Below are 72,089 nucleotides of genomic sequence, written 5' to 3'. Positions count from 1 at the left end.
TGGTTCGTTTGGGTTGCTTGTTTTGTTTGTTTGTTGTTTAACGCCGCACTCAGCAATATCACAGCTATTGGTTCTTTTGGTAAATAGGTACTGTTTGTTTGCTTCTGCTATAGCTCCACGATTCTTCAGCAACCCAGGCGACTAACGGGATCGGATGGTCATGCTCGCGAACTTGGTTTATGCATGTTATCGCATCCCAACTGCGCAGATTGATGCTCATGTTTTCAATCATTGGATTGCCCGGTCCAGACTCGATTATGCTGCGTGTGGCGTTAGACAACAAACAAACAAACAAACAAATACATTGTTTCTGTCCATCCGCAAGACAGTTAATGGTTTACGCAATGTTCTTTTCTCAGATTAAAGATAATATCTCTGAATTTCGAAACTGCTCTGACATAGGTGAATCTTTCCTTCTAGCATTCAAACCAGAATATTTTCCAAAATAACAGAATGATTACAACGTCTGAGACCCAGATCGGTTTGGACTTTCCTCACTCACTCAACTGTCACTAAAATACATTCGAAGAGGCGTCAAAACTTCACTCACTCACTCACTCACTCATCCTCGGAGTCAGCGTCATTGCTACTGTTTTACTAACAACGGTGTAATTTCCTCACGCACTCGCCCTAAAAGTCTGATGCCTCCATCCGTATGGTTATAATATCGACATTAACAATGTAAAGAACTGACACGAAAACCCGATATGAGCGAGTATATTTATTAAAACCGCTTGTGGCAATATTCCAGCAATATCACGGCGGGTGTACACAATATATGGGCTCCGCTTGTAGCAATATTCCAGCAATATCACGGCAGGTGTACACAATATAATATATGTGCTTCGCTTGTGGCAATATTCCAGCAATATCACGGCGGGTGTACACAATATATGGGCTCCGCTTGTAGCAATATTCCAGCAATATCACGGCGGGTGTACACAATATATGGGCTCTGCTTGTAGCAATATTCCAGCAATATCACGGCGGGTGTACACAATATATGGGCTCCGCTTGTGGCAATATTCCAGCAATATCACGGCGGGTGTACACAATATATGGGCTCTGCTTGTAGCAATATTCCAGCAATATCACGGCGGGTGTACACAATATATGGGCTCTGCTTGTAGCAATATTCCAGCAATATCACGGCGGGTGTACACAATATATGGGCTCCGCTTGTGGCAATATTCCAGCAAAACACGTCAGAAGACACCAGATATTTGGGGTTTCACACAGTGTACCCAATGGGGAATCGAACTCGGGCCTTCGGCGTGACGAGTGAACGCTTTAACCACGAGGCTGTCCCACCTCCTAGACTAACATTTAGTCTCTGAAATCTTATATTACACAATATCCTTCCTGACACTAAAATTTTTAAAAAAATCCCTATTCTGATTGTTGAATAGAGCTAGCTTGGGCTGGCTAGACTTGCTTTTGTATGCATTTCTAGAAAAAGAAATTCATAAAATAAATATATTCCACAGTCATGATGCAGGACTACCCCACCTCCCTAATAGCAAGAGTAGAGATCGTGAATAGGGCCCTGGTTCAGTGATATTGTTTCCCAAGGTTTACGGAACCTAATGATACAGCGCCGTCAGCGTTATTCTACTTCTCACGTGTATATCTAACTATCCTATGGGAAATTAGGAGTCTAAGTTCTTTGATAACAGATCGTGTATACAGTTCAGAAGAAGTTGATACCAAACTTGAGAGAGAGACGATTCCAGTTGGCTTGAAGTGTATGGAGCGTACACCGTATCCTGCTTAATACACAGACAGGTGTCTGTTCCAAACAGGTAGAGCGACAGGTATTGACAGGTAAACTGTTTTAACGCGGACAACCGTCGTCTCGTGGGTATTCAAATGTGTTTTGGTAGAATCAGAGCCAATAGTTTTCACGCAACTAGAAAAAAGCATTAATTTTAATTCGGTTAATGTTAATCAGTTAATTATGTACTAAGTACATGTTATACTCACCTGACCTTCTATATTTGATTCCGTCACATCATTACGGAGTAAAACACTACGACTACTGAGACAAACAGCTATATGACGGCGGCCAAAACTAATCGAGTCGTTGACGGTTAAACCGGTGGTTGATAGTAAGAGCAATGTCCCACGCAGATACGAGGTCACACAATCAGCATGACAGAGCCTGACCAACCGATCCCCATTTAGTGGGTTAAATAATAGATAACTTGTATTCCATCAATAAATAAACGTCGTAGATAATAATATAGAAACTGCGCGGAGACTTCTTAGGGAGGAGGGGGCACGGGTGGCCCAGTCGTCTTAGGCGCCGCGACTCGCTGTGCAGAGTTGCGTCCCTTGGGCACGCCAGAAACCTACGATTGTTGGTTCGAATCCCGGTTCGCCCCGATTATGTTTCTAGGTTTGTCAGCACCATACCCGTGCTCGTGGGTTTCACTGAAGTGGTAAACGTCTAAGACCTGCATCACTTCAGGCTTTCCTCCCACATTAAGCTGACACACCGTGATATAACTGGAATACTGTTAAAAGCGGCGTAAAACCCAACTCACTCACCCTCTTAGGGAGGAAAAGTTGATTAAAAAACGTATTTCTCAAAACCTCTGAGCCAGCATGAACGAGTAAGCGAGTAAGTGAGTATGGTTTTACGCCGCTTTTAGCAATATTCCAGCAATATCACAGCGGGGGACACCAGTAATGGGCTTCACACATTGTACCCATGTCGGGAATCGAGCCCGGGTCTTCGGCGTGACGAACGAACGTTTTAACCACTTGACTACCCGACCGCCCCCAGCATGAAAGAACAAACTTAATTTAGAACATGTTGACAAAGCGATTTTTTCGTTAAGCGAATCCTACTTCGCAGTGATCTATTTAGCTAGTAGTGCGGCAGAGCTCTCAAGCATCTCCTCACCTTTTTCATTCAACTTTTTTTTATACCTTCAATGTTCGACGGAGATTTTCACTTTCAAAGTGAGACTGTGACGATTAGATCTGATATTTATTTACTTGTAATTATAAATCCTTTGAAAAAAAATTGTCGGATGAAAATTCATTATAGAATGTTGTATAATTCTCGTAGAAAATCGCCAAGACTAACAATTTAATCTTTTTAAAAAAATCCTGACATCTAAGTGACGTTGATGCGCGAAGGTCTGGTCTTTGTCTAGACGTCTAATTGGTACCCCCTGAGAAATTGGGTAACTTAGAATTAGGGCATTCTGTTATTGCCAGACTTACCTATTTTATCAGATGAGATAACCTTTATTTAGCTAACCAAAGTCAAATGCATGTATCTAGTCCTAATTGTTAACGCGCCAACCCCAAAATTTGGATCTATGTTGACAAGTTGCGTCAAATTCACAACTGTGAAATATGCTCATTATCTATAACAACAAATTATATAAAACGTATCTAGCCTCGCTCAAGCCGCGGAAATTGTGTGTGACTTTATCTGAAGAATCACAACCACCTTCTCACGGCAATATGATGTAATACTCTTCAAGACCACACGCACCGGGTGCTTACTTTTCACGAGGAGCTGTCTTCAGTGCACGTGCAGTGCGTGCAACGTGTCACACGGCAAATACTACGTGGTTCTCCTTCACGTGCTGCACGCGCTCGTGTTTTCTGTTGGCGGTTTCTCTGAAAAAGTGTCTTGACCTGGTTAGATGAAACACCGCACATCGATACTTGCGACTTTGCTTGACTTCGTAAGCCCCACACATATAAAATATTTGTTTGAAAATGTGTACCTTCTCAAAGAGATTTTAAGAATAGACCTATGCAAATGATTAAAATCATTAATGAAAAGTTAGCACAACAGACGTTGCCGAGGAATATCAACATGCCATCATTTTTGTGTGTCTTAAAACCGCCTCCGTGGTCCAGTGGACAGAGCATCTGTCCGGAGAGCGGAAGGTCGGTGATTCGGTCCCCGGCTACGTCATACCAAAAGTTGTTAATAGATGGTTCTTGCCTGGCGCTCGGAATTCAGGGGTTAAAACTAGGACTATTCGGCTCGGAGTATAATGTTGAACTGCGGCATGGTATCTCAGTGGGCTAGCACTATCAAACTGGCATGAGTCCAGACAAGTAAAAGCAGTCACACACGCACGCACGCACACACGCGCGCGCGTCATAAAATCATAATCTTGAACGTGACGTTGAACCCCGATCACTATCTCACCTCTTCTCCCTTACTCAAAGAATAAAATTCATATTCCGAGTTAACATTCGCTAAAAATTGATTTGTTGTGTTGATTTTGTCTAAATGAAAACTTTCTGATCTGCCCTCCTCACCCACCCCACACCCCTACCCAAACTTCGGGAATTAAGCTTGTTACATCTTTCGAACGGCTACCTATTAAAGCGTCTGCATGCTTGTGTGCGAGTTAGCTTTCGTTTTCTGTCCCAAATTATGCTCTAGTTCAGATGAAAGTAAAACTGGACATGTTTTTCCTTTGTAATTAAATCTTTTGGGATATGTGTAAATTACTTGTAATGAAGACCGCATCCGTGGTCTAGTGGTAGAGCGTCCGCCCGGAGAGCGGAAGGTCCGGGGTTCGATCCCTGGCCGCGTCATACCAAAAGACGGTAAAAGATGGTACTTGTTGTTACCCTGTCTGGCGCTCGGCATTAAGGGGCTAAAACAAGGACTGGTCGACTCGGAGTCAGTATACTGTGTCTGAGTGGGGTATTCATGTTAAACTGCGGCATGGTATCTCAGTGAGCTAGCAATATAAATCGGCATCAGTCCGGACTAGTACCAGCAGCCACACACACACACACACGTACATGCACGTCGCTATATAAGTGCAATAATCTTGGACGCGACGTTAAACCCAATTTCACCTAACCTACTTGTAATGATAATATTCACAAGCAAGCGTTAATCACATTTTGGCATATATCCTGTTTTTAGTTACAGAAGGCGGATTACATGGACAGTTTCAATTAAAGTTTTTCTTGTTTTCAAAAAATCCTCTGTTATTCTGTAAAAGTCGCAAGGTTAGACTTTTTAATATATTCATTAACCATATTAAACCGGTAGGAGCTGTTATCCCGCTAAGCTGGATGTTGATTGAAGACTACGCCAACAAAATAGCCCCGATACACGTCAAAGCACTCGAAATTTCAGCAAACACCGGATCTCTTCCGTAATGAAGAGGATTTGCCCCTTGTCACGCCGTAAGTGCCGGGGTATTTACACGAGGTCAAATGACAGCACCTTGGGCGACATAATACGCCTTAGATGAGCTGTTGGTTTTGTCCATTTGGTGCCACGGCTTGTAAGATCGATGAGAGGACAGTCAAATTAAGTGCCCTACAATCGCCGTATATGTTGTCGCGATGACAGTGAATCGTCTCTCTCGACAGCTGGGTAGAAAGAACGGACGATCATCGCTGGTGATAGACCGTCTAGTCCATTGACAGCGGACGAACCAGCAACAAACCCACGTCAATATTTCAGGCAAAATTTAATTCCAATTTTCCGCACCTTTGGGTAGCAATTCTACACATGACAATTCTGTAATGAATCTGTCAAGGAAATGAGACGAACTGGCTGATAGCAAGTTAAGAACAGACTTAGGTTATGGAAAGGCCTGTTTCCGTGCGGTTATCACTGCGAGGGGAAGATGGGGTTGCGGGCACCGGTTGGTTCTTGCTGAAGCAAGGACAGCAAGTCGATGATGTCACTCGCGGGCCAAATTGTTGAATGATATGCATCATGAACGTGGAGAATTACACAGCGTCAGTCTGTGGTGATAACAATGTTGTTGTCTTCACAAACTGATGGACGATCCTTTGAAATAAGGCGTGTTCTCTTTGTCGGCATCAGAAGCTGGCTGTGCATCACCGAGAATGCGCGGAACGGTTTTCATAATTGGTATTAATTTGTAAATGATATTATCAAGTGACACAAGTTATTGGGAGTTGGTGTTAAATGAGCTCTACGGCATTGTCTATATTTCTGCAGCAATATTTTCGTGTGAATGAGTTCGTTTTTAAATACACAGAGGTTCAAACAAACTGAATGCACGCCCCTCCGATCTTCGACTCGAAACAATTCAACACATGTACTTTTAAGAGATGATAACGATACTACTACTAATGATAAAAAGAATAATGATGCAGATAATAAAAATGTAAATAATATTGTATAAATAATAATATATTGATGATGATGATGATGATGATGATGATATGACGATTTCATCCACAGATTCAGATACATAAACAGATGTCATGATTTTCCAAAACTTTATGAATTTGCCAAATTCTTAAGAGTGAATATTGCCCTATCAACAGCCTGAACAACGAGAGCGCATTGTAAGATTTCCATAGCAACAACTAATGTGAAAAATGGGTTTAACCGTTCTTATGGATCGGTATCCAGGGGCAACAATTACGTTTCATGTGATAGTGAATTTGCACAGCTAAATATATTGCATCATCCCCCGTTATAACCCATTTCCAGATTATAATTGGTCTTCAGCAACCCATAGTTGCCGTAAGAGGCGAGTAACGGGATCAGATGGTCAGTCTCGCTGACTTGGTTGATGCGTGTCACGTATCACTGGATTGTCTGGTCCAGATTCGATTATTTACAGACCACCGTCATATAGCTGGAATATTGCTGAGTGCGGCGAAAAGCAACAAACAATCAAACTTCGTCTCCTATAGCGTATCTACGAAAGAAGGACGACACATATTTATAACCCACATCACCACATCTGTCCGACCGGTTTCTTGTTTCCTTCCCTGTGGAGACGCGGTGTCCGGATATGTCCCCAACACTCGGTTGAATGAGTGTCATTGAACTGGATGGTGTTGGATGTCGCTCATGATATCAACCATTGGTTTGACAAGCCCTGACTCCAGTATTTACAGGACGTCATGATATAGCTGGAATATTGCTGATTGTGGCGTTAAACAACAAATGCGAACAGAACTTATTTATCATAGACTGTAAACAAATCTACCACATCAAGTATATGAATACCCGTGCTCGGTAGGTTTCACAAGTCCTGCATCACTTGGGAATTTGCCTGTTTCGGGTAGACTAAGAAGCTTTTCTGTTTTCAAAAAGAAATTCAGTTCATTGATTGGAAGACTAGTCGCAGACATTGGTACTTGATTGAACTTGAACTTCGTTTTCTTCATGTACTAGGGGGCACGGTTGCCCAGTCGTCTGAGGCGCCGCGATTCGCTGTGCAGAGTTGCGTCCCTTGGGCACGCCAGAAACCTATGATTGTGGGTTCGAATCCCGGTTCGCCCCGATTATGTTTCTAGGTTTGTCAGCACCATACCCGTGCTCGTGGGTTTCAACGAAGTGGTAAAATGTCTGAGACCTGCATCACTTCGGGCTTTCCTCCCACATTAAGCTGACGCGTCGTGATATCACTGGAATACTGTTAAAAGCGGCGTTAAACCCAACTCCCTCACTCACTCTTCATGTCCTAAATGTTGACACGGAGTACGAACTACATTCTTACCTATTCCACCAAGATAAATGTTAATTCATTTCCGTCATAGTCTGTTATGTTTCATACATCCTCGTCAGTCAGTGTTTAATACACTGGATAATCGAGGGTCTTTTGCATATTCATTATCCTTGTTACCATATTTGGTATAATTCAAACACGCATTTACCCTCGATAGTAATGCGATCTCTCACGTCTTGTTAAGGACAGATTGACTTAATGCTACGCTATCACTATGTTATTGAATCCACATGATTGTCTATAAGTTTATTTGTATCAGTCATTCCCAAATGAGCCAGCATTCATGTGAAAACAATTTGATCTGGAAAATCCTGTTACAGACACTTTATCTTAAAATAAACCAATATGACCGCCTAATCACAATCCTGGAGAGAAATGGACGTTTGATTGACGCCTAGGGGCGAAGGTTAGTTTAAGATGCATATTTCATTGCTAAGTCATATTTCTTTATCGCAACTAAATCATCAAAATTACAGCCTTCAGCAATCAAGATCAATGTCACAGTAGACAACCACCAATACAAAACTTTTCGCATTTACTGGTAACACCACTGACTTGACACCATCACTTCCAAGTATCGGAACATGAAACTAGCAATCTCGAACCTCTTCCACCAACTTGATGGTTAATCAAAGGGCGAAAAGTGGCCAACTGACCAGCTGGAATTTCGAGCCCTTTGGTCAATCAAGCCACCAGCAATGTTCTTGTGATAATGGCCACAATTAAGATGATAGTGCTTAATCATCAACCGCTCAGCTAACGTAGAACTATAGGAGACAATAGCAAGATGGCGGCAGGCACGCGCCACTGATAGGGGTTATGTGTGTTTGCCATTGTCCAGCTCGGACGGACGGCTCTCGGTGATTGGAAGCAGTGGGCACGAGACAGACGCACGTGCATTGTCGACATTCTTCAAATAGATTGTTATTTGCAGCTTTGTTGTCGTGTGCCGGTGATATGGCGAATGTACGAATCTGTGTGGTCTTGAAGGAGTGGTCTTCAAAGTTGAGCACTTAGTTGAAAGATAGACGTATCTACGTGGAGATAGGACGGTCTGTGATGTTTTTAGCTTATTGTTTGGGCGAAAGAAGATTGATTCTCCAATTTACATAGAACTGTGAATTGCTAACGGGTGAAGGATCAACTATCTGATTTGGTTTCTCCCTAACTTATTGCTAACTCAGGATAGGTTCGGTGTGATGTCGCTTCAGATTGACCAGCCCTACCTAAATTTACTCATGGAATTATGTCTGTTTGTTTGTTATTTAACGCCGAACTCAGCAATATTCCAGCTATGTGACGGCGGTCTGTAAATAAATGAGTCTGGATCAGACAATTCAGTGATTGACATCATGAGCATCGATCTACCCAATTTGGATACAATGACATGCAACAGCCAACTCAGCGAGTCTGACCAACCGATCCCGCTCGTCGCCTCAAGGGTTGCTGAAGATCTATTCTAACCCGGATCTTCATGGGTCCATTGAATTACGTTATATATTTACATATTAGTCTACACTATGTAATTCACTTTGCCTAGTGACAGGTGGATGTTGTACATAGTATAACATGAATACAGCCCTTGAACGTTGATTAATCAGCCCTAAACCAAAAGTACACGTCAGATTGTGCCACGGCTGTATTCAAATTTTCCTGAGATAATGACACAAAATGAAAGCTGACATCTCGAAGAGACAATTAATGGGATTCACAATGACTTGGGTGACCTATACACTGCGTCCTGCCAGATAAAACGCACACTGACTCTCACAGTCTCATGTCAGCAACCCATGCTTGCCGTAAAAGGCGACTGTGCTTGTCGTAAGCAGGCTACTATCGGGATCGGGTGGTCAGGCTCGCTGACTTGGTTGATGCAAGTCATCGTATCCCAATTGCGTGGATCGATGCTCATGATGTCAATCACTGGATTGTCTGGTCCAGACTCGACTATTTACAGACCGCCGTCATATAGCTGGAATATTGCTGAGTGCGGATTTAAACAACAAACAAACAAACAAATCCATCGGAATAATACTATGATTGAGACCAACAATATAAACAACGGACACGAAAACCCGAGTGAGTATTTTATTTGACGCCGCTTATAGCAATATCATCGCAACATCACGGCGGGGAACATCAGGAAAAGGCTTCATACATTGTACCCATGTCACGAGCAAACGCTTTCACACAAGTCACAGCCAATACCAGCTGACGAGGCCAGTAGATGACTTACTTTAGAGTATGGTATGAACATTGAACATATTATGAGTAGTTTTGGTTCAGGACAGGTTAATCTAGAACGTCGTAACTTAAATATTCCAGCTGTATGACGGTGGTCTGTAAATAATCGAGTCTGGACCAGACAATCCGGTGATTAACATCAGTATCGATCAACGCAATTGGGATACAATGATATGCACCAACCAAGTCAGCGAGTCTGGCCAATCGATCGCGTTAGTCGCCTCTTACGACAAGCTGAAGACTTATTTTACCCCGGAGCTTCACGGGGTCAATACAAACTTATTTTCACACTAACTACCCATGTTAATCAAACAAGCAAGCAGAACAAGTCTGATGTCTTTCATTGTAGAAATTCATTCTTATGTAAAAGTTACGAAATAATTTGTAAATGAAATATGCCTTCACTTGTCTATGCGCCTTGTTATACGTAATGATACATAATGCATTGGTATCCAAGCACTCTCCTCTGTTTATTGTGCTTCATCCCGGCAATGTGGCTATTACGAGTGCTTCATCCTGGCAATGTGGCAATTATGAGTGCTTCATCCTGGCAATGTGGCAATTACCAGTGCTTCATCCTGTGGCAATTACAAGTGCTTTATCCTGGCAATATGGCAATTACAAGTGATTCATCCTGGCAATAAGGCAGTTACAAGTGCTTGATCCTGGCAATGTGGCAATCGCAAGTGATTCATCCAGGCAATGTGGCAATTAAAAGTGATTCGTCCTGGCAATCTGAAAATTACAAGTGCTTCATCCTGGCAGTGTGGCAATTATGAGTGCTTCATCCTGGTAATGTGGCAATTACAAATGCTTCACCCTGGCAACGTTGCAATTACGAGTGCTTCATCCTGGTAATGCGGCAATTACAAGTGCTTTATCCTGGCAATCTGACAATTACAAGTGATTCATCCTGGCAGTGTGGCAATTATGAGTGTTTCATCCTCGCAATGTGGCAATTACGAGTGCTTCACCCTGGCAATGTGGCAATTACGAGTGCTTCATCCTGGTAATGCGGCAATTACAAGTGCTTCATCCTGGCAATGTGGCAATGACGAGTGATTCATCCTAGCCATGTGGCAATTACAAGTGATTCATCCAAGCCATGCGGCAATTCCAAGTTGCTTCATCCAGGCAATGTGGCAATTCCAAGTGATTCATCCCAGCCATGTGGCAATTCGAAGTTGCTTCATCCTGGCAATGTGGCAATTCCAAGTGATTCATCCCAGCCATGTAGCAATTACAACTGCTTCATCCTAGCCAAGAGGCAGCTAGGAGTGATTCCTTACAGTAATGTGACAATTGTAAGTGCTTCTTCACAGCAATGCGGCAATTGCAAGTGCTTCATCTCCGCATTGAGGCAATTGCAAATGCGTCATCAGCAATTTACAATTACAAGTGCTTCATCCCAGTAATGTGACGATTAGAAGTGCTTCATCTCAGCAATGTACAAATATCAGTCCTTCATCCTAACAATGTACAATTACAAGTGCTTCATCACAGCAATGAGGCAATTACAAGTGCTTCATCACAGCAATGAGGCAATTGCAAGTCCTTCATTCTAGAAACGTGGCAATAACAAGTGCTTCAGGTGACATTATTTTGAGACATTGTTCAAAAATAAACATTGTTATAAACCTGCTGCCACTTTGGCCTCTACTATTGTGGGTATAATTGCTATCTCATAGTACACTTGTGAGAGGAACTACTTTCAAGTGAGACTTGCTCAGAGGTTTTAAATTAGGCCAAGGTGTTACAGTCGAATTGTATAAACATCCTTTTAATATGCATCTAATGTTTTGGTTTTTTTAATATTTGAAAATCGTGAATCGAACCTGCAACCACACATGTCATGTTTAATAATATAACCCACTGTTTTCCCATTCAGCCAAAGGGGCAGGTGATGAATGGTGTTCAATCTTACATGTCATCGAATTCGTTTTATACTGCGACTACTGTATTGATTCACTATAAGGTATCCCGTTTTCTTTTTTTCTGGTGAGTGAGTGAGTGAGTTGGGTTAAACGCCGCTTTTCACAGTATTCCAGTTATATCGCGGCGTGTCAGCTTAATGTGGGAGGAAAGCCCGAAATGATGCAGGTCTCAGACGTTTACCACTTCGGTGAAACCCACGAGCACGGGTATGGTGCTGACAAACCTAGAAACATAATTTGGGCAAACCGGGATTCGAACCCACAATCATAGGTTTCTGGCGTGGCCAAGGGACGCAACTCTGCACAGCGAATCGCGGCGCCTTAGACGACTGGGCCACCCATGCCCCTTTTTTTTCTAGTAATGTGACAATTGTAATACGCTCTTATTATGATTCAAATTGAGATTGACCAATCAGAGAGCAGAACTACTAACCTCATGTGAGCCCGTCAGAAATAATCCAAGATGGTTGTTACTGACCTATGAGACATATGAGACTGTATACCGTCAGTAACAGCCATTTTTGATTTTCCAAACCTCACATATTTCACATGAAAATTCTGGTACAGAAATTCGTTATTCGACACTGTTTTGTGTTTTAATATCAAAACTAAATTTTTAAAGAAGCCATGTTTGTGACGTCATAGAACATAATATAGGATGACGGAACAAACAGGAAACGTGACGCCAATGACGTCACATAGCAATAGAAAAGATAGCAGCCCGTCGTTAGAGGAAAGGCCTCCAGATTTCTGTGGCCTCCAGATTTCTGATAACATCCGGGCAATTTTGTGATAGTTCTATCCATTTTAGCTATAATACTTGTTTAAACGTTCATATTTAGTGCATTATATATTCCATTGTTAACGTTTGTGTTTACATTAGAGCGTTGTATCGGAAACATATGTACTGCTCCTGTCATTTATACCGATTCTTAGTGTCAAGTTTCCATTTAAGAATTGAACGTCAGTTTGGATGGGTTCATTGAAGTGTGAACGACTTAAAAGCGCTGGTTAAACTGTGTGAACCTCCGAGCTTGCGATAAATGCAGGTATTAAAAAGAAAATAGAAAAACGAGTTGATCGTAAACACCGATCGAGAATTCGGGGAAATCACGGAAAGTAGTTCCGGCAAAAGTTCACACGATCAATTTCACACAAAAATTGTTCACATCGTGTAACCTTTTTGTCCGTTCACAGGTGTGTGAACTCCAAATATCAGATCACGTGACTACCCATTCAGCCAATCAGCATGAAAGAAACAATGTAAACTTCAAAGTATGAATTATTTTGACATGACGTGCGATATAGATACCAAATAGTGTAAACTTTGAGGCGTAAGAAATTCGTTATGGCTGACGCCTGGCTCAATATTTGTTCCTGCTTACCTAATATCACACCGTATACGGCAACTAAAGATACCATAACGATTAATTTGAAATCTCTTTCTGAGGAACTATTTATTCCGCGATACATCTGCTTGTTGTGTGGCTGTCAGTGTAAACATAAAGTTATACAAAATGATACACCCTTCGCGGTATAAAATACTGATCCACAAAATAATAAGAATTGACATTCAATTTTTGTTATTTCACTGGAGTATGAACCTTCCTATGGTGAGGACCAAGTTTGTATGAGTGAGTGAGTGAGTTGGGTTTAACGCCGCTTTTAACGTTCAGTATTCCAGTTATATCGCGGCTTTTGTATGAACGTCGTGGGAACAAAGGCAATCAAACAAAGTGAAAGTCAATTCTTCAATAGAACCGACTGCTTTTTCGAAAGAATAAAGTTACATACTAAAATTATGTTAGCATGGACTTATTCTGAAAAAGCAGTAAATAAAAGCGTCAAAACCCTTTCCATAGTCAAAAGAACTCTCTGCCAAAAACAAATCGATTGTACGATTCCGACTATATCATGAGCATGTATTGCTGAATCACTCTCAATTAGTGATGACACCAGCTGTTCGCGAAAAGGTTGAATACACGTTATTCCATCAACTATCCTTCATCTTTACTTTTGATCAGTATAATTGGTCTGCTATAATGTACAAGGCTTTGGGTGCGGATTATTATGTTGCTCAACACGAACGTCGTATGACCTCGTTAAGTGGTTCTTTCAATTTGAGAATTTTTACCTGAGGATTCAACCCCTTCTCAACATGCTCAATTCAACGACATATTCAGCTGTTTTAAATGTTCATTGAACATGGCCATTGCAAGTACCAGTTATAACATAGAAGCGTGTAACGCCAATACATCATTGACTGTCATTGGATTAACTGTCAGAAGTTTTATTTATATTAGTCGTGAAGATCCGGGTTAGAATAGGTCTTCAGCATCCCATGCGTGCCGAAAGAGGCGACTAACGGGATCGGGTGGTCAGGGTCACTGACTTGGTTGATGCATGTCATCGTATCCCAATTGCGAAGATCGATGCTCACGACGTCAATCACTGGATTGTCTGGTCCAGACTCGATTATTTTCAGACCGCCGTCATATAGCTGGAATATTGCAGAGTGCAGCGTTAAACAATAAACAATCAAAAGTTTTTGTTTTTTTTATATTATACTGTATATGTCATTTGTTCACCTGAGGAAAACGCTAGTACAAACAGGAACTAGGAGTTCATGCAGCTGATTGTACTGTAACACTACGAGACCCGTGAAGATCCGGGGTAGAATAGGTCTTCAGCAACCCATGCTTGCCGTGAAAGGTGACTATGCTTGTCGTAAGATGCGACTAACGGGATCGGGTGGTCAGGCTCGCTGATTTGTTGATGCATGTCATCGTATCCCTATTGCGTGGTTCTATGTTCATGATGGCAATCACTGGATTGTCTGGTCCAGACTTGATTATTTACAGACCGCCATCATATAGCTGGAATATTGCTGAGTGCGGCGTTAAACAACCAACAAAAGACAAAGAAACACAACGACAACGTGATCGTCATGTTTCTCTATCGTTTCAATCATTAGTTTTCTACAATGTCCATACTGCAGTTGTGTAAAGTATCTTCTCAAAGAATGTTGACAGTTTGACTTAGATGACGTACACTCACCAACCATACTTAGTAATTTTGCCTGAAATCGGTCACATTGTAACATACATTTGACGAAAGAAATCAGAATTATTCTTTTCTTAAATATGTCTGTTAAAATCCGTTTTAATCCTGTGTTTTATAGAGTTTCAAAAAATCAGGGAGTAGGGTGGCCTTGTGGTTAAAGCGCTAGCTCGTCATGCCCCTGGCCAGGGTTCGATTCCCGACATGGGTACAATGATGTGTGAAGCCCATTTCTGGTGTCCCCGCCGTGATATTGATGGAATATTGCTAAAAGCGGCGTAAAATCAAACTAACGATTCAGATGAACTGTGTGTGAGGCCAGTTGTTGGTATATCCCGCCGTGTCTGAGTTTAAATATTGCTAGAAGCCGCATTAAACTCAAATCACTCACTCACTCACTCCATCATACGTGCAGTTTCTTTTTTTCATCTTTTCTGCCAAAGATGTCGGATCCAAGTTTAGCCTCTTTGAAATGATAGGATTACAAGATGAAGTGTGTTATTTCATTTTTAATATATTACTGACAAATTGTCTCACTCCTTTTCAGAATCTGAGGGTTACGTCACGCGATGGTTACGTCACGTCATAGCTTAACCATATTGTTATTATCACGAAGACCGCCTCTGTGGTCTAGTGGTAGAGCGTCCGCTGGTAGAGGTCCGGGGTTCGATCCCCGGTCGCGTCATACCAAAAGGCGTTATAAGATGGTACTTGTGTTACCCTGTCTGGCGCTCGGCATTAAGGGGCTAAAACAAGGACTGGTCGGCTCGGAGTCAGTATACTGTGTCTGAGTGGGGTATTCATGTTAAACTGCGGCATGGTATCTCAGTGAGCTAGCACTATAAATCGGCATCAGTCCGGTCTAGTACAAGCAGCCACACACACACGTGCATGCACGTCGCTATATAAGTGCAATAATCTTGGACGCGACGTTAAACCCAATTTCACCTCACCTTTTATCACGACATAACATAACACGAAAATGAAGTTGACCGTTGTAATAGTGTACTCTGGTGTAAGGATACATTCTGGAGCCTTGTCTTTTATAAGTGGTCTATTATTAGTAAGTTAATCATATTTAATTAACGCGCACTTGCACCGAACTTAGTCCGAGGTCACTTCAATTGGCAACGTCTCTTAAACCGGTTTTGTTGCCACTTGACGCTGTGCGCAGTCTATGAGGCGTAAAGCAGAACTAAGCATTCAGAACACCAATCAATGCCATTGCACCCTCGCACATGTCTCTTCGACGAATGTACCTTCATAACTCTTCCTTTCAGACGTGAGTTATCTCCCTTCCCTACGTTGCACTTCCCGATGGTGTACATGGAGACTGCGAGGTCTCGGGGAGACTGGGCTGTATCACATATCGACAAGTCATGCCCCCAAAAATGCTACTTGAAGTCTGATTATTTGCTGAGATTTCGCATCTAGACGATGTTTGCAGGGGCTAATTCTGTCGGAGACGTGGCGTCGCGTTGGCGTGGATTGCGCAATGCCGTCATGGGTTGAGGACGTTTCTCGATTACCGACATTATAAAGGCGAGACGCCAATTACGTGAGGCACGTTAGGCGAAGCCGGACAACATTTGTGTTTTATGTGCGTGATGTTATTTTCTCGATCTGTGTTCAGCACATTGTTCTTGTAATAGCATCGTTGTCTTGGGATATGTACCTACACTTCAAGTACAACGCTGCATTTCCACTTCACCAGCCATCTGTGTCAAAAGCAGCACCTATTATTTGGTTTAAACTTGCAAATCAAAACATATATTCTCTATCTGTAACATAAAAAAACAAATCTGATAAATATGTCAATTTGTGAAATTTCTTGTACTAAAATAAAACATAAACTTGTTGTGATAAAATATATTGTTACACGTGAATGAAGAATCGTAAACTTTTCTAAAGTACTTTAAGTAGATGTTTTTTAACACGAACATTAGAATAAATTATTTCTACAATTTATTTCTAAACACCGCCGTGTCTATGTACTTCACAAAGTCATACCAATTAACAAAAACCAATCATAGACTTTTATTATTCCAAAGTTTGCTACAATAATTTCTATGACCGAATGACAACTTTGTTTCAAGTTTCAGCATTTCAATTTTATCAATTACCACTTGAAGTTTACAATTTGTATGTGAATGCGGCACAATAAGTTGTTTTAAAAGTTTGAATATTAATATGTTTCTTATTCATTTGTATTTTGTTTGAATACTTTCCTGAAACAAATAATTACACGAGACAGGTGATTTTATTAAGTTTACTAATTTTGTCAGTATCAAAGTAGTACCCATCCGGTATTAACTAAGTGTAAAACGTCCTCTTTGCGGTTATCAGGGTCTCAATTACACCTTCATAATCCCACGGCGGATAAAACAAACTTCCCAGCCTAATCTGATCGACAAATTAATACTCAATTCAAAACAGATTTACGTCTTAAGTTGATAGAACTTTCAAAGGCATTTTAAAATAAAATATGAGCATGTATGCATTATCTGCTTCTGAAATACTCGAATGTCTGTGGCTGGTGTCGTTAAATCTGTCAGTCTATCAAAGGGTATTATACGAAAACTGATAACATGTTGTTTTCATTTGAAACTTTGATAACGGGATGCCGCCTTGGCTCCAACAGTAAAATAACAACATATTTGAAAAATGGATATTTTACTAGAATATATAAACAAGATATTTTAATTGTTTTCAATTTTATTTTTCACTTTTTATAAAAAGAAAACGCATGTTTTATTTCGACATTCTGTTTTAGACTGCAGGGCGATGGGACATCCTTGTGGGTTTGTGTTGGGGTGAGCTCGTTAAAACCCCGTAGATCACGTGAAGCACATTCCCGATATCTCTCGCCGTTAAAATGCTTGAGTATTGTTAAAAACAGTGCTTGTGTTCGATTTCAAAACCCTGGCCGATCCATGTTTTGAATATATATAAACACTCCATCAAGAGATAAGACTAGAATGTGTCAAAAATACTGAGTTTAGAGATTTTAAAGAAGCGTTTTTTCTCCTATTTGAACATGTGCAAGTTTTTTACCCAAGATGAATGTTTCAGGAAATGTAGATAAAGACGGTAAAAACATATGGCATATACATAACACTGAGTCACTGACATGCTCATGTTTAGATTTTCACGAAATCAGTCTGTGAACCTGATCGTGTCAGAGGTCCAAAACTTCCACGTTTATGAAAAAGAAAATGACCTTTTTATACACGTTTTAACATGTGTAATAACTTTCATACAAATAGTTCAAAGTTTCCGCAACATTTCCAGTTGGACACATAGAAGCCTTATCCCCCCTCCCCCTTATGTATAATGAGGGATACATGAGTGGGGGGAGTTGGGTTTAACGCCGCATTTAACAGTATTCCAGTTATATCGCGGCGTGTCAGCTTAATGTGGGAGGAAAGCCCGAAGTGATGCAGGTCTAAGACGTTTACCACTTCGGTGAAACCCACGAGCACGGGTATGGTGCTGACAAACCTTGAAACATAATCGGGGTGATGATACATGAATAGTTTGTTCAGAAATATGTCTAAAGTAAAAAGTTTGTTGGCAGTGGCGAAAAAAAATGATTGGTTTGTTTTGTCATTTTTGTGTTTTAGTAGTGAAAATAAATAGATTGTGCTCTTTAAATGATACGGTTTGTTAGGTACAGATAGGTGAAAAAATAGATTGTTCCCCAACCCCCAAAAGCTGTTTATAAACTCCCAAAAGGTGTTTATAAACCCCCAAAAGCTGTTTATAAACTCCCAAAAGCTGAATATAAAAGAGGGAATTTCTAATACAATACGACAAAGACAATGTTATTTTTCCTTTCGAGTACTAAAACCTGTATAAGCTAAAATATGTACACAAAAGAACATACTTCTTGTCATCCTTTTTTAATCTGAACATGTTTTCAATGAACGTTCTACTCAAGGAACGTATGCTTGGCGATGTTGTAGAACTGATAAATGAAGTCTGTTCTTGGCGGGGCCTACGCTCATATTACAAGATAAATAGGTTATTAAAAAGGTTAATATAAATTAATCATAAATCTCAAGCCCATTGTTCTTATTTATCGCATGTTAAATATATTTTTGGTCGGGTACAATTGAAAATATAAGGCTTGGCGGAATAATGGATCCCTTTCTTTAAATCTTCAGGAGGCGTTCAGGAATATTCATTTATTTCATTCGTAATATGTCCTTAATATTCAAACATTTGTAACACGTCAAATTGGTATAACCTAAGGGTATTGATTATATCGATATTTGCCTGTAACATAGTGCTTGTAAGGCTAGACGTGAGCATGTTGATCGAACACACATAGAACAAGGCGGGTGTTGTTTCTTTTTTACACAACACATGTCCCCCTAAATTGTGTATGCCATGATTAAAATTTGTTGAATAAAACAGCTTGATAATTGTAGCAATTTACATTATGTTAAAGAATATCGCTTTCTAACCCGCGGACGCAATCCTGCGGGGTTTTAATCTCAAAAGTCAATTAAACTCTAATCATAGTCGCTGCACCAGAGTTACGACGGTAGGGGCTATTTGCATAACAATATAAAGACTGATACAAAATAATCTTAAGGACGGGAACCACCCTGTCGTCTTTTCGTAATATCAAAACTGCTTCGGGGTGGGTGTAACGTAATATTTAACGTAATATTTAACGTAAGATTGGAACGAATTACAAATATACGCTTTTTGAAAGGAAACAGTCAAATTTATGTTTTTTTGCTTCGATGGATGTAAATACTATGATGTTGTGTTACGTAATTATTGTGTTTCACTGGGATATGTAATCTTTTATGACGAACCTTTTTGACGGGAAGAATGACAAGGTAAATAAGTCTTGCATTTGAAATTTTCCGACAGTCAAGAAGCAAATTAAGTCGACTTTAATATGTGGTCTGAGAAATATAGGAAATAATTCCAAAGTTTGAAAGTTCCGTCCAGAGAATATATTTTCCCTCATGTGAGGCACTTGTTCAGTGGATAATATCCTTGTGGGAAATGCTTCGTAGTATTTCAGCATGTGTAGTAATTCATTCAAAAGTAACCTACATACTTGTAAGCGTACATAAATTACATATTTGCAATCATAGCGTACATAAATTACATATTTGCAATTATACATTATACGATTGGCCCGTGAAGATCCGGGGTAGAATAGATCTTCAGCAACCCATGCTTGCCGTAAAAGGCGACTATGCTTGTCGTAAAAGGCGACTAACGGGATCGGGTGGTCAGGATCGCTGACTTGGTTGATACATGTCATCGATCCCAATTGCGCGGATCGATGCTCATGATGTTAATTACTGGATTGTCTGGTCCAGACTCGATTATTTACAGACCGCCGTCATATAGCTGGAATATTGCTGAGTGCGGCGTTGAACAACAAACCAACCAACCAACATTATACGATTGCAAGTGTAACAAAGTGATGTCTTCATAATTAAATGAGAAAATATTTTCAAGTTAAAAACAGCAGTGAATAAACAAATTTGATAAAATACAATACAGAATATTGTACCTGAAAACCCACGCTTATAACAGACAAGCGGTCGCGACACACCTATTTGTTTCATTTACGTTTCTCTTTCCGCTGAGGGGTGGGTTCCATCCTTAATACAGCCTGGTGTTTACCAGATGTATTTAAGTCAATGGCACCTCAACCCACGATACAGAGACACGCCGTCCAGTGTACGCTTCACTGATTTCGTATAATTCTGCGGTTTTATGAAAATTTTGCGGCTTAGCGCTATGATTTTTGATGAATAAAAGCAATCGCTTAGCCATTAGGCGTGAAAAAGATTCTCGCCAATCGGCAAGTTATATCTTTTACAGATGACCTTGTGGTTTGACCTTGAACGTCACAGCGACGTATCACGCTCCTATCTGTGGAGGCGGCCATTTTGGCGGTTTCGCGACTAAGACACGGATTAGCGCATAACACCCCTAAATCCAACCTCAATTTCCTGACGCAATGATGAAGATGATAAATGACAATTACAAAATAGTTTTAAAAGATGAAAAAACCTAATTCAATGCATTGGTGGTTAAAGTGAAATTTGCAGACAGATTAATTAGGACATTCCCGTATTGGCATACAAACCCCACAGCCACAGCAACGAACGAGCGCATTGTAATTAAACTTTTACATTTTTTATCGCGATGAAAATTTCACGGTATCTGTGATTAAAAAGTTGAGGGAGGAAAGTTAATTAAAGCCGGTTTAGCAGAGCCCCCTTAATTACATACAAGATAAACCGTCTTCTCGGTTAATTGTACGGCAAATATAATATGATATTTGAATATAGAATGAACATTATGAAGCGATGATTATGTCACCCAACACTAAGTGAGAGCCACGTCTGCAAGAATCGTGTTACAAGATTGATGGTATTACAACCTCTATTGTATGACAATATCGTTTTACAAGATGCCAATTTATGACAGAAATTTGAATTCAAATTATTCCATAACCCCAACTTGGTGGTTTTCTTGTGAAAAATGCATACGCTTATTTCAAAATCTCTTTAATCGGCATCAACAGCAATATAATGGCAATAATTCATAAGTTATATCTCGGCTCTTACACTACGTTTATACTCTAGATCCTAATAACGGTCACTTGATCATGCTCGGGTCGGAATCGCTAATAATGCTCTATTAGAAGTCATTTTATAGCAACTAGTAACGTGAGATCGGTTTATTATTCATATAAATTAGAAAGTCAAACAAAACTTTTTAAATTTTACTTTCATATTCTAACCTGGGTTTTCTCTTGTCGGTTATGTTGTATTTCCAAAGACAAATCATGAATTTGTAATGCACCACGCCTTAATATTTGAGTTTTACACGAACCCGTTAATATTCAGACAAGCCACGTGTACCCTAATGCGAACTTTAAGTTTACTTTTATTGAAATCAGTCGAGGAAGAACTTTGTTCTATGAATCAGTATCTCCAAAGACACCGGCTATTTCCTTAAACAGGGGAGTGAGTGAGTGAGTTGGATTTAACGCCGCTTTGAACAGTATTGTTATATCACATCATGTCGGCTTGATGTGGGAGGAGTGAGTGAGTGAGTGAGTGAGTGAGTGAGTTTAGCAATATTCCAGCAATATCACGGCGGGGGACACCAGAAATGGGCTTCACACATTGTACCCATGTCGGGAATCGAACCCGGGTCTTCGGCGTGACGAGCCAACGCTTTAACCACAAGGCTTCCCGACCGCCCCTGATGTGGGAGGAAAGCCCGAAGTGATGCAGGTTTTAGACGTTTACCACTTTTAGGTGAAACCCACGAGCACGGGTATGATGCTGACAATCCAAGAACCTTTATCAAGTTGAACAAGGCATTCGAACCGACGATCCTAGTATGTAACAAATGCTATATTTGGGATAACGCTTTCTTAGTAAAGTACAGATTCTCGAACATTTTTGGGTTGCGTCCAATCCGGGATTCGAACCCACACTGCCAGAGTGAGGCACCTAATCGCCAGCACACAAAGTCAGCGATCATAGTATTCTGGTACACCAACGGGACGCAACTCTACACAGGAAACAGCGGGGGACCCAACTTTGCACAACGAATTGCGGCGCCTCAGACTCCTGGGCCAATCGTGCCCCCTTAAAAAGACAAACTAAATTTTGTTCTGTTCAATAAAAAATTAGGAATACGGATGTCGTCACTTTTCAACATGGATATAACAATGATCCTCGTGTTTATTTCGTCTGAAGGTGCCTGGTATAATATCCTCGCAGCAACATCTCGTTCCCGCTGCTCTGAAAGTGCGCCGCTAAATTACTTGGAACTTAAAACATCATTCTGCCAGGACATCATGCTAATTCGTGGTAGTTTTATGGTTGTTCTCCGAATATGGCACGGCCAGTTGGCGTAGCTATTATTCAAATTATGCAACTATTTCGAATCTATCGAGTATGGGAGATGTTGAATGTGACGTCAAAGTCTTGAATTTGACGTCATAGTCTTGTTCCTGACGCCGTATTAACCAATTGACGGTGCCTGTGTACAATTCCGCGAAACAGAAACATTATATAGGGAAAACGAATGTGACGATTTGATTATTACCGAGTTATACAACGTGCAGCGCGAATGAAGTGTATATTCAGAGACTGGGTTATATATATATATATATATATATATATATATATATATATATATATATATATATATATATATATTGACATAGTTGAGTTTATGCCGTTTTAAGCATTAATCCATATATACAACTGTTGCCTGGATACGTATCAGGCCCCACGTTCGCATCCGTAACATACTAGGAATTGAGCATCCGTCTTCATTTTAACAATTTTATTTTTCATGATTTGCCTGAAATGTAACATTGCCCCCTTCCCGCTTCTTGAGTCCGTCAAAATAAATGATTTGTCGATAAATAGAATATCGCATAACAAATTAACATGCACATGTGTGCCTAAGATTATGTAACTAGATGTGTGCATTTAATCTCAAACATCCCAGTGTCATTGGAATTAAAAAATGTATAAAAAATCCAGACGACAAACAATCCTGTATAAATCTGTCATTTCATTTTGGGCGTAAGCGTCATAAATATTTCGTCAGACTAAAAAAGTAAACAAATATGTTTGTCAACTTCCGAGGGCGGACCTCGGATCATGTTGAGACAGACTTCCGCTCTAGTTTTTATTCACGAAGGATATGTTAAATTTGGTTTGGATATAAGTAAATGAAGGAAACCCGTATTTGCACAAGCACAATACAGCCCCTTATATACTAGTATACGTATGGCTGAGCCAAAGTTCGAGATTACCTACGCATTCTGGCTTAAAAGGGGGGAATAGTGGGGCCTGGTTTATCTGGAAACCCATCAAATACGTGTGACACATGAATGTATATGTGAATGAGTGATTGAGTGATTGAGTGAGTGAGTGAGTGAGTGTGTGTGTGAGTGTGTGTGTGTGTGTGTGTGTGTGTGGGTGGGTGTGGGTGGGTGGGTGGGTGGGTGTGGGTGTGGGTGGGTGGGTGGGTGGGTGAGTGATTGAGTGAGTGAGTGAGTGAGTGGAGCAATGACACCATCCAGATCAGATACTGCAACCCATTGAGTGGATGGATGGGTGAGTGAGTGAGTAAGTGACGCTGCATCGGCAAAATTTCATACAGGTAGCGCTGAGTACAAAATTAATTATATATTCATAAACAACCTTCGCAGTAAAACTGTATTGGTCAATATCACATATAAAATATGAAAAAAAAACAAGCCAGATACAAGTGAAAATATTCTACAACTATATGAACAACAACAAAATTCATGCAATTTAGATACACGTTCACTATTATTAAATACATATTTAAAAAAAATATAAACTGCCGGGAAAAGAAAGTATACACTTGAAAATTGGATTAAGGTCCAAAAGGTCCACAGCAATGATACCCGTATCAAATACATCAGCATCGAATAACCATTTATTGTCTATTTCAATTTTAGCCACCATTTAATATGAGTGTTCACTTTCTTCTGTCCAGCAGTTCATATTAAACAGACCTTCTAACACACCCATCTTAATCTCGTTAATCCGGACTTGTGTTAATCCTTACGATTTCACAGGGAACGGTATCGTCTGGATTAACGGGAATCCACTGCATACATGTTTGGTTCGGCGTTCATTGTGTGGCCTTTAAATTTACCCAAAATTAATGTAGTTATTAATTTAATTTAATTGGAAATGAGAGTTAACAGTAACGGACAGACTTAAGGTTGAACCAGTACCGTTATTGTGATAGTTTCGCTGAGATAAAAATGCTGAAAGAACGTCTGTGGAATACCGGCGTGAACTAAATAATCGATTACCGTGTCCTTCTGGTATTCAACGGCTTAACGGAGCAAAGCAAGATTGAGGTCTGATCAACGGGAGGTAACTCTTGTAAGCCACGCATTGAAAATAAAGTCAACGAAGCGCACATAAAAGTTGCACAGGACTCGCTTGCCGTCGTGGCACGCCTTTAAATGTTGTTCTGTAAATAAATAAGAATAGTTACCGTCATATCAATTTAAAATACCTTCCGTATGTAAATTAGCAATCGCTGTTTACAACGATCCCGTTAGTCGCCTCTCACCTTAGTTCGCCTTTTACGGCAAACATGGGTTGCTCAAGACCTATTCTAACCCGGATCTTCACGGGTCAATGGGAATCTCTGCTACTTGGAATTCTTGCATTTTAATGATAAACATTTAATGACTATTGTTAAAACTACTGCGTTTGACCAATACTCATTTATATTACGGCATGGCAGCATGGTGCTGACAGAACAAGAATCAAAATCGAGTAAGGTTCGAACCCAAGAACAGCGTATCCTGTCTCTCCAGTGTGCTTCCGTCAATGTAAATAAACAAAATGTGATTTGGTTTTTTTCATTTGTTTTATTACTCGTAAATACTATACCCTTACAACAATAAGAAAAATACGCCACAACAAAAGTGATTGGGGTTTTACTCTGCCAAATAACAATGCTTGTCTTCTATCACACCTTAGTGAAATTCAACAGTACACCTCACACACAGGCACAGATTAAACGTAGACATTCACGCATGTCCCTTCACCTTAAAAAGAAATCAACAAAGGAAGGTCACGATTCATCATAGAATCGATGTATCGCGATACTTATGCCCACGATACAGTGTAAAAGCGATAAATTCGATAATTTCGAACCTGTTTTCGTTTGCATTTCAGAAAGAGTTTTCGCAAGGGAAGCCAACAGGTAATTGGCGCCTATAGGTGATTAGCAATAAACTATGGAAGCCAATACTTTACTTTACTGTAAAGTTTCCACCTTTTGGTATCTTATTAATTTTGTTGTCCTTACCTGTACATATATATGCTCTTTGCCTCATGGCATTCATTCACCTGGTGAAGGAGTAAGCCTATACTCTTAAACTTTGTGTTCCTCATTATAAAGAAGTTGACATCCATCTATTCTCTTCCTTATGTGTATCACTTCTAAATGCCTTTCAAAGACCTGATTCCAAATGTTGTAGTGAAACATATTTTATCATCTTAAGTTTTGTGAAACATATCAAATCGTTTGGCAACTGTGGAACAGCCCATACTGTGGCAAGTTACGCCAACACATAGGTTCAAATGAGAGGTATCGTGAAACGGCGGAGCATGTTGTAAGTAACGTGAAACGACGGAGCATGTTGCAAGTAACGTGAAACGTCGGAGCATGTTGTAAGTAACGTGAAACGACGGAGCATGTTGTAAGTAACGTGAAACGTCGGAGCAGGTTGTAAGTAACGTGAAACGTCGGAGCATGTTGCAAGTAACGTGAAACGGCGGAGCATGTTGTAAGTAACGTGAAACGGCGGAGCATGTTGTAAGTAACGTGAAACGTCGGAGCATGTTGTAAGTAACGTGAAACGACGGAGCAGGTTGTAAGTAACGTGAAACGTCGGAGCATGTTGTAAGTAACGTGAAACGTCGGAGCATGTTGTAAGTAACGTGAAACGTCGGAGCATGTTGTAAGTAACGTGAAACGGCGGAGCATGTTGCAAGTAACGTGAAACGTCGGAGCAGGTTGTAAGTAACGTGAAACGTCGGAGCATGTTGCAAGTAACGTGAAACGTCGGAGCATGTTGCAAGTAACGTGAAACGACGGAGCAGGTTGTAAGTAACGTGAAACGTCGGAGCATGTTGTAAGTATCGAGGAACATCGGAGCATGTTGTAAGTATCGAGGAACATCGGATCGTGCTGTAGATATCGTGGAAAACATCGTATCGTGTGGCAAGTACCGCGATGCATCTCGTCTTCAATAATCGTGACACCTCCAGCTAAATTATTCCTTACGTCTTCCTACAAGAGTTGATATTTTTTCAGAAGAGTTTAATTATGTTTTACATTTTGGCTTTAACATCCCCCGATACAGACTCAACACGACCAACAGAACCCTACATGGAAGTTACGACTACCAACAACTCGCTACTTAGGACGCGCCAAGTCCGACTTCCGGTTTATGTTGTAGCACAGGAATCTCTGTAGAAACAAAGGGATTGGCAGATCGTACGTGTTGTTCAGAGGAATTGCCAGTTTAGTGAACCACTGTCTTATTCGGCGGACAGAGAGGACAAACAGACAACACGGACCTGACGCCTGGGTCTGCAGGCGACCGAGGAGGGCGAGATCAGCTGACAGTGCAAAGGGGGGCTTTTTACGACTTTCCGGAACGGGGCGGACAGTAAGAGGGGAGTCTGGGACAAGAAGGTAAGGTTCGAGGGTCAGGTCACAGCCATGAAGGATTAGAAACTCTGCGATATTGAAATGACCTTGATCAAGGGCAAGAAAAAGTGACGTTCGGCCTGAGGATGTTTGTGAGTCCATGTCAGCACCTGACGCGAGAAGAAGCTTTGTCGTGTCTAGCTGGCCTATTGCTACAGCTATGTGGAGAGCGTTCTGTCCCCACCTGTCGAACACATGCATGTCAGCACCTAGATCCAACAGTGTGGATACCATGGACCGGTCGTATCTCGCCACGGCTTCGTGGAGAGGAAACTGCCGGGCCCTGTTAGCTTGATTCACCGGGCATCCGCCTTTAACAAGGATTCGAGCAAACTCGGTTCTTTTTTCTCCTTTGAAAGACATGAGGGCGTGTAGGGTTGTCTCCCCGTTCCTTCGCGAAACCGTCACATCGAGACCCTTCTCGGGACATTCAGTGAGGAAGAAGGTGGCAACATCTTCAGACTCACACAACAACGCTGTGAAGAGTGGGCTGGGTCCACTGTCGTCACGGAGGTTGACATCAGCTCCATGGTCCACCAGCACCCTGGCAAGCTGGTAGTAGTTGTATTTAGCTGCAAGACCAAGAGGAGTGTTTCTCTGGTTTCCAAACGAACCTGTAACGTTAGGGTCAGCACCGTAATTCAGCAAGACTTTAGTAATGTCGTGATAGTTATACCGAGACGCCAGCACCAGTGGGGTTTGTGAGTAATAGTTAACCGCATCTACTGCAGCACCTTCTTGAACTAGAATCTTCACAATCTCTAGATTATTCTGTTCTACTGCAATATGGAGACAGGTCTCTCCGGAAAACAACGCTCGGAGGTCGATGGCAGGACACGCGTAGTGGTCAGGAGCTATGGGTCCTCCTGCATTTCCGTGGATCCTCTGGTAGTTGCAGATGATGCTGAGGGCATGTTCATCACGATGGAGTACCGCGACATGGAGGGGGGTGAACCCTGCCTTGTTGTACACACCTAGAACGCAGCCATGTCGAAGCAGCAGTTTAGTGATGTCATAGAAACGAGAGAAGATGGCGACATGGAGTGGGCTGTTTCCATCAGAATCCTTACAGTTGATGTCATAGCCAGCGTTTAATAGAGACTCAACTGCAGATGGGATTCCAGTCTCCACTGACATGCATAAGGGCGATCTCATTGAATCAGGATACCCTCCTCCTATCTCAGCCATACTAGAGAAGGGCCGTCTGTCTCTGTCCCTTGTTCTGTGCGTGAGAGCAAAGTCTAGGTTTATCGGGAGAGTATCAGCTGCTGGTTCTTGTGAAGGGATGGAACCTGCTCTTGTGCAGTCTTGGCGCTTCTCAAACGGTAGCCAGTCAGAAGCAGCCTCCAGTTCCTGATGACGTAAGGTGTCGAGTCCAGAACGACGTTTGATCTTCAGGTAAACCTTCTCCTTCGCACCGCGGCTCAGGATCCGGAATTCCTCATCGGGTAACCAATCTTCGTCACCCTGGCAACGAGAAAATTTTAAAATCAAGTACCATACTAGGTGAGGTGAGGTGAAATGCGGTTTAACGTCGCGTCCAAGATTATTGCACTTATATAGCGATATGCATGCACGTGTATGCGTGTGTATGTGGCTGCTTGTACTAGTCCGGACTGATGCCGATTTATAGTGCTAGCCCACTGAGATACCATGCCGCAGTTTAACATGAATACCCCACTCAGACACAGTATACTGACTCCGAGCCGACCAGTCCTTGTTTTAAGCCCCTTAATGCCGAGCGCCAGACAGGGCAACAACAAGTACCATCTTTTAACGTCTTTTGGTATGACGCGGCTGGGTATTGAACCCTGGACCTTCCGCTCTCCAGGCGAAGTACCATACTAAATATAACATAGATCAGTATATCATGCTTTATCATAAATCTGGATAAGCCAAAGATTAGATTTCATATGCCAATAAGGAATATACAGAAACTGGGATTTCCATTTACAATGAGACCGCCTCCGTGGTCTAGTGGTAGGGCGTCCGCCAGGAGAGAGGAAGGTCCGGGGTTAAATCCCCAACTGCGTCATACCAAAAGACGATAAAAAGATTGCACTTGTTGTTACCCTGCCCGGCGCTCGGCATTTAAGGGCTAAAACACGGATTGGTTGGCTGTGAGTCAGTATACTGTGTCTGAGAGGGGTATTCATGTTAAACTGCGGCATGGTATCTCAGTGGGCTAGCACCATAAAATTGGCATTGGTCCGGACTTGTACAAGCAGCCACACACACGCGCGCATGCACGTCGCTAGATAAGTGCAATAATCTTGGACGCGAGGTTAAACCCCATTTCACCTCAACTCTCCATTTGCAATGTTTGTATAACTATTATTCTATACATTCATAAAATATGAAAATTATAACTTATTGTTTGTATTTAATACGTATAAGATCCATTTTAACGCAAAACGCATCAGTTTCTAATCCGTTCTAGCTCTAACGTATTACCAGCGAGCAAAACATCCACGAAATGCTACGGACAAAAAACTGGAATACACGACCTTGGCAAACATGCATTGCAGCTAAAGGTCGGAACTTTCTGACGGAAGGAAATAATTCCATTGACACCGGGTCATGATCATAATCATAACACGTAGCTGTTCTTGAAAACATAAACAAACATACCATATTGTGCCGCTAGACATCCTCCCTAGTTGTCCTGGAAGTATGTCAAGAGGACTGGAGACGAAAGCCTATCCATTTCATCAGCAATCTGTATCGCAGGTGCGCGGTCCGTTTTCCATAGTACCAGAGCTGTCAAAAACACCTGCCACGCCCAACCTTACCCCGATGACCAGAACCTCGGACCTAGTGCTACGCTGATCACATGTCTACAGTTGACTATAGACAGATAATGATATTGTACACGTGTCTGTGCTAAACTACGCTAATCTTATCCCTAGCCAGGAAACAGCTCTCGGACAAGACCGGTGTCGTGGCAGGTAGTTACCCAGCTGCGAGGAAAAGGGAAGTAACTCCGTGAAGACTATTTATGACCAATTCGAATCACCTCAACACAAGTGTTGTGTTGGTAGCGAAACCTGCCAAGGGGAGCCGAGTGGCTTTGACCGTGCACCGAAGTAATGTTTTCCTGTTTGTTTTCGCAGTGCTGATTATTTGGTGGTATACAACCTTGACCAATAGAAGGGGTGATAAAAGTGCGGATATTGTACTAAATTTTATATACAACGCAGGCTGTGTTTGTAAACTTGCTTGTCATTAACTTTATATGAAATATTCATATAATCCCCTTTTAATAAACTGCGAAGTCACAGTACATTGAATTTGTATGAAGGTCTCATGGTTCATATTACCAAAAAAACATTTGACGGAATATAAAACATTCAACGGAACATATATATAACATTTAACGGAACATATAACATTTAACGGAACATATAACATTCAACGGAACATATAACATTTAACGGAACATATAACATTCAACGGAACATATAACATTTAACGGAACATACAACATTTAACGGAACATATAACATTCAACGGAACATATAACATTTAACGGAACATATAACATTCAACGGAACATATAACATTTAACGGAACATATAACATTTAACGGAACATATAACATTTAACGGAACATATAACATTCAACGGAACATATAACATTTAATTGAACATATAACATTTAACGGAACATATAACACTTAACGGAACATATAACATTTAACGGAACATACAACATTTAATTGAACATATAACATTTAACGGAACATATAACATTCAACGGAACATATAACATTTAATTGAACATATAACATTTAACGGAACATATAACATTTAACGGAACATACAACATTTAATTGAACATACAACATTTAACGGAACATATAACATTTAACGGAACATATAACATTTAACGGAACATACAACATTTAACGGAACATATAACATTTAACGGAACATATAACATTCAACGGAACATATAACATTCAACGGAACATTACATTCGATGGGACATACAACATTCAACGGAACATGTAATATTCAACGGAACATACCATTTAACAGAACTTTACATTCGATGGGACATATAACATTTAATTGAACATATAACATTTAACGGAACATACCATTTAACATACAACATTAAATGGAGCATATAACATTTAACGGAACATACCATTTAACAGAACATTACATTCGATGGAACAAATTAGCTATGGAACATAACGTTTCACGGAAAATATCATTCAATGAAAAAAGCATTCAACGGAACATGTAATATTCAACGGAACATACCATTTAACAGAACTTTACATTCGATGGGGCATATAACATTTAATTGAACATATAACATTTAACGGAACATACCATTTAACATACAACATTAAATGGAGCATATAACATTTAACGGAACATACCATTTAACAGAACATTACATTCGATGGAACAAATTAGCTATGGAACATACGTTTCACGGAAAATATCATTCAATGAAAAAAGCATTCAACGGAAAATATCGTTCAATGGAAAACAACTTTCGATGAAAAATAACCTATTCATCATCTAGTTGATTTAATTAATATCGGGTTTCTGTTAAAATAGTCTTGGTTATTTTACAAGGCGGATATATAAAAAGAAAATATCTATCGTAATTGCCAATTATTCCATGACAACAAGTACGAAAATTTCTTTCATGATTTTCATTTACGTCTGAACATGAATTTTGACGAGCCTCAACTAACACTCTGGACATTGAAGGAGAATGGCCATTTTGTGTCCCATTTAAGATGAAAATACCCTCGTGAGATAAACCGGCTGTAGTGTTTGTATTGGGCGGATAACTTCACATATCCTTCCTTGTAACCCTAACCACATTGTCTAGAGCCTTACTGTATTCGGTGCACACACAATGAAAAGCTCTTAAAACAGTAAGTATGATGATACTGCCGTTAGCCATCCGACCTCTCCCCACACTGTCTGTATGTATGTATACCTGTTGGACCACATCGTACGCAGGTGTTACCAGGGGAGACAACTCGTGATGCTGTTGCAGTACACTGCGGCAATCCGGAGAAGGTAGGATAGGCTTAAGGGTTGTTAAACCCACTGGACGTGGGAACATTGCACCTACCTCTGTCATTTGTAAGTATCTTTTTTTATTGTGAATGTTCTTATAGTTTTGTATCCCAAGGATCATTTAATGACTTTTCTATCACTGACTTAACTAAACTGCCGGAGAAAAAAAAATCACCCATGTTTGATGGTGGCTAAAAATTACAAAAAAAAATGGTTATTCGATGGTGATGTATTTTATACGGGTATCATAGTTGTGTTTTGAACCTGGAGTTTGTAGTGTTTCGGCGACTGTTTTCAATCTAGTAACGTTTTGATAAAGTTCATAAATATTTGGTCAAATGTAATTTTCAAGTTGATGTGTCCATCCTTGACATGTTTCACACGAACCAACCATCACCGCTGCACTCCAAAAAATCATTTGGAGTATTTATTTTGGTTTTCGTATCATGCTACCTTATCGGATCTATCAGATTTTTCATATTAAAAATATATATATCTAGACCAATTCTCAAAGAAATTTATACATTTTTGTGTTGTTCGTCAGTATGCGTGTAGAATGCATTATCGTTCAAAGTCTCCGCTAAGGGGTGTTATTTACGCCTGGCATCGGCTTTCGATAGAGTACATATCTTTTTCTTAAAAATCTATATTTGATAATTGAATATCATGAATTCGATAGCCATTCTTATTAACACAGGACACTGACTCCCTACATAATTGTGCAGCCACTTCTTGGTACTCTACGGTGCTGCAGTATTCGACAACACTCACTCACACTCGGTGCGCGTCATCATGCTCTGGGCTCCGGTCAACAAAGCGGTTTTAGTGCTAAGGTGATCTAACTCCCAATCTTTAACAATGGCTTACGATCATCATCGCATTAACATCGATTTGTGGGACGGCGCCGTGGTGGTGTGAATCGATAGTCAGGGTTTCAGACGCTTTTAATTTGTCAACTTGTGTGCAGAGTTGCGTCCCTTCACCATGTCATGATCCGCTGATTTGGGGCTGATGGTCCATCAGTATGAGGGGCGGTCGGGTAGCCTAGTGGTTAAAGCGTTCGCTCGTCACGCCGAAGACCCGGGTTCGAATCCCGACATGGGTACAGTGTGTGAAGCCATTTGTGATATTGCTGGAGTATTGCTGAAAGCGGCGTAAGGCCATACTCACTCACTCACTCACTCCATCAGTATGATCCATGATCTGTCAGCATCATACCCGTGCAACCGCCGTCATATAGCTGGAATATTGCTGAGTGCGGTGTTAAACAACAAACAAACAAACATACTCGAGCTAGCGTGTGTTATTCGGTAAGCATGACGTCCTGCGTTACTTAGCTTTCCTCCGTGCTGACGCCATTATATGGCTGAAACCCTGTGGAAGGCGGTATAGTTACTCTGGGAGACTGGGATAAGTCTGTTTCATTCGGGATTCAATTATCCCAGTGACAGATGTGCTCGGCAGTACACAGAGCGAGATGTCAAGTGGCAGGTGTGTCGTTTTCATTAGTCTTCGTATGAGCCAAGAAGCAAGTCTATTTGGTCTGCACTTGACTTTCGTCCAGGACAAATACACCGTCAACGGTACCCATGGGTTCCGAGTTGTTCAGAGCGACTGAAGCAAGTCTAGCACATTACGTGTCTCCTGGAAGCTACCAGGTCACAGAAATCCGGCGGTCTGATGAAAGAATGAAAGTTTTTGCCCGTTTTAAGATCAAACACTTCTCTATGGATGTATGAGAGAGTGAGGTGTTTGATTGTATAAATGGATTTCTGTGCCCAGGTAAACCAGTGGTTGACAGCATGAGCAACGATACACACCGTTGGGACACAGACACAGAGACGGACAAACAGACATTCCGTTTTTACTCATACTAAAACAGAAAATACTACCTGTCACGTAAATATACATACATCTTCTTGAATCTGATATTTAAATTTTTTTTTAAGAAAGTAACAACTGAAAAGAATAATAACGTATTCGACGTAATAAGCGCCCAGGGCGCTCTCAAAATTAGAAATAGGGGGCTCTTATTAGAATGTTATTTTGGTGAAAAAAACAGAGTTGAAAGATAAATTTCGTGGTTTAGGCTGACAGTCTGAAATGTTTATGTACGACAGATATATTTTTCCAGAATTAAATGCCCATAATTAAGGGTGCATATAACACACGAGTGCGTATTATACGCGAATAAATCAGTCTTGGGTACATTGATCAATCGGAAGGGGTGCTAATTGGGATTGTTCACTAGCTAATATCTTGGCAAATGTCGCCGTGGGATCTTATTAGAGCGGGGCGCTTATTACGTCAAATACAGTAAGTGGAAAGATAACACGTACATTTTATGAGCTAACATTGATCATAACATTTCAGATTTAGGGTCTTTACTCAAGATAAGAGATATGTAGAACTTGAACTGAAACACTTGTTACACTTGAATATGACGTGGAATTCATCGTCAATTTCAACCGGGGTGATCCGAGTTAGGATTGATATTCAGCAACCCATGCTTGCCGTAAAAGGGGACATTGCTTGTCGAAAAAGGCGACTAACGGGATCGGGCTGTTAGCCTCGTTGACTTGGTTGATTCATGTCATGGTATCCCAATTGCGTGGATCGGTGCTCATGATGGCAATCACTGGATTGTCTGGTCCAGACTCGATTATTTACAGTAGTTACATTTACATAGTTGGAATATTGTTGAGGTCGGCGTTAAACAACAAACAAATAAACAAACCTGTAACAATTGGTAGATATACTATTAACAACATCAATATCTTTAGCTTTACGACATATATATATACATTGAAATTATGCAATCAAATTCTAAATTTACAAAAAATATATATTCACCAAGGTAACACGCTGTAAACCAACCGAACCACATCAGTCGTTATTTACGCCAGGCTATTCTAGGTAGGAGGCATCTTCAGGAGGAGATGTTCTCTGTTCAGAGAAAACGTTGTATGTCAGCGCCTAGTATACATCAACAATCTGCGCCCTTTTTGGGGCTTTCCTGCCGCCGTGACCGCCTCCGTGGTCTAGTGGTAGAGCGTCCGCCCGGAGAGCGGAAGGTCCGGGGTTCGATCCCCGGCCGCGTGACACCAAAAGACGTTAAAAGATGGTACTTGTTGTTACCCTGTCTGGCGCTCGGCATTAAGGGGTTTAAAACAAGGACTGGTCGGCTCGGAGTCAGTATACTGTGTCTGAGTGGGGTATATTCATGTTAAACTGCGGCATGGTATCTCAGTGAGCTAGCACTATAAATCGGCATCAGTCCGGACTAGTACAAGCAGCCACACAAACACACACACGTACATGCACGTCGCTATATAAGTGCAATAATCTTGGACGCGACGTTAAATTTCACCCCCATTTCACCTCACCTCGCCTTTCCTGCCGCCGTGAATAGCTGAAATACTGTTCAAATCGGCCTTAAACTTAACTCACTCACTCACCAAACCGCCATTCCATGGCTATGACGTGAATTCGCCGATTAATTACCTGATGTACTGTTCCAAGGCGGCGTACAACCCACACACCCAACGACTCACGCCATGGCCATGACGTCACATGACGGTTTTAATTGTGGGGGGTTGGGTGGGGTGGGAGGCTTAGGTTATCGAAAACCCAAGTTGCACTGTATACATCATTTTGGGTGGAACATCAATTGACAGGTATCTATATAATTTTCAAAGAAGAGGGTGTATGGTTTGGGAATACATGAAACTGTATTTCGTATGTGCCACTCCTTGTTTAAGGCGGTCAAACGCTGAGATATTTCAACCTCCACGCTGTTGTAACAGTTTCAAAACATTTTTATTTTCTCTGAACCAGGATATTTGCAATGGGCATAGTTTCACATAATTATATATGAAGGCAATACCGCCGTATATCTGGTGTCTGTTTAACCAGGTGCGGTGTTCAACGTCCACTCACAAACCTCACACCGTATATCTTTTTCTTGAAACATGCGTTTTAAGATATAAAAGACTGTCCAAACTAGCCAGTGTCTCAAAAAAGTATAAACGTGAATGCAAATAGAGTGAACAAGCAGGGACACCACCGGTACCGCAGTCGAATGTTCACGGTAGTCTAATGATCCCAGACTTTATTTACCTAGGACAATATTTGCATAGTCACCGGCATGTGAAGGGTTCTCACGCGATTTCGTGTCAACAGCTTGGTAGGCTTCCATCTTTTCACGTGATTGGCTTTCTTTTTCACACAAAGGTCACACGCGTCACCTTGTTAGGAAGGCAACTAGCAAAGTTCGACAGTGTAACACTCATTGTTTGACATTAAGGGAGTGACTTATGTTTCAAGATACTAATATATATTGACCTGAAATCGATACTGTGTGACTGGAACAGATCGATAAAACGCCCTCGATATTTCCTGTGTGGTCAAACCCTCATCTCATTTGCGTCACGTGTGTCTTGTATTAATAATGAATAATGAAGAGAATTTATGGATGTCAACTTCTTTATTATGAGGAATATAATGTTTCGGAGTATATGCTTACTCCTTCATCAGGTGAATGAAGGAGTAAGCATATACTCCGAAACGTTGTGTTCCTCTTAATAAAGAAGTTGACATCCATAAATTCTCTTCCTTATGTGTATCACTTCTAAATGCCTTTCAAAGAAATGTATGAATATACTCACAAAAGAACCTATGTGGAATTCAACCCTGTTGGTTGGCGAACACTTAAACCACAACCCCATCATCAATTTTATTGAAAGCATTTTGAAAAGATGATCTTAATTGGTACAAAATCCCGCTGGCAGTGATTAAGCTTTCAAAGCAATCCAGTATATTCAGGAATGTTTGCCGGCATCGTTAACACTCAGTTTAGGGTTTGACAAAGAACATGGAAGTTTTACTCTGTCCTTTGTTTTATCTCTCACTCACCAAAGCCGCGTCATACAATACATGCACAACTGAATACTGACTGGGCCTTCCTTCACGGGATGGGTTGGCTAACACCTACATGCGAAAGGTTGAACGTAATGGTGTACAAGCATCACCCCTCGTTGTAGCGTTCCTATACGTCTTGTCCGGGACTTACCTGTACAGTTGGTTGTAATTTAGACAGGTGAGATGTTTATTTTCTTTCTTTAATTTTCTTTTGGGTTATTTTTTTGGGTCTGTGATTAAGTAGTTAGAAAATTAACGTTAACGCCGCACGGCAATATTTCAGCCATATAGGTGGGGTTAAATAATAACATGGTTTGGTAGATCTGGTTACTGGAACAAAGTCAGTGGTTGACGGAAGTTGTCTGAATTTGATATTCATGTATTACATCTCCACGACAAGTTATTATGTACCGGTATAAAGTTCCCATCCCTTCAATTCTCATTCATATCAATGCGACCGTACACACATGTATCACATCACCATGACCATATTCACATATATTCACCACATCACCATGACCATATGCATACATATACCACATCACCATGGACATATTCACATATATTCACAACATCACCATCACCATATGCATACATACCACATCACAACGACCATATACACACATATACTACATCACCATGACCATATTCACATATATTCACCACATCACCACGACCATATACACACATATACCACATCACCATGGACATATTCACATATATTCACCACATCACCATGACCATATGCATACATACCACATCACAACGACCATATACACACATATACTACATCACCATGACCATATTCACATATATTCACCACATCACCATGACCATATGCATACATATACCACATCACCATGGCCATATTCACATATATTCACCACATCACCATGACCATATGCATACATACCACATCACAACGACCATATACACACATATACCACATCACCATGACCATATTCACATATATTCACCACATCACCACAACCATATGCAAACATACCACATCACAACGACCATATACACACATATACCACATCACCATGACCATATTCACATATATTCATCACATCACCATGACCATATGCATACATATACCACATCACCATGGACATATTCACATATATTCACCACATCACCATCACCATATGCATACATACCACATCACAACGACCATATACACACATATACTACATCACCATGACCATATTCACATATATTCACCACATCACCATGACCATATGCATACATATACCACATCACCATGGACATATTCACATATATTCACCACATCACCACGACCATATACACACATATACCACATCACCATGGCCATATTCACATATATTCACCACATCACCATGACCATATGCATACATACCACATCACAACGACCATATACACACATATACCACATCACCATGACCATATTCACATATATTCACCACATCACCATGACCATATGCATACATATACCACATCACCATGGACATATTCACATATATTCACCACATCACCATCACCATATGCATACATACCACAACCAAACGACCATATATACACATATACCACATCACCATGACCATATTCACATATATTCACCACATCACCATGACCATATGCATACATACCACATCACAACGACCATATACACAGATATACCACATCACCATCACCATATTCACATATATTCACCACATCACCATGGCCATATGCATACATATACCACATCACCATGGACATATTCACATATATTCACCACGTCACCACGACCATATACACACATAAACCTCATCACCATGACCATATTCACATATATTCACCACATCACAATGACCATATGCATACATATACCACATCACCATGACCATATTCACATATATTCACCACATCACCATGACCATATGCATACATATACCACATCACCATGACCATATTCACATATATTCACCACATCACCACGACCATATACACACATATACCACATCACCATGACCATATTCACATATATTCACCACATCACAATGACCATATGCATACATATACCACATCACCATGACCATATCCACATATATTCACCACATCACCACGACCATATACACACATATACCACATCACCATGGCCATATTCACATATATTCACCACATCACCACGACCATATACACACATATACCACATCACCATGGCCATATTCACATATATTCACCACATCACCACGACCATATGCATACATACCACATCACAACGACCATATACACACATATACCACATCACCATGACCATATGCATACATATACCACATCACCATGGCCAAATTCACATAATTCACCACATCACCATGACCATATGTATACATACCACATCACAACGACCATATACACACATATACCACATCACCACGACCATATACACACATATACCACATCACCATGGACATATTCACATATATTCACCACATCACCATGACCATATGCATACATACCACATCACAACGACCATATACACACATATACTACATCACAACCATATGCATACATGTGCCAGGACATATCACCCAGGACATATTCCCATATATTCTCCACATCACCACAACCATATTCGCCTATCAACCACATCACTACGACTATATATATATATATATATATATATATATATATATATATATATATATATATATATATATATATATATATGACACCCGTGAAGATCCGGGGTAGAATAGGTCTTCAGCAACCCATGCTTGCCGTAACAGCGACTATGCTTGTCGTAAGAGGCGACTAACGGGATCGGGTGGTCAGGCTCGCTGACTTGGTTGATGCCTGTCATCGTATCCCAATTGCGTGGAACGATGCTCATGATGTCAACCACTGGATTGTCTGGTCCAGACTCGATTATTTACAGACTGCGGTCATACAACAGGAAGATTGGCGAGTGCGCCGTTCAACAACAAACAAGCAAAAAAAAACACCACGACCATATGCACACATATACCACATTACACCGACCATATACACATAAACATCATATACCCATACACTGTGCCAGTAAAACCCTTTCTTCAATTCACTCCGCATCTTGCCATGGGAAGTCCCTTTGCTTTTCAGTATTGCTATACTGTGTTTTCAGTAACCTCTTATAACTCCCGGGGGTAGTTCGAGACAAGCGGAGTGTTCATATTTGACAAAGGGATCATAACTGATTCTACAGGGACCATGGTCGCATCGTCTTAAAACAGGCACTGTGCCCTCTTCCACAAAGATCTTAGTGTCACGACTGTCGTAAGTCAACATTATAGTACGATCGTCTTTATAGCGCTAAGATCGGATTGAGGAAGGCCCTGGTGTTGAAATATTGGAGTTCAAGTTCAAGTTTGAGCGGTTGAGCAGCACAAACGTCTAGAAAAGCCTTCACAACCTGGGTTAAATGACCTCTAATCAGGGGCTCGAACCACAGTGCGATGTGTGTGTGCGTGTGCGTGTGCGTGTGTGAATGTGTATTTATGTGTGTCAGTGTGTGCGTGTGTATGTGTGTGTATGTGTCTGCATGTGTGTGTGTCTCTATCTCTGTATGTATGTGTGTGTATCTATGTGTATGTGCGTGCGTGTGTCTGTGTGCGCGTGTGTATGTGTGTATGTGTTTGCATCTGTGTGTCTCTATCTCTGTTTGTATGTGTGTCTGTGTTTGTATATCTATGTGTATGTGCGTGCGTGTGTCTGTGTCTGCATGTGTGTGTGTCTCTATCTGTGTGCGTGTGTGTGTGCGTGTGTGCGTGTGTGTGTGTGTGTGTGGTGTGTCTGTGTTTGTGTATCTATGTGTATGTGCGTGCGTGTGTCTGTGTGTGTACCTGCGTATGCCTGAACAAGGAGCAACTTTTAACGTCTTTTTGTATGACGCCACCAAGAGACCAAACCATATCGTAAGTAACTTCCATAGGTATACAAAGCAACGTGCACTAGCTAAACTAGTATACACACGCACTTAACTCCGAATAGGACGAGGTCGGATATATCGAATGATCGGTTATAACGATCGAAGTAAAATAAGTAAACAGCCAAGCCGATTATTAATGCTATTGTCATAAGATAAACGCTTTTTTAAATTACATTATCCATGCTACCGTGTAACGTGTAACGAATATGATTTCTGCGTTGTGTAAAAAATATATATCATTTTTGGTAGTTTTCTACATCCCATGTTTGAATAAAACACATGGGTTCTCCTGGATTGACAGAATAAAAAAGATAGGGATTGTGGCCATTAAACTCGTCTCCGAATGAACAATGAAAAAAAAACATGGGATAAATACTTTTGGAGCAAATTCCACCAGCTGAGATGAACTGCCGACTGACCAGTCCTCCAACAGTGGTGCGTGACCTCTGTACCCTGCTTGCGTGGACATTACTGCGTCATCCCTTCTCTGACCACCCTCGGTGTGACACGTGGACGATAATCTCCACCACTGATGTACGACTACTTCGACTGGATGCGTTTGGGAGTGCTGAACAGGTGCCATCTACGTCATAATCCCCTGGCGTGTTTGTTCTTGGATTTACGACTCTGTCGCCTTAGTTCACAACATGTATCACACTGATACCCAAAGGTCGGGGGTCGTTGCTTGTACGACTGTGTTTTTTTAATAAGGCCAATCATTCTTTTAAAACTTGGTTAACGATTCCGCCTACTCCAAAAACAATGAAGTGTAAATAAAGATAAAAATGAAATGCAGCAGCGTTAGAAATTGGCACTAGTCCTACAGTCCTTGCCAAACTGCCCGATAGTAATGGTATCCTAAGGCCTAGTTGAAATTTGCCGTTTTCAATGGTTTTACAGTAAGTTATCATTATAGGGACTTGTGGACGAAAATTGTTAGTTTCTACCGCTGTGCAGTGGGTTTCTTATTCCGACGACCTGAATTCACTTCAAATGAGATACATGTTAAATAAAACTAATTTACTGTTGCTATCAAAAAATAATTATAAATTATTTAAAATGCTATTATTAAAACGTGTTAAATTGTCTTAAAAACTTAACACAACGAATTATGGCGAATCCCTATTCCCCCGGCCCCACTTAATCTTCTCTTTTCCTGCCTTCCTAAAATATACTTAATGATTGGAATTTTTTAATTACTTATTTTTACTTATCGACCGGGCTCGTTGGACCAGAAATCCGTAAACCGAAAAACATATGGCCTAAGTAACGTTAGATAACTAACCAGGGACAGCACAGGAATGTTTAAAAATCCATCCAAATGATTTTTGGGGTTAGTTCAGCTTCTTTTTGTGTCTCCGTTCAGTGAAGGTAACACCATCTTCACATTTTGTGGGAAATCGAAAAAGGCTATAACATGTTATCATGCTAACCACTTGGCCTAATTATTAACACAGCGTTTGAAAGGTAATGGTATTTGGTTTGTTTGTTTCAGTTCTTCAGTAGGATGCCGCCGACAGGGACGTCACTGACGATGGCGAGGTTTAGTTTCATCATCGTCATCCTCATGTGTTTCCACGTACATGAAGGTAAGCTGTGAACATCCTCACCACGCTCACAACTAACACTCGCAGATGACACAAAGGCTTTATTCAACACGCAGTGATTACATTGAGATTTCATCCATTGTGAAGGATGAGTAAGTAAGTAAGTTTGAGTTTTCGCCGTTTTAAGCAATATTCCAGTAGTATCACGGCGGGGGACACCAGAAAGGGGCTTCACACACTCTACCCATGTGGGGAATCGAACCCGGGTGTTCAGCGTGACGAGCGAAAGCTTTAGCCACTAGGCTACCCCACCGCCTCTTATGCAGGATGAAGGGGCGGTCGGGTAGCCTAGTGGTTAAAGCGTTCGCTCGTCACGCCTAAGACCTGGGTTCGATTCCCGACATGGGTACAATGTGTGAAGCCCATTTCTGGTGTCCCCCGCCGTGATATTGCTGGAATATTGCTAAAAGCGGCGTAAAACCGTACTCACTCACTTATGCAGGATGAGGTCGTTATTGTGGTCATCGTGACCTTGTGATCTAAGGCGCCGCGATTAGAGATGCAAATTTGGTTCTCATTGTTCTACCAGGATCCGCTGGTCGTGGTTGGAATCCATATTCGTCCTGATTATGACCCTTGGTCTGTCAGCACCATGGCAAAGTAGGTTATGTCAGCTGGCTTCACATTGGGATTTCTCCCCGTATGAAGCTGACCTCTCGTGCTATAGCTGGAATACATCTTCCTGAGGATAGGGCGTTGACTGACTATAAGAGTCCTGTGGAAACTGGACTTTATTAATGAGTTAACGCACTTGCCTCGGGAAGATGGCTGCAATTCTGTTCAAAGCAGCGCTTCAGGTTTGTGTATATACCAGGTAGTGAGTGTGACCGTGAAGCAATATGCTTTTAGGATTATATACTGATTTAAAAAATAAGGGAACGATAAGAGTGCAACATGTGTTTAAAATGAAATTGTGTTTTTACCCGAGAAAATATATCAACTATTCGGTAATCTAGAGTTCGAGCCAAGATCTAATACCACGTCATGCACCATGTTGATGAACATTGCAGAAAACATACATCTACCATTTTTATTTACATTCTCTTATTTCTTTCTGTGAGTATATTTAATTCGCCAATGTTTGTTTGTTTTTTAACGCCGCACTCAGCAATACTCAAGCTATATGACGGCGGTCTGTAAATAATCGAGTCTGGACCAGACAACACAGTGACTGACGTCATGACCACCAATCTACGGAATTGGTGATACGATGACACACATCAGCGAAGTCAGCAAACCTCACCATCCGATCCATTAGTTGACTCTTACGACAAGCATAGTCGCCTTGTACGGCAAACATGGTTTGCTGAAGAACTATTCTAACACGGATCTGCACGGGTATTCGCCAATGTAGTAAACCCATCATCTCCTCACTTTGTGCTTGTTGACGTCTGTTGATATCATGCATGTTAATTCAAGACAGCAGTGAACTGTAACCTGCAACGTTCCATTGTTTCGAATACCCCACTGGGACTTCGTGATGGAGGGTGATGGTTATCTGCTTGATGTATAGATCAACCATAGATAGATTCCCTGCGCTGAAATCATCCAGTCGCCATTGCTATTCTCAGTTAGTCTGTAATGTTCCGTGAAGATTCCGGGGTAGAATAAGTCTTCAGCAACCCATACTTGCCGTAAAAGGTGACTATGCTTGTCGTAAAAGGCGACTAACGGGATCGGGTGGTCAGGCTCGCTGACTTGGTTGATACATGTCATCGATCCCAATTGCGTGGATCGATGTTCATGCTGTCAATCACTGGATTGTCTGGTCCAGACTCGATTATTTAAAGACCGCCGTCATATAGCTGGAATATTGCTGAATGCAGCGTTAAACATCAAACAAACAAACAAACAAACTGTAATGTCAGCAACCGCTACAAAACTGTCTTTCTGATTTCCAAAGGACTGCTACTGATATTATATACTATTATTGGGATTGTAGTGCCATGGTTTGAGCTTAACGTTTTTTAACAGTATTTCAGTTACATTTTGGTGTGTCAGGTAAAAAAGAGGAGGCAAGCCCGAAGTAACAAAGGTCTGATGTTTACTACATTGGTCAAATCACGAAACACGGACATGGTGGTGACAAACCATGGTTCATAATCACCTGTACTCTGGGATTCGAACCAACAATTAGCGGACGATTTCAAACCTGTCCTGTTTCAATAATGCTCTATTTGTACATGACCGCCTCCGTGGTATAGTGGTAGAGCGTCCGCCCGGAGAGCGGAAGTTCCAGGGTTCAATCCCCGGCCGCGTCATACCAAAATACGTTAAAAGATGGTACTTGTTGTTACCCTGTCTGGCGCTCGGCATTAAGGGGCTAAAACAAGGACGGGTCAGCTCGGAGTCAGTATACTGTGTCTGAGTGGGGTATATCCATGTTAAACTGCGGCATGGTATCTCAGTGGGCTAGCACTATAAATCGGCATCAGTCCGGACTAGTACAAGCAGCCACACACACACACGTGCATGCACGTCGCTATATAAGTGCAATAATCTTGGACGCGACGTTAAACACAATTTCACCTCACCTCTATTTGTACATGATGTTGTGATGGCATTGTCTTTGCTTCAGCGTAGTGATCATAGTTCATCCACTACATAAGCTATTCCTAATCTCACTGCTTATGCTTTGCTTGCTTACAGCACCTGCTGCTGTGCTTACCAATGTTGACACCCGCTGTAACGTTGACAACGGTATCGTGGCTGACATGAGCAACTGTGGCAACTTCATCGTGTGCCTTCAGGGTAGAGCTCGGCGGGTGATCACGTGCTCTAAGGGACTACTCTACGACACCAAACTGCGCATGTGCAATCACAAATACAAAGTGGACTGCGGAAGAAGACCGCCAAGCGCTGACGGTAAATCAGAAGCTTTAGCACAGCCTAAGCAAAGGCTAAATAGACACGCTTAGCTTATTCGTCCGTGCACATGCTTATCACATCACCGGTTTAATAAATTTATTTATATTTACGAATGCCACCGGGAACTGTTGTCAATCGATTTTGTAACAAAATCCCCTTGATGTATGCCACTCAAAAGAAGTTAAAGAACACGATTCTTTTATGTGTGTGGGTGTGCGTTGTGATCGCTGTGAATAGCTGCAGTGTGCTGAGACGGCTTAAAACAATATTCTTTCACCGCTTTCAGTAAATTCCCGTTGTCGAGTTAACCGTAATTCGAGCCAAGTGGTATCAATATCAGACCATATGTCGGTACCACGGGACTTAAAGAATATATTGAGATAAAGGAGTTCGAGATAACAAGGGTTTACTGTAACTGAGATATTACATAGCATTGACAACAATGTTCCAGCCAGCCAATAGGCGTGCCACGGGATATACAGTGAACCCCAGCACCGTCATTACCGTATCTGACGGTACCGTCCGCAGTGACGTTGCCTGGATTCACAAACCAGTGTTACAGGGAATTTACCTTTCCCTTTATTTTCCTTACACTGGTCGTCCTGAAAATAGGGATTATAGATTATCAGCTTCCAAATCAAAGGTAATCCACCGACTATGACCGAACTTTAAGGGAGAGAACTCCATAAACAAGAACATGTTTAGAGTGGAATGTCGTTCGTTTTTCACGCAACTGATCGCTCAGATGGACTAAGCTGGAATACAACTGAGCGTAAATGTGTATTTTTGGTGCTTCAATATATTGTGTTACACTACATTGAAAATTTCAGTAACGTGCTAATAATTATATCTGTTGTAACGTCATGCTTTTATCGTTAACAGTCCAAAAAGCAAGTACGTTTCATATCGAGACAATCACACTTCATGTTTAACTTGTCAAGTTCAAACATAGTTTGGAATAGAAAGAGTACTGTCCTCACGCTTAAACAAACAGTATCAATAAACATATCTACTACGAAACTCGTTAATTTGAGTGAAATCGTCCGAATAATAAAATTTCCGGATTATGAATCCATTGTTCAGACTTACGTCACTTTAATATTATATTACCTGGTTAAAAGGGGTGTCCTGACTAGCGAGGTTTCACTGTATATACCTTAGTCACACGACAATGGTAGGTTTTTCCTAATCCTCTCCTGGAAAGTATACACCCATGTTTGATGGTGGCTAGAAATGACACAAACAAGAATTGGTTATTCAATGGTGATGTATGTGATGCGGGTGTCATAGTTGTGTTTCGTATCTTAGGTTGGCAGTCTTTCGGCGACTGTTTTCAACGTTTTTCTAACGTTTGTAATTGTTTGTTCAAATCCAATTTACAAGTGTATACTTTCTTTTGCGCGGCAATTTACGTATGCCTTTTGTTCTGAAATTCCATTTACACCTTGTAATGGAGACTAACATCTTGTATCTGAAATGAACATATCGTACAGAAAAAACAGTTGTTCAATTATCTTAATAAAAATATAATAAAAGGTAGCCCAGTGACTTTCTTCATTTTCAGACCTGATACTGCAGTAATCTAGACTTGCCAAACATTATAGACTTGCATGGGCTGTATTTGATGTATATTTGTGTCAGGGTCTGTAAGACAGACTACTTGTAATGCATGAAAGGTGCATGTACAGTATACAGTATACATGACATATCTCTGGTCTCGCGAACACTTGTGGGTTCGAATCCCGGTTCGCCCCGATTATGTTTCTAGGTTTGTCAGCACCCGTGCTCGTGGGTTTCACCTAAGTGGTAAACGTCTGAGACCTGCATCACTTCGGGCTTTCCTCCCACATTAAGCTGACACGCCGCGATATAACTGGAATACTGTTAAAAGCGGCGTAAAACCCAATTCACTCACTCACTCACTCTCGCGAACACCCGGTGTCAGTTGACGGTGAGTGTAGGTTTCTATGTTTAATGTACACCAGCCAAGGTCAACTGCTTCCTGAGCGACATCAAGGTGACCATCAAGGTGGAGAACCAGGTCAAGCCGCCATACTTCACGTTCCGGACCACCGTGGAAGCCCCGAGACAACCGCTAGAGAACTTCCTGCTGATGGCCGCCGGCAGAGACAGCCGGTTCAGGTGGGATCACGTGACCACCAGCAACTAGCGTTATTTGCTATGTGTTTTATGTCTGTGTCAATTGACTCAACTCTTGATTGTTAATAATATGAATTCCGGTTCTGTTCTACATCGAAAATGTATATGAATACAGTAAACTACGTTTATAACGAACACGCTTATAACGAACTGACCGATATTACGAACTTATTCTTTAGGGGGCGGTCGGGTAGCCTGGTGGCTAAAGCGTTCGCTCGTCACGCCGAAGACCCGGGTTCGATTCCCGACATGGGTACAATGTGTGAAGCCCATTTCTGGTGTCCCCCGCCGTGATATTGTTAGAATATTGCGGAAAAACGGCGTAAAACAATACTCACTCTATTCTTTAGACCCGGGCATTTGTTGTATATATACTTATAACGAACTACGTTTTTTTATGAACTAAAGTTAGTGGTCGCTTTGAGTTTGTTATAACCGTATTTTACTGTATACTGACGGGAAGAATGTAGGAACTGCTTGAAAGGGAAAGCAAGTATGTCGTTTTTCATGTAACCGAAAAAGATTGTTTGTCAATGGAGTGAGCAGATCACGACAGGCTTCGCCCATCCAGTCTATTAATGTGACACGGCCTCCAGCCTAGTGGATAGTGCGCCTGCCCGTAGAGCGGAAGGTCGTTGGTTCGATCACCGACTGGGTCATTCCAAAATTCGTTAAAGTATGTTGATACCCTGCCTGATGCTCGACATTCAGGGCATAAAACAAGGACTGGTTGGCTTGGAGTATACTGTGTCTGAGTGGGGTATCCATGTTAAACTGCGGCGTGGTATCTCAGTGGGCTAGCAGTGTAAAACCGACATAAGTCCGGACTAGCACAAGCAGCCACACACACACACACACACACACACACACACACACACACACACGCAGGCACACACACACGCACGCACGCACGCACGCACACACACACACACACACACACACACACACACACATACACACACGTGCATGTTCGTAGCTGTATAAGTGCAATACTCTTGAGAGCGACGTTAATCCCAAGTTCACCTCACCTCTTTTATGTGAAGCAATTTTATGGACCAATGTCTGACATCAGGACTGCGCTTGTCTCGAACTACTGTTAGTTCGACTTCGAGACAACGATGGGTTACTGTAGTTTATTAAGTCTTTAAGATAGCTGGAAGTTCCTTTATTTGTCAGAAGTGATCCAGTTTGTGTTTCGAGCCTGATATGCAGCGTATATATTGTTCAGGTTCGAATCCAAGATGATCGACGATTTCGGGATGTTCGTGACAGCAATCAACGGCGTGAGAGCGGATCCCCTCGACGTCACCGCGTGGCTGCCATTTGACAGACTCAACCGACAGCTTACAATCAGTACGTGATATCCGAATAGCAGCTGCACGGCCGGAAATAGTGTTGTGGGTGGGGTGTAATACGAGTAGTAGTAGTAGTAGTAGTAGTAGTAGTAGTAGTAGTGCTGGTGCTGTTGGTGATTGTGATGGTGGTAGTAGTAGTAGTAGTAGTAGTAGTGGATGTAGTTGTGGAGTAGTGGTGGTGGTAGTGGTAGTAGTAGAAGTATATGTTTCTGGGCAATATCTAAAGAAATGTTCTCTTACGTTCCAGGCAATATCTGATGAATGTTCTTTTTTGTTCTGGGCAATGCCTGATAAATGTTCTCCTGTGTTCCAGACATCAGGGACTATGTTCCCCAGGACATGGAGACTATCGTGTTCCGTTTCTACTCCTTCGCAGAGCCGGATGACTGTAGCGGGTCTGGATGCCGCACCCCTCGGGCCAGGCTAGTAGGCAACGGGTAGCCCCACCCTGTCCACAACAACAGTGTAATGTGCACATTGAAACTGGGATTGCTTACGAATGTGTATATTTACAAAACCATTGGAACGTGTGACAGTAAGCTAGCGTTATATGCTCTGCAGTCATAGTATCTGTGCCAGCACAAATTGCCGTTTTACTGGCTGGGGTTATATGATTGAGGTTGGATCACGTGGTAACGATTTAATCAGGTCACGTGGTAGTGGTTGGATCATGACGTACGGATGGACCATTTATGCTCAGCTGGGTTACGTGGAAGCGCTTGGGTCACGTGACAGAGGTTGAAAATAGGGTTTGGATCACATGATGGGGGTATGATAACAGGGTTGGGTCACATGACATGTAGGATGACAGGTTTTGGGTCACATGGTAGAGGATTGATAACAGGGTTTGGGTCACATGATGGGGGTTGGATAACAGGTTTGGGTCACATCACATGTTGGATAACAGGGTTTGGATCACATGGAAGAGGATGGATAACAGGGTTTGGGTGACATGATGGGGGTTGGATAACAGGTTTTGGGTCCCATGATGGAGGTTGGATAACAGGGTTTGGGTCACATTTAAGAGGGTGGATAACAGGGTTTGGTGACATGATGTGGGTTGGATAACAGGGATTGGGTCACATGATGGGGTTTTGATAACAGGGTTTGGGTCATATGGAAGAGGATGGATAACAGGGTTTGGATCACGTGGCAGATATTGGATAACCGGTTTTGGGTCCCTCTGTTGGGGTTAGATAACAGGGTTTGGGTCACATGGCAGATATTGGATAACAGGTTTTGGGTCCCTCTGTTGGGGTTAGATAACATGGTTTGGATCACATGGCAGATATTGGATAACAGGTTTTGGGTCCCTCTGTTGGGGTTAGATAACAGGGTTTGGGTCACATGGCAGAAATTGGATATCAGGGTTTTGATCACTCTGTCGGAGGTGGATATCAAAGATTTCAGGGTTACGGTCGCGTGGTAGGGGTTGGGTCACACATGGGTATGGGCTCGATGGCTGGTTAGCTTTAATTCTGGCTTGAACAATGTAGTGAATTGTCCGTCCTTGAACCTAACCAGGCATTAATAGTTTATTATTTTCTGGATAATGCAATAAATAACCGATATTTTTAATTTCTTAACACTGACTCAGTTTCCTAATGTGCGAGACTCATGGGTCAGTGCACTTGCGTTCCAGGGTAACTGGGGGTTGTTTGGTGGGTACCAGGAAGTACAATTACTGACGCTCACTGTCTGTAAAGTTTCATGTCCTTTGGAGTCTTTCGTAACTGTATTCAGAGTGTTGTACATGTAAATGCTTATACAGATTAGTAGTAGCAGTAGTAGTATAGTAGTAGTAGTAGTAGTAGTAGTAGTAGTAGTACGTAGTCGTAGATAGACAATGAAGTACTCCTCACAAAATCTATGGTGTACACTACTAGTACTACTACTACTACTACTACTAATAATAATATTACTACTACTACTTCTACTACTACTACTACTACTACTATCATCAGATCTGCTTACATTTAACTAACAAATATACACTAAATAACATTGATTAAACATAATTTTCATGTAAAGATGTCTCATGTTGTATTTAGGGACAGGGAAAATTGAACGAAATAAAGGGATACTCCTGCATCTGGTCTCAGCCATCTTCTCAAGCCTGGTGCGTGATGGCGATGTTGCAGATACACTTCACATTCCCCTATAGTTGTTTCTTCTCGACTCGAGATATATCAGCCTGGGCCCCGTTCCTCAAAGCAATCTTAGCGCTAAGGTGATAGTAAGTCCCATGCTTTAACATAGGCTTACGATCATTGTAGCACAAGATCGGTTTGGGGAACGAGGCCCTGGCCTACAGGTTCATACAGACGGGCAACCATTGTGACTAGTCATAGTTTAGCCAATCGCAGGTACTTCATTTCCTGCAGGCGATTATTTTCGAAAACTTACAAATCAGGTGACGGTTTCAGTCAAATACATTTAGGCCTTTACTCGAGTATTTACGGTAAGGTGCGCTAGACGATATGGACAGGGCGATGATAATTTATCATTCACCGTTAGTAATAAGGACAGGGTGACGTGCTTCCTTTTCATAATACTTTCATGATAGGCGTGTTCCCAAATAACAGTTTAAATTGATCACATGATAAAGGTTTTAATGAAAAAAGACATTGTAATATCTGCCAATTTTAACCCCAAAAGATGTATTAGTTAAGTTGATGTCAGAGTATGTAGGCACATCATTCCTGCATTTACCGATGCTCTGTGATATCCCTAGCTATAACCCCACAGCAAGTCATATCGAGAACAAACGAGGCGTGTTCCCATGTTGTAATGTTCCACATGAATTTAATTAAATATAGAATCTAACTAATACTTCTTGGTATGAGTCCGTGCACACATATTGCAGCCTGTCATAATGTACTTGTATATAGTTTGGTAATATCGCGTTTGGACTGCGCCAATCGTTGATGAACGGGAGGTTAACGTAGAGGTTAATGTGTTCGCTCTTCACGCCTAACAACCTGGGCTTCGTTTCACGAAGCGATCGTAACGCCTAGACCGTCGTAACTCCCATAGTTAGGACAGTCGTAACGGTGCGATCGCTTTGTAAAACGGGGTCCAGTTCGATTCTCTCGATGGATTTCCAAGCTGTTATAGGTCTCACATAATGCTGACAGTGCAACACGGTAGGTTCAAATAAGGGGAGATAATTCAAATGAAGAGAAATCCATCAGCGTCAATGTTTCCACTCTGAATCACGACTGCTAAAGGTTTGCTTTTCTTTAAATTGTCAGATCGAAAATTGATAAACCATTCTTCTTTAATAATAAAAAGAAGAATTGTATGTCCCCCGTCGTCAGTATGTAGTGGTGAATGTGTTTTGTCCATAATGATTGTTCGAATCCCGGTTCGCCCCGATTATGTTTCTAGGTTTGTCAGCCCCCTAACCTGCTCGTGGCTTTCGCCGAAGTGGTAAACGTCTGAGACCTGCATCACTTCGGGCTTTCCTCCCACATTAAGCTGACACGCCGTGATATAACTAGAATACTGTTCGAAGTGGCGTCAGATCCAATTCACTCACTCCAATGATCGTGATTGAATGAGTGAATGTTGTTTTACGGCAGTATTCAATCATATCACGGTGGTTTGATGGTGATCGAATCTGATCCAAACAAACAAGTGATTGATAGCGTAAGTAACTGCCACATCCTCGGGCTGCCATGACACATGAGCAGGCAGGCCAAACGCTTGTGAAGTAATACCGCTTACTCTTCTTGTTTAAGGAAACACTACAATTCGGTCAAATGAAAACAAAATAACAATTACATTTGATCACTACACCGGACAATGTGCCCACAGTCCAACCATATCCATTACACATACGTTCACAGATTCCTCAACACTCAATACTGTCGACTCTCGCTGTGTCGTACTCGGCTATCTCGATATGTGATATATCTCCAAATCACAACGGTCCACCTTATACATGCAAGCTACCCCTCGATCTCAACCCCGGTTATCTCCCCTTTGGTCCATTCTCCTCCGGCATAACGGGTTGTACAGGAAAAACAACCCATCCGCGGGGAAACCACATTGTATCATATGTCAGGGTTTTCAGGCGACAAAATACGCCCAATTTGGAATTCAATACAGCATGGGGACCATCAAGAATTTGACAAATACAGAACATTTCGATTACCGCAAATATAGCTGGAATATTGAATATGCGGTGTGTGCGTGTGTGTGTGTGCGTGCGTGCGTGCGTGCGTGCGTGCGTGCGCGTGTGTGTGTGTGTCTGCTTGCAGTATTCCGGACTAGTGCTCGCTCACTGAGATGCCTCAGTTTATCATGGATACCCCTTTCAGACACAGTATACTGATTCCGAGCCGACCAGTCCTGTCAACAAGTAGCATCTTTTCAAGTCCTCTGGGATGGCGCGGCCTGGGAATCGCCCAACAACCCTCCTCTCTCCTTGCAGACGCTCTCTCCACTACATCACAGAAGTGGTCAGAAGATCCAGGAATAGCAATGTAAACACTGTATAATTAGGCCATCATAGAATATGTATTACGCCTCACTACCAAACAACCCCGCCTGGGTAGTCTCCGACTACCTGCAACCAGGGTACCGTTGTACAAAACAACTTCAGCGCTACGACTGTCGTAAGTCTATGTTAAGGTATGGCTGTTACGATCACTTAGCGCTAAGATCGCTTTGTACAATGGCACCCAGGAAAGTAGTGTGCACTCCCTTATTCTTAATTGATGACATCACATCCTTCAACAGTTAATATTCACAAATGCTTTGAATAGTTCGTTTGAAAAATATATTTGGATGAAACTAATTATTGTGGCCTCAGCGACAACACCCGGTTGTGTGACGACCCGTGAAGATCCGGGCTAGAATAGGTCTTTAGCAATCCAAGCTTCCCGAAAAAGGCGACTAACAGGATCGCGTGGTCAGGTTCGTTGACTTGGTTGATGCACGTCATCGTATCCCAATTGCGTGGACCGATGCTCATGATGTCAATCACGGGATTGTCTGGTCCAGACTCGATTATTTACAGACCGCCGTCTTATAGCTGGAATAGAGTGTGGCGTTAAACAACAAACAAATCACCGTGTGGCGCGTACAGAGACAGGTACTTGGATGAGTTTCGAGATCGTTCAATTCATAGAGATGGCATCGGGTCTTGTTCAGAATGTCAAACGGTTTGATCGTGTTTTCAGAGCAATGTTAAATCATTGGAAACATGTTTCACAGAAGAAGATGTGTCCTACCAAAGAATGCCTAGTGTGTCATCCAGTCTGATCGTGTGTTCAAATCAATGTTCAATCACTGGAAACAAGGGACAGATTAACAGAAGAAGCAGATGCCAAGTACAGGATGCCTGATGTGTCATCCAGTTTGATCGTGTGTTCAAATCAATGTCCTGTCATTGGAAACAATGTTCAGATCCAAATCAGATAAAATAATCCATAAGATGCGGACATATGTTGGCGTGCATGGTTTGTGTACGCCATGGTCTACGGAGAGACTACGATCAACTTGCAGAGAGTTGTGTCTGGCTGTGATCTCGACCGTTAGGGACCTCGAACGGCTTATCTTCCTTTGGGCAGGGAACAGGGTCGGTTGGTCGCTGCTCGAAAAAATCGATGACTATAGTTTCGGACGCCATCTGAAATTCATTACAATTACCTATATAACACATTTCAACATCTCATGGTTACGATGTTTAATGAGTTTTAGCTCTTCTTAAAGCGACAGTAAAGTTTGTTTTTTTGTTTGTTGCTCAGCGCCGCACTCAGCAATATTCCAGCTATATGACGGCAGTCTGTAATAATTGAGTCTGGACCAGACAATCCAGTGATTAATTTTATGAACATCAATCCACGCAATTGAGATACGATGACATGAATGACCCAAGTCAGCGAAAGTGACCACCTATTCTTACCCGGATGTTCACGAGTTACAACTTTCGTGAAAACCACGAATACTGGTAAGGAGTTGACAAACCATGAATTATAATCAAAGCGAATTTGGGATTCGAACCTACGATTACTGGATCTAGTCACGCCTAAGGGATATCGAATTGCGCCAAACTTAGACGATTGGGTCCCGGTGCCGTATTGTATTGAGAGCCACGGCTCAACATGAGACGAAAATTTCTCATCTGTCACCTGGGGCGGTGGGGTAGCTTTGTGGTTAAAGCGTTCTCTCGAAACGCCGAAGACCCGGGTTCGATTCCTGACATGGGTACAATGTGTGAAGCCCATTTCTGGTGTCCCCCGCCGTGATATTGCTGGAATATTGCTAAAAGCGGCGTAAAACAATACGTTGTTACCTGGTTGATTCAGAATTTCATCGTATTCCGATGGTGTAAATCGCAGCCCAGATCGTCGACTAGAAGACCTGTAATGTTTTGCGTAGGTATGGGAGGATCGCAATGACGCGTGCCTGATACGATAACCGTATCGTAAGGTCCCATATCGAAGAAATACCTGTATATACCAGCACTTAGCAGAGATCACTTGCCTTTAAGCGCCAACTTATGTCAGAATAACGGTTTCCTGCTTCAGGCCCGATTTCGCTTTGCAACCATCATTACAAAGCTCATCCTCGATTGGCCAGGGACTTTTATCACCATACTTTTGGCATAAATACCCTGGACCCATTTGACACTATAGCTCCTATTGTTAAGTTAGCGACACGTGTCTCTCGCTGAAGAGAGTAATCTGATTGGACGGCTATTTTTAGCATCCTGTCGTATGACGCTGGCTCAGTATGAAGCTAAGGTGACAAATGCCTCCACGGTATTCTTCCTAATGGAATAGATATATAAGACATTGAAACAATGGATGAGGGAAACAGTTGTGACGCTGAACAACAAACACCCACTTACCTCTGGACTGGCTTTGAGCAATTCTTTCACAAAGTTATGAAGCTCCAACTCCCGGTACTCCGCCAGTCCCCGTGTGTAGCGTCTGTACCAGCGCTTACCTGGTAAATAAATGATGAGAACACACTGGTTTGACTGAAGTAATGAATAGTCAATCAGTTTTAAACATGCACCGTGTGGCTTTTGGTTCAGTGTGGGAGTGATCACACGCTCTGGCGACCCTGGGACTTTAAACTACATATAGCATCACCCTGTTGTATTTCCAATACGTTGTGGCAAAACCTCTGAGGTCAAGGACGTTCCACTACATTCAGTCTTAGACTCTGTTCCAGGTATTCGTTATGCTCGGTCAAGGATATGTCAAGATCTGTAAAATCGTATTAAAGGACGTATTTTTTCAGTTGTTGTTTTTGTTTAACGCCGCACTCAGCAATATTCCAACTATATGACGGCAGTCTGTAAATAATCGAGGCTGGACTCAGACGATCCAGTGATTGACTTCATGAGCAATTATCTACGCAATCGATGACATGCATCAACCAAGTCAGCGAGCCTGACAACCTGATCCCGTTAGTCACCTCTTACTACAAGCATGGGTTTCTGAAGACCAATTCTAACCAGGATCTTCACGGGTCTATTGACGCGGACGTGTGTACCAAGATGAAATAGCTTATACGTATTTGTGATAAAAGATTATCATCCTTGATTATCCAATGTATTACACCCCCATTAGACCCATAAAAGATCCGGGGAAGAATAGGTCTTCAGCAACCCATGCTTGCCCAACCCATGCTTGCCGTAAAAGGCGACTATGCTCGTAAGAGGCTCGCTGACTTGGTTGAAGCACATGACATGTATCCTGTACCCCTTCGCAACCATAAATTTGTTTTAAGCCCTATTTCAAAGGCCCGACGCTACCCTAGTACAACACCCAATTACGTTACTCTCATGAGAGGGAAAGTGTGCGCGAGGTTCGATATTATAGCGATGAAGGTGGCGACCTCCATTTCGAAAGAAGCTGTGGCGGCGAATAGTCCAGGGTGTTTATCACGATAGAATGTAGACACACTGCGCTGGATAATAGAGGTGATTACGAAAATTTGTAATTAATCACATTTATCTTACCTTAAATAGAATGTCGGATTCTGATTGGCTATTATTATTTTCAGTGTACCCCGCTAACACGTAAGGTAAATTTCTTATGCTCCCCGATCGAATTGCCGAACTGTTTGGCCTATTTAAAACATACCAACAGCAATTTTGTTATCATACCTCCATGTCGGAATGATTGGTCAACGTGATCTTGATAAAATACTGTGTATCTCGCGTTGGAGGGGAATAAATTTCTCAGCGGGGGAATAAATCCCGTATACGACGCTTACAAGCAAAAAGGCGCACTCATTTTCCAAGCCAATGGAGTCACGTGACATAACGCATAACCTCAGCTCAATCGAAGGCCTGTTTTCTTTCAATTTGGAATTTGTTTCAATTATTTTACAATGTCATATTAAAACATGTCGATAACATAAATTCGTTGAAGCAGGATCACTCGGGGCACATGGGGTTTTATGCCTATCCTAACGCGGGACGCATAAACTGATTGCTTGAGGGCCGAGACAAGGGCTTTAAGTGACTATAAACGTCCAGTTTCCCTTGCCTCGGGAAGATGGGACCGAGGAGTCTTTTTAGGTTACATATAAATTCCCTGGTTCAGCGCATGTATTATCTAAAACCCAATACAAAAATTACAAGTGATTCTATGGCTGCTAACCAAGAATTATTCCATGAAAACAAGGACCTATATAGGTCCGTGATGAAACTATAAAAGTATTAAGCCACGCCTTGAACCTATACAACCATTTTTATAGGCCCGTGGCCACGCCCTCTGGCGGACAACCTGGTCACTTGTGTTACATTACTAGTTTCGCTGAACGATGTCAGTGACAAATAGACAGGCTGTGAATCTATTATTGTTGAGTTATTTATTTATAAAAATGACAGAGCTCCAGATAAGCTTTTGGTGATGTGGGTATTTTACCCATGCATTTTAAAATCATTGGATATCAGTAATTCTATCTGGGTATTCAAATTTATGTTACCCACTAGTTTTTACACATGTGGGTATTTAAGTTAAATATTTAAAAACACTATTCATCTAGTCCCTGCAAACTGGTGTCGTGTGGGTTCGAGAGATTTATAGGACTAAAAAATACCACGAAACTTCCACAAGAAAGTGTGATGGCAAATGATCATGATGTAACTGTCATCGTGGAGTTTGGCAAGGTTGACGGAATGCCCGTTTATAGTTGCTGATTTGCTAATCAAATACCCAGGGTTACTTCACAATATTTTGATGATACACACAAGTTTTATTTTTGTAGCGTATCTGTAATGTTCGTTGCGTATTTGATACGCTTGGATTTTATTTTACTGCATATTTCTGCATTTCTGATGCGTATTTTACGCAGATACGCAGCTTATCTGGAGCTCTGAGTAACTTCAATAGGTTGCGGGAATCCGGTGATCGTGGGTTCGAATCTCAGATTCGTCCCTATTACAATGCTTGGTTGTGGATATTGTACATCGTGATTAACGATTACAGCTTTCGTCATTTGGGGTTTCCTCCCACATTTAGCTGACAATCCCAGATATAACTGAAATGCTGTTCAAAGCGGCGTTAATCATTCACTTCAGCCGTAACTGTTCACTGTTTACACATGGCGATGGGAGGTAACTCAATACGGTATGTCCCCGCCCGACTCGTGTTCCTGAAAATGTCAAAAACATTCTATGCGGTAGCTCCGCTCTAAAGGCCATGGAAATACCTCACCTACCCCCCGGGGAGGGAAACTGGGGCAGCTGTGAGGGGAGGCGTAGTATTAGTCGATATGCCATCCCCTTATACATATAACTTCTCTTGAACTTAATTATCGATATGCCGAGCAACAGAAATTATTTTCGTGTTTCTTTTTCCCATTTTTCGCACTTTGAATTTTGAGCATATATTTTAAGTTTAATTTACATTCAAACGTTTGTTCCACGGTCTTAACATTTCAAATTGCCAAAATACATATCTCCTTAAAAAGAATTGTTTGATTTCAGTGGAACATAGGTGTTCATATAAGCAAAATAACGTATGAAGCCAAAATAACTTGGGTCAGTTATTATCCAGTTATTCCATTTATTTTACAGCTTCGTAAATAATGTGAATGCGTGATGTTATTATTTAACTAAACCAGAGACCATATAATCAATTATATGGTCTCTGACTAAACCCAACTCAGAAACATCGTTATTGTACGGGCAACGCTTACTGGGACAGTTTACCACCAAAACATTTTTCTAACTTTTAAATCAAATAGATGACGGAACAATATGGCCAGAATTCCATTAAGGCCTAGTTTTTCTCTTATCACAAAATGGAAGCCGGTTATTTAATCAGCTTGGCCCATAGTTAATGGTCGTTAAGGAGGGGTATTCTAACAGAGGGGGTCAAACTCCTGCAATTCTTGCCACATCTCGCGGGATTGAGTAAACAATAATTCCGAGATAAAGGATGAAACAGCATGGTTCACAGGCCAAATGGCAAATATCAAGATGGCGGCCACGGTTACAGTTGTCTCCCTTGGGTGCTATAAGTTTTGTCGTTTCATCGCTGAGCAAAGACTGGCTAGACGCTAGTTATTTGTGATATGAACCACGCCTGATTTCAGGAAGAGGTGATCGTGACTGGATTCAATAAACAATACAATCCTGAATGATCAAAGAATGCTGTTGCAGCAAAGTCAGTTGACGGACACGGTGTCTGTCTTTGTCTTAATAAGTCGTGTTTCACATCGTCTTGAGAAACTTGTCATATGAATAAATATGATAATGTCTCCCCATTGACCGGACCGCATTAAATATATAAACTAAATAGTCCAAAAGTCCAAAATGAACCTGAACGGAATTAAATCAGTTCTGGGTGAGCAAACATTAAATTTCAAACAAAATTCCAAACACAAAAAAATCCGCCCATCTGAAACAAAACTGTTCACGAAGAGTGGCAGACATTATTTACACATAGCCCATTCTGCTTTGCTGCTCCGACTCGTGAAGATCCGTGGTAGAATAGGTCTTCAGCAACCCATGCTTGCCGTAAAAGGCGACTATGTTAGTCGTAAGAGGCGACAAACGGGATCGGATGGTTAGGCTCGCTGACTTGGCATGTCATGGTATCCCAATTGTATGGATCAATGCTCATGATGTCAATCACTGGATTGTCCGGTCCGGACTCGATTATTTACAGATCGCTGTCATATAGTTAGAATATTGCTGAGTGCGGCGTTAAACAAATGAAAAAACCACTCCGCTTTCTAAGCACTACTGTTAATTCGACATATTTTCGAGTACTTTCAAAAAGTCCACTATGGATTTCAAGGATTTGAGTCATTGAGTATTTACTCACATGTTATCATTCGCTTTGGGCTTTGCTAGTTTCCTTTGGGTATTGTTACTCCATTGGTCCGGTTTGTTGTGTTTTTTACGCTAATAAGTAAACATTATTTAAATAATTCTGCATAAATGCTGTTTCTGGTGACTTCTACTCTGTGTCTGTTCGTGTGCTGCCCCAAGTGTGTAACTTGTCACTTAGACTCACAACAGCGACATACATGTCTAATTAACAGTAATCCAGACGTAGCGCCACTTTATGCATTATTCACAGCGGTGTCTAGCCGGGAGAGCCACATTCCAGAAATGGCTATTGCCGGTAGAGCCACATTTTCAGCTGAGTGCATTTCACCTATTCTAGCGGGTAATTAATTAATCCGATTACCGATACCTTTAAATGAGTGTCCCACATTTAAATTACTAAGCGTGGTGTTCTTTAGAGATACCTTTAAATGAGTGTCCCACATTTAAATTACTAAGCATAGTGTTACTTACTTACTTACTTATATTGGAGATTTAACGTGCGCTTTCCGACTGCAAGCGTATGTCGCACACGGGCCCGGCCAGGCCATTTAATGTGTTTCCAAAAAGGGGAAAGTGAGTTTGTGCAACCCAGGAGGGGGGCTTTAGGGGTTGCTTATATAGTAATTTTGAAATTTGGAAAGAATGCCAAGAGTGGGTTGGGGACGAACTAAGGGAGCTGTGTGTGTTGGGTGGTTGTTAGATAAGGTAGTTTTGGTTTTAATATTTTATTTGGGGTTTAAATGCGACTAATTAGTCCTGTTTTAATTAGGTATATGCCTAAGGCTTTGAATTTTTCTAATTTATTTTGTGGATTTAGGATTGATTCTAGTCCCGTTTTAAGATTTAGGGTGGTCTGTAGTGTTGTTCGGTGTGTTTGGTAGTGTGTGCAGTGAATGAGTACGTGTTCTGGTGTTTCTTGTTGTTTGCAATGCGGGCAGTTTCCTGTTGTGTGTAGATTAGCTATTTTACGGTGATTATTTAGTTTGGTGTGGCCTGTTTGTAGTTTAGTAATTATTCTGTCGATTTTTTTGGATGCAAGATAAAGAAACTTGCCAAGAAGTGCCACCCGACCATCTACGAGGTAGTGAAGCTATTTCAGCGAGAGCAGTCACTCAAAGAGGTTACAGTCCTGAGACTCTCTCACCAGTGGTCAGAACCTTCACGAAGAAAGAAGTACAAGACAATCGATGCACGTATTGCGTCCCTCAAGATCCAGCTCCTGAACCAACACCTGAGTGAGATGGAATACGCTGACCACGTGGGCGACCCCCTTTCTTCTGCAGTAATGACATTAAATCCATTATGCTATTCATATGCTATTCATATTCATCAATGTAAAGTTTTGATGAATATGTAACTGTTATCCTTGTTGAATAAAAAATGAGAAAACAAGACTTGTTTTGTTATATACGGTAACCTGTTAGAATCACAAAGCATGTTTTGACAGCATAGCCGCGAGAGCCACATTATACAATCACGCAACCATAACCATTGCCGCGAGAGCCACATCAATTTGGGCTATCTATTTTCGAAATGTGGCTTTGCCGGCCTGTAGACTAGAGTTCATGCATGAGTCATGCCTGCATTTTCGCTGTAAATAAAGATTTGTAAACACATACAGATATACAATTTGAAAAGGATACATTGAGCATAGACTAACACTTAGTCAATGAAAACATTTCTTTAAATATTTTTTTTCTTCTTCGAAAGAACCTTTGTTTAGTTTGAACTAGACTTGCCTAGGCTTTAAGTATATATATATATATATATATATATATATATACAAAAATGAGGTAAATGTTCACTTACTAACGTGGACTTTATTATTTTATTATATATATATATATATATATATATATATATATATATATATATATATATTCCACAGTCATGGCGCAGGCTATATTGGGTATTACGCAGAGCGTTGTTATTCTATTGCGTTTCAAAAAAAAGAAAATTCATGCATGTTTGTACGCAAGCAACTCAAAATTAAATTGGTAATGGGGATTTAGTTTGCGTATTGTACTCAAATACGTCACTCATCTGGAGCTCTTCCGGTGTCGTTTAACCCATTTTACTGCAATGTTGCCTCAAAGAGCCGTAAAATCTCACTCACTCACTCCAGGCATGGACACCTGCACGTCGTTGTGATGTAGTTACCTACACCGTAGTACCCAACTCACTCACTAACGCATACAGGTCAATTAAAGAAAGTAACAATGACTATCACACTTAAATGCATGGCTCACAGCCACATCGGACGAATGAAACAAACGCGACATTTTCTTTTATGGTGTTTATCATAGTCGAGTTTGCAAGTCGGAGCTGTTGCTGGGGTCAAGTCTTATATCACCCTGTCATCACGCTGCACACTGAGTCACTGACAGACCATGTAACCGCTGGGCTGATAGAAGAGGTCAAAGGTTTCAACCCTACATGCGGTCAAAGGTGATGAACAACGTCCGTGTAATGGTATGATGTTATGTCCTTCTGCAATTACGTGAGGGCAAAATGCCAACGATAGCTGAATATTTTACAAAGCGATCTTAGCGCTACGATTGTCGTAAGTCAGTGTTAAAGAATCGGAGTTACGATCAACTTAGGGCTAAGATCACTTTGTTGAACGGGGCCCTGCATCCTTAACTATCCAGTGTGTCCATTCTATATAATGATAACTCCGCCATCTCATTGGTGACGTCACAATCTCCATCTCTAAAATAACACAAATTAATGTGTGAAATATGATTGCACGGCGATTTTTAACGACTTGTTCTAACCGGTCTCTAAAACGAAGCCAATGTATCGAATGGTACAGCGCATGTATCATAATAGAAAGGAAAAATAATACATCGGATAGTTCGGAAGCCATGTCGAGTTCGAGACAAACGGAGTGCCGCCATGGGACCGCATTGTCGACATAAGACCACAGCGTCGAAAAGGATTGTGCCAGGACCGCGAAGTTAATCGTCTTAAGCCATGTATGGAGTTGAAGGGTTTCATTGTTGCTGATAAATTTCACAAAAACCCATTAATTGACAAAACAGAGCATTCTTGTAGATGTGTTTTGGTACATTTTCATAAAAGGCACGTACATGCAAATAATGAAAAAATAAACAAAGCCTCAGTCACAACTCTGAGTACAGGAAAACATTTCATTAGAGGGAAACGTGCCTTCCAGGTTTCATACACTGACGTGGTCTTATTGTCATCAGCCGAGTATATCCACAAAAATGTAATTCTCCGTGTTTATAGACGTAGCTTACAAAGGTTATTCTCCTTTGCACATACGAACGCATTACCGGAGTTGTGTAAAAGTCTACTGGAGGACATTAGACGGTCGTTATTCCATGTACAAACGTTTGCACAAAGATCTCTGAATGTAGTAGCTAGCCATTCTAGGAATGTCATTCACACAATGTGACCTAGCTCTTTGAGTCGTGTTCAGTGTGTCTGAGGTATGGCTTTCTGTACATTAGAGCTTGATGTTTCATTAAATGGAACTGGTCATGCAATAGATATATGTATATTGCATTATAGACATAACATTAGATTCAATAGTGCGTGTGTCTAAAAATCTATACTTGCATTAGTTTGAAATACATCTTTGCGTGATTTGATAAAACCTACGAAATATGTTTTCCGCGGACCGCCGAAACATTAAGCGTTGACGATTCTGTGTGCGTGTGACAGCCCTGAGTTCCGAGGATGAGTTTAATGAAAATAATATACATAGGTGAATAGTGCACATACTCATTTTGAGCATATGCTCATCTTTTGGCATAGATGTTGTTGATATTATTCACTGATAACTGACACGTATTGTAAACGTATATAGAATGTATGTTTTCTTTACTAGTTTACTGCTTTGTTTTTGTTTGTTTGTTGTTCAACGTCGCACTCCGCAATATTCCAACTATATGACGCCGGTCTGTAAATAATCGAGTCTGGACCAGACAATCCAGTGATTGACGTCATGACGTCACGTCCACGCAATTGGGATACGATGACGTGCTTCAACCAAGTCAGCGAGCCTGATCACCCGATCCCGTTAGCCGCCTCTTACGACACGCATAGTCGCCTTTTACGGCAATCATGGGTTGCTGAAGACCTCCTCTACCCCGGATTTTCACGGGTCTTCTGCTTTGTAAAGTCACGAGATGAGAAAAACCATGTTATTCAACAAGAATATACAGATGTTCTATGTATTATGTACTTTCTAAAAGATAAGCGTTATCTTGCTCTGAAAACCATTGTGTCATTGAGGCAGACTTAAAGTTCTGGCATTAAGTGTTAAACATCTGAGGCCTTCAACCAATTAATAAGTACAGTAAATGAGGATTAATGTGAATACGAAGAGAGAGTGAGTGTGTGATACGATGAAGTGAGTGCATAATATTTTACGCCAGTCAGCAGTATCCAAGCTATATGAGGGCGGCCTGGAAATAATCGAGCCGGGACCAGACAAACCAATGGGTGATAGCATGGGCAATAATCGATACTGCTCCATACGCTTTAGGGGGCACGGGTGGCCCAGTCGCCGCGATTCGCTGTGCAGAGTTGCGTCCCTTGGGCACGCCGGAAACATATGATTGTGGGTTCGAATCCCGGTTCGCCCCGATTATGTTTCTAGGTTTGTCAGCACCATACCAGTGCTCGTGGGTTTCACCGAAGTGGTAAACGCCTTAGACCTGCATCACTTCGGGCTTTCCTCCCACATTAAGCTGACACGCCGCGATATGACTGGAATACTGTTAAAAGCGGCGTTAAACCCAACTCACTCACCCATACGCTTTAACAATGAGCGGTCACACGTTATGACCACCCGATCCACGTTAAAGTTATTTCGTCAGGAATGCCCACAGGAACAGATTCGATGAAAAATTCTCTGGCTTAACTTTTTGTTGACATTCCTTACGTGGATGAACGTATGATAAATCGTGGGACTCCGGTACACCGCGAGGGTATGGTTTTAAAGTAGTTCAATTGATGCAGGAGAAACACTGCGTCCGTTTCATATACAGTCTAGTCTCGTTGAGCATCGCTTCAAGGATCGAGCTAAATCTGGGCACATATCCGGAGATCTACTTATCAGGATCGACTCGTGCCAGAACAAACACAATCAAGTACATAAGATACTGCCTTTGAAACCTTGGTTCAAGCCAGTCGTTAACGAGTTTGGGGGGAATTATTCGCAATCGGTCTCAATGAGCGCTCACATCATGGGCATTTGTTAAGTGGCGTGTGGTAAGTGATTAGACCTCTGCAGCTGATCGGTCAAGGGCGGTCGGGTAGCCTAGTGGTTAAAGCGTTCGCTCGTCACGCCGAAGACCCGGGTTCGATTCCCGACATGGGTACAATGTGTGAAGCCTATTTCTAGTGTCCCCCGCCGTGATATTGCTGGAATATTGCTAAGAGCGGCGTAAAACCATACTCACTCACTCACTCACTCCTTCACTGAACGGTCAAAATGACGTAAGGGATATTACTGTCACGTTACAGTTGTTATCCGGAATTTCTAAACTGGCGGGCAAAAGAAAGTATACACCCATGTTTCCTGGTTGCTAAAAATTAAACAATCAAGAAATGCTTATTCGATGTTGATGTATTTCACACGGGTGTCATAGTTGTATTTTGGACCTTAAGTGTTTCGGCGACTGTTTTCAGCCATGTAACGTTTTCAAAACGTTTGTAATTTTTTGGCCAAATCCAATATTCTAGCGTTACTTTCCTTTACCAGTTTACTTCTTCACTTGTCGTTGCAAATAAGGAGCCCCGTGAAGACCCGGGGTAGAATAGGCCTTCAGCAACCCGTGCTTGCCGTAAAAGGCGTCTATGCTTGTCGTAAGAGGTGACTATAACGGGATCGGGTGGTCAGCCTCGCTGACTTGCATGTTATCGTATCCCAATTGCGTCAATCGATGCTCATGATGCCAATCACTGGACTGTCTGGTCCAGACTCGATTATTTACAGACCGCCTTCATATAGCTGTAATATTGCTGAGTGCGGCTTTTGAACAACAAACAAACAAACAAATAAGGAAGTGTTGTATATCAAGGGAGCCTGGGTAAAGTCTTCCTGATATATCTAAGGGCAGTTTAACACAATCTAAAAGAAATATATAAATATTTTCATTTCAGAGACTTAATGTAAGTCTAGTGAAATGAGCAAGTGTTGTTTACCGCCTCGGTCAGCACTATTCCAAATGTAAACAAGCAAGTCCCCATGTGGGGAATCGAACTCGGGGCTTCGGCGTGACGTGCGAACACTTTAACCACTAGGCTACCCCTTCGCCCCGTGTTTGAAACAGATTTGTTTAATCATCCAACGCAGACAATCAATAACTGTTGGATTGATATACACTATACAACATTCAGCAAAAACAGAAGTTTTGAATGTTTCGCAGTCCTACGCGTTATTCTCTCATTCAGAACAAACTTCCTTTGTCTGCTAACTGAATTTTCAGGGTCACTAAACTTTCAGAATCCAGCCTGATTTAAACTGACACGCCGTGATATAACTGAAATAATACCCACTGCGGCAATAAGCTCAAATTACCATATGCTATAATTGTTATGCTGAAATCTGTTCCCTTATTTTTCATTATGAGTATATATATCAAATCTAAAAATGAGCTCCGCCATGACAAATTGCCTACGTAAGCACAATTTATGAATATTTATAACACAAGTTTACTTTCATAAGAATACGCATACCTGAACTGACACTTGAGCCCTGCCTTCCACCAATTGTTGCACGAAATCAAACAATACCCCAACAAGAGATAACAATGTCAACACAAGAAAGAGGCCACGAGCTCACTATATTTTACAGCTAATTCCCCAGGTCATGTTTATACCTCGGGTCATATCTATGTTCATTCAAATACCTATACATACATGCTCATTCAACATGAACTGAATGGCTTCGCCCGTCTGTTTAATGGTCGCAAGGGAGAAACAGGCCCGTTTGCTTTCACCGACATAGTTGAGTGTATTTAGCAATGGCGACACGGTTTGGTGGTTATAGTCCTCCAACACTGCATATCGCACACACATACCCATGTATACTTATACTTGAGGAGAAAAGTTGCTCTCCGGGTGTCGCTTGACCCACATAGAAATCATAATCAATATTGCCATCGGGTAAATGCAACATTTGGCGATCCCATCACTGAAGGAGTGAGTATATAGGCGTTAACGCAACGTATAGCTATATACCAGCCCCACCTTGAGGTACACCAAGACTTCACGCAATGTACCTGATTGGGAATCGAACCTGGGTCTCCCGTGTGACGGCGAACGCTTTACCGCTAGGCTACCCCACTGGCCTGGGTAGACAGTGAATAGGGTTTCTATAACATCAGTTTTACGATAGAATACAGCTCATTACGTAATGTTCATTGAACATGTCAATCGGCTCATTTACGATGAATGCTATCAATTGACTTATAATAAATTATTAACCCTTATTTTATTATTAGTTATGATAATTGATGCTAATACTATTTCTAAATTGAAAAACAAAAGAAAAATATATATATATTCGCACACCCATATATCCTTCCTTAAAGCATCGTCGAACATATTTATATACATGCAGATTATATCATTAATATTTGCCTGCGTGTGAACCACAGCGAACAACCCGCAATAGAAAAAGTGTGGCAATTTCAAACATGTACGGTAACTAATAACGTTATATTTTGACAAGCGGCAAGATATATTTCGCGGATATTAAAGTTAACGCTACACACTCCCAGAATGTCCCACGTGACCGAAACTTTCTGCACCGAGGCAGGGTGGTTGAGTTGCGAGTTGCCACGTCGCTGTGTTTCAACACAGTGTTTACTGTTAGGCCTCGCCAGAACAACCGGTACTGGATGGAAACTGAACCCGTCTATACGTACGCCGCATCTCTGGGTTCATTAGAAACCTAGATACACATTTGTACACACGTATTTGATTACATGGCGACCGGGTGAACAGGACATATTGTACACGGGCCACAAGTCGCGTTAAATACGTGTTACACCCAAAACTGAATGTTTAAATTTAGGATCATTCAAATACAATAGAATTAGACACGGGTTAAAATATAAACACGACCTCCATTTGTGCATCAACAAAATTATTATAAACATCGAAACATGAATAAAATATAAGGCAATTATGACAGGATTAACTTTATGTCACGTTTATTCGTTTGTTACTGAAACTTCCTGACGCAATTATCAACCATTGTACTGTTACCTTCTAGTCGTGGGAGCGGGATCACATCGTTGTCAGGTGCGTCCTTAGACCGAAACTGAGACACTAGATGTTTATAGAACCTGAGGAAGTCTTTGTAAGTTCTTCTAATATAAGAAGTCCTTCCATCCGACCAAAACACCTCAACGACGAACACATATTCCATACTCAGCCGTCCCATTTTCTTCTCGGCAAATCCAGTGACTGCAGCGAAGGCTACAAATAAATTAGCGCATGTGAGCGAGTCCCACACACTCGACGCCATTCTCAACACTTCTAAGCCGGTTGAGACATTTATAAACTTTCACTTCTTTGTCGACTTCATTGCAGCGAGGGGAATAAAAACACCGTTTTACCCTCTCCGTCCGCCATGTTGCTCGAGCAGACGACAGCGCTAGCTCTCTTCACATCTCAATACAGTACGAGATCTGTTATCTGGCTCGGCTATCACGGTAGTCCACAGTGGGCCGTAAACAACGCCAGCCACGGATCCTTTCAAATTATGGCCGGTTATTAAGATACTGTCATTGAAATCATCAGCTTCGCAGCTGGGTAATTTTCTTTTGTGTGAGCGCTGGAAACCGATCATCCATTAAAACACAAGAAGGAACTAAAACACAATCATTCCGAGATTGTTGAAAAGTCATATCAAGTCGCGAGTTATCGTCTGCTCGGGTTATCGTCTGCTTACCGCCGAGTGCACCCAGCCCATCGCTACTGTTTGCGCGGATAATATAAACAGCATCTGCAACAACACACACAATGAACCTGCCGATACAGCCGAGGTGGAGATCTCTGAATGATCGCTCTCGTCTGCATGGCCGACAGGCTCGGATAGAACTTCTCACACTTTCATAAAGAGATCATATTTCTAGACTGCAGCAGATTGGCTAGTGCTCTCAGTACATCAGTTTACGTCGTTTATCGTGTAACTATGGTAAAACAGTCTCCTCATCGTCTCAATTTACGCTTCCGATTTCAATTATTTCACAACCAGTATCTTCAAAAAGGCCCATCACTATCATCAGGCCTCTCGCTGGCTATAAATCTGGGCCGAATTAACGTTTATTTATTGGTCTGAAAAGGTAGCAGCAATGGTTTATTTCCCTGAAGAGGTAGGTACCTGATTTGGCCATTAACACCTGCTTAGCGCAATCACAAAACTATTCTGACATGCTATGTAGTTGATGTCGAACCCTGGTTTGAATCACGAACAAATTCTTTGATCTGAAATACTCACGGTACTCGTTATTGGAAGCAGTTGTGAGTGAGTAGGGTTTTACGACATTTTTAGCAATAGTTCAGGCACATCAGGCCGGGGACCTCATGACTGTACTTTACATGTACGCATTTTGGGAATCGAACCAGGGCCCACTTGCACAAAACGACCTTAGCGCTAAGATGATCTTAACTCCCATACTTTAGCATAGGCTTACAATAGTCTTAGTGCTAAGATCGCTTTGTGCAAGTGGGCCCTTGACCTTCAGCGTGAATGAACATGTGTTAAGAGTCATTGTCTGTGGTTTGATGCAAGCAATAGTTCAGGCAGATAACTTCCGTCTGTCTGCAGGTTTGTCGTTTAACGCTGCACTCAGCAATATTCTAGCTATATATGATAGCTCTGTAAATAATCGAGTCTGTACCAGGCAATCCACATCATGAGCATCGATCCACGCAATTGGGATACAATGACATGCATCAACCAAGTCAGTGAGCCTGACCACCCGATCCCGTTAATAATCGCTTCCAACTACAAGCATAGACGCCTTTTACAGCAAGCTGGAGTTGCTGAAGATCTATTCTACCCCAGATCTTCACGGGGCAGATAACTACCATGGTCAAATACTGTACTTCACACAGCATCGTTCCATCTTGGAAACATTTATATTTCTCCTCGTCGTGACGAGGCAATGCTTTACTTATTAGACTACCCACCCACCCACTTATACAACATTTACTCACTTATACACACGTGTGTATATGTGAATGTACTATGCGTTCACATGAAAATCAACTTAGGTATGTAAATAAAGTATGTAAATGGTCTAAGGTGCATATATTCGTCAGGTTTTTTTACCACTTTTAACATAAAACAGGATGTTTACCAATCAAAGTTGAAAGAGAAGAGAGTTACTTTACCGAAATCTTCGCATGAAGCAACATGTGTTTGATTTAATTTGTACACAAAGTTTTGACTCCTTGAAACCCAAAGAAACACCGTCCGCCCAGCTCTGGATGCCCACATAAAGTTCGTACTGCTGTATTCTGAATAGCTTCAGAACTTCAGAAAAAAGAATTTGTTTGATGTTGGCAAAAGAACAGATATTAATTAGGTCATCCTTTGACGTTGGCATAAACGTTCACATTACAACATATACATACAGCGCAAATTTGCCGAAACTGATTCTACTTGGCGTAAAGGGCAAATATGAATGGACCACTAAAAATCAGTGATGACACCAGGATGAGGTGTTGCGAAAAAGCGTAGCCCGTCCTGACCTACCAGTAGCACTCGCCATTCGTACAAGTTGTATAAAAAGACAGTGTTTATTACCTGACGCAGCACAGCAGTACTTGCCATGCCACGCCTGTAAACGAACCAGAAATTCAAGATATCGATGAAGCAGAACATCCAGTTACACGAGGGAGCCATTACTGATTTTGTTGAAACTAATAAAAACGGTAAGTTAAGTTTGAATTACGTCAGGTGTGTACAAGTGCAGACATTTTGCTGCTTATAAGTAAAAAAACAAACATGCTAAAACATATATTCGTTTTGCAACAAAATGAAGCGCAGTTTTAAACTTCATGTACCCCGAGTGATCATGTTACAACGAATTTATCTAACCGACATGTTTTAATATGACATTATAAAGGAATTAAAACAAATTCAAAATTAATAGAAAACAGCTGCTCGATTGAGTTGAGGTTAACTTGTGCTGCTGTCACGCGACTTTCATTGTCTCGGGAAAAGCATGCGGCTTTTTGCTTTGAAGCGGGGTATGAAGGATGTGTTTTGCCTCGTAGAAATCCACGTGAAGCCTGTCTTACGCGTGGCGGGGTGTAAGGGATGTATTCTCCAGCTTAGAAATTTATTTCCCTCCAAGGCGGGATACATAGTATTTTATCAAGATCACGTGGACGAATCAGACCTCACCATTCTGACACAGGGGTGTGATGAAGAAATATATACAAGATGCAACCTATTAACAAGGAGGGCTGGCATGCGTGCATTATTATTTTGTTGCGAATCTGACGGGAATATAGCATTTCGGAAAACTGTTCAGATATCGTAACGGAAAGAAGAAACTGTGCTTCACATAAAGTTTAATAAAAAATAATTTATTCTGAAATTAAATAATGCATTTTACTATACATATCCATGTAGACATAGCCTCGACTTGAAGGTGATGATTCACGGTTTGCACGTGCATGTTAATACACGGAGCACAATTTGGATGTTTGGGTGTTTGTTGGGAGCATGATACTCATACAAGATTTGTTGTTGTTGTTGTTTAACGCCACACTCAACAATATTCCAGCTGTATGACGATGGTCTGAAAATAATCGAGTCTGACCCAGACAATCCAGTGATTGCCAC

At 41.5% G+C, this 72,089-nt stretch overlaps 3 protein-coding genes across 6 annotated transcripts; 1 reads left to right on the top strand and 2 right to left on the bottom strand.

Moving 5' to 3' along the window:
- Positions 1-25,158: 25,158 nt before the first annotated feature.
- Positions 25,159-30,009, bottom strand: LOC124141043 (poly [ADP-ribose] polymerase tankyrase-1-like). The gene is made up of 2 exons (XM_046508952.2): positions 29,663-30,009; positions 25,159-28,498 (listed from the first exon to the last, which is right to left on the bottom strand). The coding sequence occupies exons 1-2, from the start codon at positions 29,663-29,665 to the stop codon at positions 26,735-26,737; spliced, it is 1,767 nt and encodes a 588-aa protein (XP_046364908.1). The 5' UTR covers positions 29,666-30,009; the 3' UTR covers positions 25,159-26,734.
- A 2,024-nt stretch (positions 30,010-32,033) lies between these two features.
- On the top strand, positions 32,034-51,070 carry LOC124141126. 4 transcript variants are annotated; one of them, XR_007221713.1, is made up of 7 exons: positions 32,034-32,149; positions 42,433-42,526; positions 45,194-45,409; positions 47,398-47,554; positions 48,801-48,925; positions 49,241-50,097; positions 50,230-51,070. XR_007221713.1 is itself a non-coding variant. In XM_046509066.2 (6 exons), exons 2-6 carry the CDS (start codon positions 42,445-42,447, stop codon positions 49,366-49,368), a joined length of 708 nt encoding a protein of 235 aa, XP_046365022.2. In that variant the 5' UTR covers positions 32,034-32,149; positions 42,433-42,444; the 3' UTR covers positions 49,369-51,070. The 4 variants fall into 4 exon arrangements, 3 of the variants coding, with proteins under 3 accessions (XP_046365022.2, XP_046365182.2, XP_046365100.2); XM_046509066.2 differs by having other exon boundaries at positions 49,241-51,070; XM_046509144.2 differs by lacking the exon at positions 32,034-32,149 and adding an exon at positions 37,132-37,181 and having other exon boundaries at positions 49,241-51,070.
- Positions 51,071-52,393: 1,323 nt separating this feature from the next.
- On the bottom strand, positions 52,394-69,324 carry LOC124141326 (SH3 and PX domain-containing protein 2B-like). The gene is made up of 3 exons (XM_046509339.2): positions 68,492-69,324; positions 55,790-55,887; positions 52,394-54,565 (listed from the first exon to the last, which is right to left on the bottom strand). The coding sequence occupies exons 1-3, from the start codon at positions 68,751-68,753 to the stop codon at positions 54,431-54,433; spliced, it is 495 nt and encodes a 164-aa protein (XP_046365295.1). The 5' UTR covers positions 68,754-69,324; the 3' UTR covers positions 52,394-54,430.
- Positions 69,325-72,089: the final 2,765 nt, after the last annotated feature.

The sequence above is a fragment of the Haliotis rufescens genome, unplaced genomic scaffold (assembly GCF_023055435.1).
Source record: "Haliotis rufescens isolate VD_foot unplaced genomic scaffold, xgHalRufe1.0.p SCAF_17, whole genome shotgun sequence".
Lineage (NCBI taxonomy): Eukaryota > Metazoa > Mollusca > Gastropoda > Lepetellida > Haliotidae > Haliotis > Haliotis rufescens.
Note: the sequence above shows the minus strand (reverse complement) of the source record. Positions and strands in the feature narration are given on the sequence as shown.

Excerpts from the sequence above, each read along its gene's own strand:
- LOC124141326 (XM_046509339.2), bottom strand. The coding sequence starts at position 68,753 with ATGGCGTCGAGTGTGTGGGACTCGCTCACATGCGCTAATTTATTTGTA. Across the intron at positions 55,888-68,491 it reads CCCGCTCCCACGACTAGAAG|GTAAGCGCTGGTACAGACGC; the intron begins GTAACAGTACAA and ends TTTATTTACCAG. Across the intron at positions 54,566-55,789 it reads TGCTCAAAGCCAGTCCAGAG|ATGGCGTCCGAAACTATAGT; the intron begins GTAAGTGGGTGT and ends AATGAATTTCAG.
- LOC124141126 (XM_046509066.2), top strand. The coding sequence starts at position 42,445 with ATGCCGCCGACAGGGACGTCACTGACGATGGCGAGGTTTAGTTTCATC. Across the intron at positions 42,527-45,193 it reads GTGTTTCCACGTACATGAAG|CACCTGCTGCTGTGCTTACC; the intron begins GTAAGCTGTGAA and ends GCTTGCTTACAG. Across the intron at positions 45,410-47,397 it reads AAGACCGCCAAGCGCTGACG|CCAAGGTCAACTGCTTCCTG; the intron begins GTAAATCAGAAG and ends AATGTACACCAG.